Raw genomic sequence first — 72,089 nt, 5'->3', positions numbered from 1 at the left:
TTTAGAGTTCTCAGAATGAATCATAATTTTCATTACAATATGTTTTAAATAAAGATAACAATAATAATATAACAATAAAGAACAATATTTGCCCACCCCTACTGCCCACTATAATTTTTTTCAGAAGATATGTGTAAAAAGGAATAGTCAAAGATCCCTCTGTTTGTGAATATCATATCTATGAAATATCATAGAAGACAAATTGTTATCCTGAAGGAAGGTTGTATAAATAATCAACAGCTGGGATACCATTAAACATGACACTGTTATTTTTGCCAAAACAACTATTTCCCAACACGGAAAATTATTTTTTAAATGTAATTTAAAAAATAATTTAAACTTTTTTTTCTGCTGAATAAAATTTCTCAAACTAAAGCTTAGATTTTTTTTCTAAAAAAGCTATAAAAGATGAAGAATGTCTGACAAGAGATGAGATAAAGAAATTAAGGTCCAAGAAACTAATGATCCGTTCCTTGCTAAGGCAAACATGTTGGAGTGAACAGTACTTTCACAGGCCCTTTAAGAAAACACAGTCAGAGGGAGAGGCCTTCCTTAACCTCTCACCTTTTATAACTTAGCAACAGCAAACTCTCACCTCCTGCTGTCTTCCAGAAGAGACAGGAGGGGAGCATGACATCAGATTGAGGCTGGAGAAAAATTAACCATTTAAAAACAGGAAACCAAGCTTAATGTACTGGGTTTAGACAAATGTCTGCTTAAAATGATCTCAGTATACAACATATTGAACTGTTATTTTACAATGTAGTGTATACAGGGCTTTGCAAAAAAAAAAAAAAAGTAAATTTACCTTTCCCAAAGTTTCATATGTTACAACTATAAAATACATTGAATATTGTTGTAATTTTAAAATTACAAAAGAAATTAAAAATAAATAAATAAAAATACCCATCAAAACAAACACAATTGGACATAAAATGACTGAAAAAGCAAAGTCCACATTTTTCCTCTAATACTTTTAGTGGAGATTCAAAGATTCAGTGTTTTGTAAGTCAGCTCTTGCAAACTCCTTATAGATTTTCTCTTCAAATTTAGTTCCTAACTTCTGAACATGTAGGTCCCCATTTACAAAGTCATGTGAAGCAGATTGACCTGAGTATGCCAGCCAAAAGAGATCTGAAGAGAAAAAAAGAAATGGTACAAGACAGTGCCTTAAAGAAGCTAGAGGAAGAGTGAAAAAGAAACAGGGGGAGAGAAGATCCTCTGAGGGCAGCAGCTCTGGTTACAGTCAGCTGCTGATGCTGACTGGCAGCTATGTCAAAAGACAAGAAGCTAAATAACGCTGATTCTTAAGTTCATCTTTAGGGCATGGCAAAGTGAAGCTTATTATTCAGGGTTTTGGAGGCCCGGAATGTGCAACGAGCTTTTCATTGAACACAAACTCATGCACACACCTACAGGCAATGGAAAAAATATACAGAAAGTCTTTCTGATTTTAGCAAAAGTGCTTGTGATAGACAATGCACAAACAATTGTTTCTTTAGTCAAAATTTTACAATAGTAAGACACAAAACCTTTCGAATTATTATACCCTCTTGGTATTTAAACACCATGCATTTTTATATTTGAAGACCTGTTTGTAAAGATTATCGCTGTGAGATAAAGTGGAGCCGTTCAAGCTTGTAACCTATGATCGCATGAGATCTTTTCGTATTCGTAAACTTACTATCCTATTAATGCATAATCAGAACACTTTATATTGTGAGCTATTTGAACAGGTAATATGACTACAAATGAGTCTTCCAAATTTGTTAGCTGTTTTGATATTTGATATACCTTATAATTATTGAAGGTCAACAGGCCAAGATGACTCCTGAAAACGCCCCAAAATGCCCCATACAAAAGCAAAAGCAAAAGACCTTTAACAAAACTGAAGAATTTTGTCAAGACTTAACTTACTGCAAATCGTTGTATTTAATTATCTCATTTAATCCAATGAGGGCTGCGCAGTTGGTAGCACTGTTGCCTTGCAGCAAGAAGGTCCTGGGTTCGATTCCCGGCCGGGGTCTTTCTGCATGGAGTTTGCATGTTCTTCCAGTGCATGCGTGGGTTCTCTCCGGGTACTCCGGCTTCCTCCCACAGTCCAAAAACATGACTGTCAGGTTAATTGGTCTCTCTAAATTCTCCCTAGGTGTGAGTGTGTGTGTGAATGGTTGTTTGTCCTGTATGTCTTTGTGTTGCCCTGCGACAGACTGGCGACCTGTCCAGGCTGAACCCGGAACGTAGCTGGAGATAGGCACCGGCAACCCTCCTGACCCCATTAGGGACAAAGGGTGAACAGAAAATGGATGGATGGATGGATTTAATCCAATGTTTAGTCCACAGTTGCCTGATGCTTGATCAACCGGAAGTATTGCTGCAAAGTCAGCAACATGATGCAACCGGCTGGGGCTCTTTAAAAGGATAATTTTTATAATTTGACATATGATCAACTAATTTTGAGTGCATCATATCATAATTACAATCACATTGACACATTGGACTGTATGTTACTGGAGGCAAAACTGACTATATGAAATTAAATAAATGACATGGATATAAACTGAATAGGTAATGAAATGGAAACATTTGTGCCATATTTAATTATAAGTCTGTTAAAATTTAATTTTGTTGTACAATTGCACTTAAACCATTGTTTAAAATTCAATTAACTTTCTATTTAAAAATTAACTGTTCTTGGGGGATAGAGTTTTAGGACTAAATTTGTCTTCAAGATGTGCAAAAAAGTTGCCAATAATTTACATTTAGAATCCCCAGTATCTGTCAATTACACTCATGTCTTTGAGAATTCATCTTTGTATTTCCTCATGGCCAAACTGACAGGGCATATTAATATTTTTGCACTTTGTGCAAAGAATAATACAGTCACAAATTCAAGTATTTCAGAAACAAATGGAATCAAAATAGAGACAAAAAGACTGGAAAAAGAAAAAATGACAGGAGGTAGGAGGGCGATTGCAACCTACATTTCTAAAAAAAACACATTAGTTATGATAAGACAAACAACGGAATAACACAACAATTTGTCAAATCAATACCATTTGATTAAAATAGGGTGAAGCTGGAGTATTTTAAGTCAGTAGTACCCAAGATCTATGCAGCAGACATGTTTATATTTCATGAACAACTTACATTTCTCCAGTGACACTTTTCTCCTAAGGTTCTGGGCTGAGTGAGAACTGAAAGCACAAGTTTGAAAATCTTTTTTTCCTTTTCTCTGAAGGAAACAAACCGCATTAAATAACACCTCTGTAATTTATTACAAAAGGTAAAGTTATTCATGTAAAGCAGATTAATCACTTTTGATCAGTGTCTGTCCTTGTCTGAACATGTTGTCTCTTGTCCCTTTGTATAAAAGTGTAGTTTGTCTTCATGACCTGTAGAGGGAGTAAATCCACATGCTGTAGAAGGATCCACCACAGCTGGCCTTAACACCTGCTTTCCAGATGTTCCCTCAGCCCAATAAGGAGAAATGAGCTTGACTTTCAGGCTCTATGATGCTTTCCTTCCACCAGCTCCAAACTCAGGCTAAAAAATGTTCTCACACAAACGCAACCCTCTGCTGAACTCTCCTCACCTTCTGTTCTCACCTCTTGCTTTCTGTTTCTCTGTCCTTCTTCAAACTGAGCTTGTTTAAACGAGTTGTTATTATATCCGGGAGGCTGTTAGCAAAGTGAAGAAACTGAAAGTGACAGAGTGAGACCCTCTTGACACCCATTTCTTTATGTTTCCATCACCCTGAAAATTTAGCAATTATTTATTCACTTTGGCACCTCTGTGCACTTTGACCTAGTTGTATATTTAATATGCTTTTATAAGGAAAGAAAAGAAATGGAGGACTGTCCCACATAAATGCCTCGAATCCATATCTGTTCATGCAGGAATGTAGTTTAAATTTTTAAATTCTGAATGCTGCTTTCTGACAAGCTGCCAAAAGGTAGCAATGAATCTTGACAGCAGTTGGTAGGATGTTATGGGATGCTCAGCTAAATTCAAGCCATTACTGTCAGTGAAAAAACTGCTGTGCTTTAACAAAAAATGTACATTTCCTATCCTGTAAGACAGACCTAGGTGTGCAGTAAATTTGATTTTGCAAGAAGCAGAGGGATGAAACAGAAAAGAACCCTTTTAAAAAAATTGTACTCTCAGAGGCATTTATTAACACAAGGGGTGTATTCACTCCAGCACCTTTCATCCCACTTTAATCAAAGTTAATTTCATTTGCCTAGAAAGTCCGGTTTGTTTGGGGAGGCGTGAATTCAGTCAAACTCTGCTGTGAACCAAAAAACTCTAATGACCCTCCTAAAAACTTACGTCTCGGTTCAGGATCATTTTAATAATTTGAGAATAATCCTACAATTGCTAAAATTTGATGCTACTTCATTGTTGTTTACATTTTGTGAAGGAAGAATTTTATGTTATTTCCCTCAGTATGTGTTGGTACAGCACCACCACTGGCAAAGGGGGGACAGGATTTTCAAATGCTTTTTATTGTTTGACAGTGCAATGTGAAAGCAAACTGCACCAGCTGGAAATGTAACAAAAGTTGCAATTTTAGACCACAATCTAACAGAGTTTACCGGGCTAGTAGGTGCAAAAACATCCTAAGACATGAAAAGCAAAGCCAGAAGTAGAGATAAAAGACATGCAGCAAAGGTTTCAAGAACAGAATTTGAAACCTGGATTGTCGACTGACAGCATCTATATGTTAGGCTCTACTCCCTACTTGAAGCACGTATGGAACCAGATTTTAACAGAACATATACTATTTAAAAAAGATACATATCTCACTGTCTGGGTTTAAATTTGGCTCTCTGTCTTTCTCTGTAATTTGGCCATTGGGGCAGCTTCTTTTCTGTCAGTCTCCCACCATTAGCTTGTGAATGTGTGAATGCATGGAAGAATGAAAGATTGTAATGTAAAGCGCTTTGGAGTCCTCTGACTTGATAAAGCGCTATACAAGTGTATGCTATATCAAAAAAGGACATTTCAAAATTACTTATCTGCTTTGAAAAACAATGGAAGTCTAATTTATGATTTATTGATCTTTGGAGTTCAAAATGTTTGGTCAGTGAAAAACAAAATAAGTTCAAATAAATCCGGTATTCATTAATATTTTGTATTCCCTTTTTATGTATTTACAGCACAGAATGGCATGCAAATAAAGGGAAGCAGAGGCTGCCAAAATGTAAAGCCAGGTCTTTAATATTTGTCATGAGAGGGAAACCACAGAGAGGGTGTTCCCCTCTCCAGCTGGGGTGACCACTGCCTGCCTGCTGGGGCCGCCTGTTAGCAGTGATGTTTTATCCCCGTGAGTCCGAGATCTCTGGAAAAGCTGAACTCCATTTGCCTGGGCTGGTTGTTGACTTCTGGAAGCAGAACAGTCAAAGCCAGCATTGGGCCAGCCACGACTGTGTGCAGCTGCTCCAGGAGCGAACACCACAGAACCGCTCAATGAACCACTCGGGGAACCACTCGGGGAACCGCCAGAGGACAGTGTGGAGAACCTCAACATGTGTCATAGCCACAATTTACAGAGCTATGTGTTGTGAACCAGATATGTGATGCTATGGCTCTTAACAAAGTTATTTTTGTGATGGTAAATGAGTTCTACCAACTAAGAGCTCGGTTGCAAAAATATGGAGTTGTTGTTAAAGCCCCCTTTTAGTGTTCCCATGTAAATCTGATACTTTTAATCATTTTTAGCACATTTTCTGATGTAAATATGAACTGAAGACATACACTATCTTATCAAACTATTCATTACAAGTCTGTTGTACACTATTGTTATAGATTAGCATGCACAACAAATTGTAACTGAGTAAAAAGAAAGAAGAGACAAGCATGTGCAAAAATTATATTGTTTACTTTACTTTTTTAGTGGATGAATGATGCTGCTCAAAAAAACAAAAAATAAATATTTCCATGAATTTCCAAAACAGTTCTGTTCTGTTTGCAACTGCTGCTGTTTTTTTCCTGCTATATAACAAATGATCTACCTGGAGCTTCAATAATACTAGAATAAATGTTCTTTGTCAAAGCACCATAGACAAAAGTCCTTTGTAGCTGTACAGTCAAGCTTGATTGAAATTGCAGTCCCATTGATTAGCCAAATGCCTTCTGAGAGAGTTAAGTTTATTTTTTGGTCATTTTAAAAAACTTTTCCATACAAAAGTCATATTTGAAATTAAAATTATGCGGAAAAGGTGTATGGTCACAAAACAAATATTAGGCTATTTGAGTACAAAAAAATAAGTGTTTTTATAGTAGTCAAGATGAGACTTCTGTATTGAATAGCACTAATTTAGCAGACCAGTGTGGAGGGGTCAGAACAAGCTGTTGTAAGTAATGAAAACACTAAGTATAAAAATAGGCATCCCAACATTATTTTTATTTTTCTATTCTTAATTTGTCGTTGTAATAAGTACTCTAGTGTTATTTCAGTTATTCAGTGCGATTCCACATACAACCGCTAGGGTGCGCTTGTCGCATTGGTGGCGTAGAGAAGGTTGGGCACACAGAAGAAGAATAAACCTTCCTGTTAGATGCTAAAGGAAGCAAGACGTGTGTGTCTCATCTTTTCTATATCACAGGTCAGTAAAAATGTATTTTGATTCATATTTACTGGTGACCTTTAACAGTTGAAGAGGTTAGTATATCAAGAGTCGCCTAGTGAGTCACGTTATGCAGTTTGTGATTGTTGTGTAGAAAACGGGACATATTCTGGAGGCTACTTAATGCTAATGCTAGCGGACTCTGTGTGTGTTGAGCTGGCTGAGAAATAGCTGAAGGACTACTGAATTCATTTTGAACTTATTGTATTTTGAACTTTTCTGAACAGTTATCACACAAAACAGATTATTTTTGGCCTCTTTATTTTTGAAATTGAGATGTATTTGAGGGTTATTGCAAAAACCAGTAGAACAATATTGTTATGGCATTCAGTGGCTGCTTATGTGAAGCTTGGTAAAGAGACAGAATTAAAGGACAATTGCACCTTTTTCAATTTTGTAGTTTTTTTGTGTAAGAGATAAAATGCTGGTATTCTGTTAAAACAATGGCTACAGTTGAAAGCTAAAATGCTTAAATATTAAAGTATATTTTATTTGTGCAGAATAAAGGTTGTAAATGCTATTAAAATAATTACAAGCAGATTCATACATTTTATTTTGATCGTTAGAAATACAAAAGGTCTGAGAAAAGGGACAAGGTATTTGAGTTAAAGCATTACCTAATACAATTAATATTGTTTAGAGAATTGAAAGCCATCTTTGAATAGATTGTGTCATTTGATAAAATTCATAATGTTAAATGGAGCATGTTAACAGAATTATTGTTCAGTTTAAAGGGTTATTATAGCCATTAGTGATGTACTCAATCTAAGGGGTAGCTATTACAGTTACTTAGTGATACTTGAATTATTTGATACCTGACCTGACGTATTGCATAAGAGGTATTGTATATGTAGTATGTTCATTGCACAGAAGAATAATCCTTTATGTTGGAAGCTAAAGGAAGCTCAACTTGTGTGTCTCATTTTTTCTATATCACAGTGTCACACGAAGAGAGAATGAAATTTCCCCATTACCCTCAGTCCATCCAAGGTTGGCAAGTAACACAAGCTGAGTGCCTGTTTTAGTGCATGTGATACTGGTGCTCAAGGTATAAGGATGCCTACCCTTAAATTATTTAACTTCTCCTCAAATCAACACCTGTGCATGTTAGAATATGTATATTATTAGGATTATCCAATGAACAATAAACCCAAAACACAGACAGAGGCTGGCGTTGGATTAGATAAAGCAAGTTTACATTAGATCCTTGAATGTCCCATACGAGGATGGGACATTCAACCCCCTAGAGACAAACTACCTAGAGACAATGATCTTCGACATGCTATTGGCTGGTATTTGCAAAGAAGCCAATCCTGAAGAACTATTCATTTTTCAAGAGCGGAGACAGGGAAGACAATGGATGTTAGCTTCTGCAGTAGTGCAAAGATGGTTTACAATTGTGCATATTAAATATATTTGGTGCTTGCACTAATAAAATAGGCAGTTATAAGTGTTTTTAGAGGGGTTCTCAGGTGTTTGCGGAGTTTAGCTAGTGGCGGTTGGTTGTAGTCTCTAACCCCCACCAATACCAGAGTTCCACAGAACAAACTTTGTTAAAATCAGAGTATGATAATATGACTTCGTAGAAGTCTTACCATCCTTCCAAAGTAAACAAAACCATTACTTGACAGAACTAGCCTGGGCACTGCCTTCTGGTGCAATTCCGCTTGAAAGAATTCTCACTTCCAGCACAGTCCCTATTTTCTTCTCTTGACTTGGATTTTGTTGATTGACCCAGTCAACTTTTGACTGGGTCAATCAACGAACAGAACGGGAAGTTATGAATGATGACGTCGACTTTCTGCACTGTTTTAGAATTGTAGTATGTCTGTAGTTTTAGCAACAGTAGCGGAGGAAGTGAATGAAGCCAGTAAGTTGATGTTGGCTACACTTCCAAATACTGAATTAACATTAACAGCTGCCTTGTTTGGGTCTGTACTTCTCTCTGCGCAGGGGAGGATGGTTGTTTACAGTGCAGGCAATTTCTGGTAAGCATTGAACTTACACACATCATGGACAAATGTTAACAACTGGGTAAAATTTAGAACCTCAACAGAGTCCATGCGTCCAGGAAGCAACCATTTTTCAATAGCCAAGAGCTCAGACCTTCTGTACAAAGTAAATAACGTAATGTTTTTACCAAGCCATGACATAACTAATGTAAAAGTAAAATAACAGTTTGAATCAATACTCATATATTGAAAGAGAAACATGCTTATTTCCAATACGACTGATAGTGATTGTGGTGTACCATTGGAGGTTAGCAGGGCAGCTGTTCTGTCTATCTGTAACAAATATTCCCAGGGTATCGCAATGACACAGAGACACATAATGATCGGTTTGGCCACGTCAGTCCATTAAAAGTCACACTGTACGCTCACACAAACACAAGGTTCCCAGACATTTTTGGTGATGTAGCCTCATGCCCTCATTGCCATGTGTTAGAGTATTGCAGAGGCAACCACATCAGGGTCTTCTGCCCCTCCCTGCTCACCCACAGCATCAACAGAGACAGAAAAACATGAGCAGCCCTACACCACTCTTACTCACTCACCTTGGTGAGTCTTTCTTATAAAATGTAATTGAAACAACACAGCAGGTACAACACACACAGACATTACTTTCATGAGTGTTTCCTGTGGGTATATATATGCAAACTCCATGACCACAAAAACATACACACACTCATAGAGTACATGCCGACTCAACCTGACCATACACATATGGAACCATGCAAGGGTTTACACCAATTATGTTTCTTTAAGCTGAAAAATGTTACTGGTTGAGTTTGGTTGATGTGAGAGTGGTTTGGGTTGGTTACAAAATATTTGGGAAATCTAAAAAAAACATTCCATGGGAAAGTAATTTAGAAAGAAAATAACATTTTTTTCCTGAACTGTAAATGAGTATTTTTTTAGTTTTAGATATATTCCTCAGTCAATTTTAGTTCTGTTTTTGGGATGAATTAGAGAAGTTATATGACTAATCTGACTTTGGTGCTGGTCACTTTTTGTGCTCACCATGTTTTACGTTGGAGCTTTGGTTGTGATCCTTAATATTTTTGGAACGAAATTAAGTCATGGATCATTTCATACATTTAAAAATCTATACAATATAAACCTCCATTTGTGAGATGAGTATTTTTTATTCATAGATTTGCATTTCTGTTCTAATAGTATTCTTTTTAATCTAAAACCTCTTAAAAACAATGTGTTCTTTAAATAAATTTTTTGTTTAAGTGTTTATATATTTTTTTACATATGGAATTATTAATTCATAATTCAGTTAGTTATCAAGATAAATGCTCACAAAAATCTCACACTCTGAGCCTCCAAATGTTTTCTTTGAACTAATGGTGACCCTCTTTAACCATGTTAAATTACTGGAGAGGTTATACCTATTAGAGGGGTCATACACTCTTTTTGTTATTCTTTCTGTCTGCAATTAAAGTAGTAAATTAGACCATTCAATGGTGGTCTACAACAATCAGATACTTTCTTTAGAGGAATGTTGGTCTCTCATAGAACACTAACATTTTTACTTTTTAGAACACCCCGTATGGGTAATTACACATGATATTAACTTCTTATGACTAGATAATGATAGAAACACGGCATTGAACTTGCTATATTAAGAGTGAGTGGGTGAAGATTAGCTCTGAAGTATGACTTTAATAAAATATTAAGCTGACAGGTATTGACAATGCCTTAAATATCAAAGTTTAAATACAAAAAAGCAACATATTTGCAACAGTAAATATTTTTCTTTTTCAAGAGAGGTGAAATGACGTTGATCAAAAAATGAAGAATTTTTCATTTGTTGTACCCTAACAAACCTGACTCAGTCATACCAGTTCTTTCAGGACAGATGGGCCAGAACTCTTATTAGCTAAGCTTGTGGAGGGAAACCCAAACCATTTGACACAAGTCACCCAGTTCAAAAGGCATAAAGGTTCAAAATTCTAACTGACCTTTACAAGAGAATTTCAGTTTGATTTAACTGCGGACAGTGAAAAATAAAGTTTATGGGTCTTTTTATTTGTTTTATGTAAACTTCTGGGTTCAACAGGAGCTGGTAGGTCTCTGGGAATAAAGCCAGGCCACAGCGATGGAAGTAAAATGTCAGGTTTGTGAAATGTGGAGTAACTGCTGATTCAATGGAAACATTGAGCATGTTTTCCACGCCTAGTCCCAGAGATTCAACTTCTAATTTCCTCAATAAATCTTTCAGCATAAAAAAGAATGCCCACATCATATCCATCTTGGTATGTCCTTGGAATAATTGTTGCACACTCGAACAAAAGTGATGTCGAGACATGCGGTTGTTGTAAATTTCCTTTACTTTCCTTTTTTTCTCGAAACACGAACAACATCCATAATCCAACGTGCGTCACACTTCTTCAACACAGCAAGCACTTAGGACCCAAAGCTGCCTAAGCGCCTGTTCAAAAGTGATGCTTCTCTAAACTCCTTTCACTCTCAGCCAGAATAGTTATCAACATCTATATGAATGTACAGCTTCACATGGACAATGAATCACAGTGCTTTTTAATAACAAACAATGCAAAAATATTCATAGGAACAAGAATAGAATCATTTTAATGGAAGGGGGGGTGGGGAGGTCCTTGATCTAAAGTCCCCAGCAACTGGTCCCCCACATAATATTATATTTATACTGTAATGAAATCCTACTGACATCCTTGACTGTTCTTCCTGAAATCAGTGTTTATAAAAGATTGTCAGTTCTATACTTAAGTGATATGCAATATACGTTTAATGCTAAATAAATATTTTTTAAATAAATATTGCATTTTTAAATATATTGTACTAAATTTAAATTGGTGTGATTTTGTTTACCCCAAACTAAATCACTCCAATCACCCCAATGGGGTCGATCTAAACAACTGGATATGAATTGTGTATTTGTTTTGTAAAACTGAAAATCAAAATATCGCTCTTGTTAAATAGATGAGTGTATTTTTTCTTTTTTAACAAAACAAACATTTTCATTTCCAAATGATGCCTAATTCTGTTAATCTTGGGTAACTGTGTTTTTTATATGGCCCAGAATAAAGACATTTAACAAACTATATTTAACAATATTCTCATATCAATAAAAGCGTATTATAACACTATAAAATACTTCTCACAAAATACTAAGGCAAATGTTAAGTCTTAGAACATTTGCGTGACACAGGTAGCAAGTAAGTAAGGTTATGTGGGAAAATACTTTAAAATGATTCCCTTCCAGATTGTAATCATCTGGATACAATTGAGTTAATACAGCTGACTCCTGTCTCAGATTAATGGTATGCTAAGTACCCCAATGATAAGCCTACATTTTGAAGCTTTTTCTCCTCGGTCAATTCCCCTCTTGTTCCTTTTGTATCAAGTCCCTGGAACCTCACAAGAAGGTTGTGATTGCAGAAATATGGTTGTTTCCATTGCAAATGACAGGAACTGATTTAACCTCTGACCTCACTTTGTGTCTGGCTAAAGAATATTGACTTAGTACAGACAGGCAAAATGACTTCCAATAACTTGGGTCTCACATTCCCGTCACCAAGTTAAAACAAAAAACTGTGACAGGTGATTTATAAATTCACTGTGATGAAACACTTTGTATTGGGTCCAGTTTTACTAGTCACACCAAGGCCTCTTTCAGACTTGTGGAATCAAGAAACCTCTCAAAAAGAACTGACGATATCTTGAAATGCAACATCTTATGTCCCAAAATAAATTTTAGACCAGCAGAGGAGCAAAGTAATGAACATCATGAAAGTATTGCAGCCATTTCTAAGGGTTTGGTACTCCAGTGATCTACAGTTAGAGAGCTATTCTCCACAAAAGAAGAGAACAATGGTAAACCTTTCTTTGCAAAATTGCCCAAAGAGTGCTTCTATGACTCATTCAGGAGTCTACAAAGAAACGTAGAACATATAGCACAGTATTTCTCAAACCTTTTCAGGCCGAGGACCACTTAATCCATTTAACAAACACTCATGGACCACATAACTTGACATTGCCCCACAATAACAGAACATGTCAATATATATGAATAATATTAGTCTCTTAACGAGCTTATTGGTGTGTTTTTTTTCATTCATGCTGTTTTGCAAATGTGACTGGCTATGGCAAAACCATGAACACGTCTTCTCAAGGCATTTTGAGTTATCTACATATTCTGAAAGTGTGGATTCTAATCTTCCTGAGGTCAAACACTTAGAAATTAAAAAATTAGTGTTGACCTCAGGAAGATTAGAATTAACATTACCCAACATTAATGACATTTAGGGCTATTTGTAATTTTGAAGCGCAATAAAAGAAAAATAGACTTCAGTTTCTTTTCAGAAACAAAAATCCTCTTCTGCACCATTAAATAAAAAATTATCCATCAATTCCTGTCAACAGTATTTATCAACTGTATTTGATTAATTGAATTGAATCTAATCATTTTTAATTAAATAAAACAATAGCTGTTGTCGTGTGAGCAGAAAGCAAAGTTGAACAAAAACAAACAGCTCTCATCAACTGAGACCATCAGTACTCTCAGCAGGTATGACTTGACTTCCTCTGTTATAAGTAGTCCTGGCATTATTTTTGTTTCATTGGTATATTCAGTCTTTCTTTAGAGTGACTCGGTTTTAAGCCATTTATCCATTGTTATTTTTAAGCAGAATTATTTGGTAAACTAATTGTATTAGTCGCACTTTGAGATCATGTCATGGCAAATAAGCGGTTGTTTACAGTCAGTATTTTGCGAACCATTAGGGGGCGGCTTCGGATCACCAGTCCACAAGACCACAGTTTGAGAAAGACCGATCTAACACTACAGGCCTAATTGGTTCAACTAAATTCAATGCTCATGCTTCAACAACGTGATATGGACAGGGAAAAATTGTCTCCTTCCAGGGTTGAACCCAATGCTGACACTGACAGTCTCACAAGCATATCTTGATGATCATCTAGACATTGCTTTGCCTCACCTGTCATCTTGGAAAAATAATATATAATGATAAAATAATTTATATTGCTATTTTCACTCTGTGGTTTGTACTAAAAAGTACATATTTTTCATTTAGCTTAACCAATTCTGATTATTTTTTCTTCAAAATCGCTGAATTCTCGCATTTTCCCATTCAAATGCTCGGAAGCGAAGCCGGTGAGGCAGCAGTGAGCTGAGCCTCACCTGGGATTGCGCAACCTCTCGTTAACTGCACTGGCTGCCATTCTATGGGAGCATGCTCCTCCTGTCTGTACGTCGCCAAACAAATGGCTAAAAAACATTCAATGTATGAACTGATTTTCCATAATTTAGCTTTTGTATGTAATGCACAGTGTTTTTTTGTTACCAACTGTGTGTAACGTGTTTTGTGTGCTGAGGAGCGATCATAAACGGCAAAGAACAGATTCGAGGTGAGGCAGGCAGTTTTCTAGCCTCATGGCAGGGGGCGCTCAAGATCCCAGACGTGACTCCACAACTGCAGAGTAAGAGACAGTAACAGCGAGCTAGCCATACAGTAAAGTCAAGTGCAGCAATATATTTACAGTTTTCTCCTCGTACCACAGCAATCACTTATTAATAATCACAAAAACCATAGCCTTAAACCATACTACTGCAACAGACTGAATGTTCTGCCCGTTGTGTGGGAAATATTTGAGTGTATTTTTGTGGCGGTGTTGTCAGTTGCTATGGCAATGAATCTGTGTAGCTGCACTGATATAGAGAGCAAGAAAGAAGTGGTTTTGAGTTGTACTTTAACGGTTCTTCCCTTTGCTGTGGAGCACACCCCGAAAATAATAATATCTACATGTCCAAGTTTGAATGAGGTAACAGAGTTATTCTACGGTGGCAGCGTGGCTATGCATGACATGTAGAAGAATGTTCTATTGACCCCAGACTCAAACAGGACAATGATCCAAAAGTCTACTTCCAAACAGCTCAAAACATCAAAACATAGAAACAAAAAGGTTTTAGAGTTTTCTAGTAAAATTCAGCATTCAGTCACAATGAGGTCCTTTTGTTAAGACCCTAAACAGACCATTCATGCTTGAAAACCTTCTATTGCTGCTGAATTAAAACATGTCTCCAAAGAACATTATACACACCAATTAAAATAATCATTGTCACTTGGTGGCAATGATTTGTTGACCAAGAGTTGCTCAACAAATCATTAGGTTGAGGGGGAAATAACTTTATTTCTCTTATTGGTATGGGTAGCTTTTATCTTGTAATAAAGTAAGTCATTATTTGAAAAAGGCACAATAATCCTTTGCAGGGTTCAGAATGACTTGTGAATTCTTTCAACTACTTATTTGAATTGTTTTTCAAATAATTCAAAACTGACATTACTCATTGTTTTGAACTGAGAATCAGTTGATGTTTATAAACAGCACATGGCAAGGAAAACCAAACATAATTAATTCAAAGGATTAAAACAGAAATATGCCTACTACTCCGTAGCACTGGAAAGCACTAAGAAATCAAATGCTGGTGATTCCTTCTGAACTCTTGGCAGCTCAGGCTGGTGCTGATTAACAGTATCCTGAATGGTGTGTAGGAGTGTGGTTGAGTGTTTTATGGGTTTAGTGTAGGAAGGATGACAAGACGACTGCTTTGATCTCACCATCACTTCCCATGAGCAGATGCAGCTGGACATTGTGTGTATGTGTATTTGTCTGTTCTATGGTATGAATGGACTTATTACTAATGGAGAAGTACTACTCTAGTAATAAGTGGAATAAATTTCATCAAACCTACAAAGATCAACTGAAAACCTGTCATTCAACACTAAAACATGCAAAGGAAACATTCTTTGCGGAAATCATTAACAAAAACGTAAACAATACTCCTGCTCCGTTTGCCACAGTTGACAGATTGACAAACCCTTCTGTGATTGTGGCATCTCAACTCCACCCTAGCAAGGCCTGCAATGAATTTGACAATTTTTTTACAGAAAGAAACAGAAAAAAAAACATTGTAAATCTCCACATCATTATCATACCCAGTCTCGGTGCTAAGGCCAAACATCACAAATATAGATAAAATTGCTGAATTTTATCAACTCGGCCATGAATTTTAAATCAAATAACCTTCTTCTCTTTATAGCCTACTCACAACTTTCCTTAAGAAAATTCTGCATGTCATCGTATCTGATCTGATTCAAATGGTAAACACTTCCTTTCTGTCAGTATTCTATTATCCCTTCTGCAATGGAGCACAATGCTGCTGCGCCACAATGCTGCTGCTTGTATTCTTACCAAAACTAAGAATATACAGTAAATCATCCCTGTTTAAAAGTCATTATGCTGGCACCTTGTAGTTCAGAGAATATTTTAAAATAGTTTGTTAGCTTATAAATTATTGAATGGGATAGCACCAAAATACATAAAGACCTGTTGTAAGGCAAATAACTTGTAACATATCAGAAGACTTAAAAGAGTAAAGAAATTAAACATTTCCAAGATTGAGAATGGCTATAGTGATTAGGCAAGCAACTGATTAATCAAAGAGGAACGAAGCGATAGGAAGACCAGGACTGGGGCTAAGCTAGAGAAAAAACCACAGCGAAACCCTCTGTGGCCAGCACATCCATCATCGTCATGTTTCTGCAGTGGGAAAAAACTGTTGACCTCACCAACAGATGTGCAGTCTGCAAGATTGGATGGGAATGCAAAGAAGAGTGGGAACATTAAACTTGCATGGATATTCTCATCAATGCGTTGATCAATTTGGTGGCATAATTCTACATGTTTATCCTTAAGCAGTTTGCAATCTTGTTGACTTTCTTGGTTAAGATACAGAGAAAAGCCAGAATCACATGTGGAGTAAATGGAGTCTCTTACAAACATATTATTTGCCTCTTTACATTAGATTTTATTTTGGTATTTCAGGATGAAGTTTGTTGAAATTTTATTTGTAGATTGCATAAAAGCCCCAACAGAACAGAAAAGTCACAACATGTTAGTATTTGTAACTGGGTAGACAATGATTAAATATCACTTTCACTGCCATCTTTTAGGTTATTTTCTTCATTTTTGTCTCAAAACGTTTTTCTCACGTTCAACCACTGTGTTTCAGCTCTGAGCTGGAAATTCCCCCAGAGTGCACCAGTAGCACCAGAAGCTGCAGCCGCACTGCTTGGGTCACACTGGTGAAGGGAAGGCACGCCACTGGCAGCTGGCCTACCACATTAGAGAGTTATGCTGTATGTATGTGTGTATTTGCATGTGTGAGTATTCCCATATGTGTGTGTTAGCCCATGCATATGTGTATCATAATAAGAGCCCTGCTGTCTGTCGACCACAAGGCAGCAGCTGCTCGGGCCGGCAGATTAGAGGCTTGCTCTGCACTGGATGCCCTTACTGAGTGGTTAGCAGGATGGATGGGATGAATGAAGGAGTAAATGGATGGATGAATAGTAGTAGGAGTCTTGACCTGGCCTCTTAAATACAATTGTTACACCTGCCAATGCTGGATGGAAATACTGCAAAAATGCTCTTATTTTATTATTTGTTTTACTTTTAGCTATGTCAGTCCATGTAATGTATTTTTTTTTTTGACAGTATGTACAATTAACACCCAGGGGGACATTTTAAATGTACATTTATTGTAGAAATAATTTTCTTCCTTAATTGCTTCTGGAGGCTTTGAAATGCAAAATCTATAATTTATACATGGCAATACACCTCAAAATTATTCACAAATGTTCCATAATGTCTTGGGAATTTTAAAATAATTAGGAAACAGGCAAAGAAAGAAGGGGGAAGACATGAGAGCCTTTGCTACCCTCTAACCCAAGAAAAGTGTGGTTAGGACTGGGCACCTTCTCTGCAGCTACACAAAACACTGCCGGTTAATAGTTGTTTTTGTTGTAGTTAGTAAAAGTCTGTGTGACCTTAAGTTAACCCAGAGGAGGACATTAATTTTGGCTGTGGAAGATGTTTCTCTCCTGGGTTTCCTGTCTATGATTAGGAGATGGAAGTGGGAAAGGTTAACATTGACAACTACAAAGGGACTTTCTCTTGTTGTAGGATGAGTGGTGAGCATTGAGTAAAAACATAAAAGATGTTAATAATAATAAGTGACTGTTTGTGTTAGCCTGTAGCTAAACAACTCCAAGATGGCTCTCACCCACCACCACCACTACTACAAACTATAGGCTTGAATGTAATTATTATAACCCTTTTATGATACTTAACACTTTTCCTGAGGGTACTGAATGCAGGGAAACTACTAAGGACAGGATTGTGGAAAGATGTGAACATGATAACCTTCTTCTAACAAATGCTGTTAGCACAAAAGTTAAAAGACGTACCTATTCACCACAGTCCCGCTCAGCTGTGCAAACTCATTTATTGATGCCGGATGTCAAGATTACGCTTATGGGGGGAATACAAGCAACAATGTGCATATATATCCAGCCCTTACACTACAAATGAAAGATTACTGTTCTGACTCTAACCCGTTTTCTTCTGCTCACAAGGATAGCTTTGTACACCTGCTCCATTTAACTCGGGGGCATAAAGCTCTGTGCAATGTATGCCTTCCAGTAACCTGAATGAAGCCATAAGCCATATAAGCAAACCCCTACACAGCACCAGACCTGATCAAAATCAAATAAAACCCCCTTTGTGTTGCAGAAGCCCTTATCTGACTGTGAGGATGATGATGATCCTAGAGGGGGTCTCAACTTTACGTCAATGCAACACAATGGAAGGAATTTATGCACAAGTTTGAGAGTTGTGCCGAAGCTAACTACTGGTCCAAACAGACAAGGTCCAACCAAAATTCAGCCAAATTGGGCAACGGAGGCCTTTTTCCATAGAAAGCCTCACTCCTCCAAATGGGACTACCGTCTCCTGATGGATGAATTGAAAACTGCATATGGTCCATCTTCTGATCCTGCATCTTCTTTCACCCATGCTTGTGAAATTTCCCGTGCTCATGAAGCCACCAAAAGCCTGCATCTAATATCACCAGTGCCATGCAGACAGGAACTCACAACATGGTGGAACGTCAGCCCAGAGCTGCTGTTGTGAAGCCCAATGCCAAAAACTGGATGTGTCCATTTTGAGTAAGGCCCAGAAACCAGTCAGCATCAAAACTGTCATGTTGATTTCCTTGTAATATACATAGCAAGGAAGTGCTGAGGCATTGCTTTGTCACATAAGATGAAGTCATGTTGTCTTCCTGTATCTCCCTAGCTTTACACTCGCAGGCCAGCCGTCCTTCTTCTGCTACTACTATGGGAGTCTGTGTGTTCCAGATGCTCCAGAGCTAAAGAGGGCCTTTTGCCTGCTTCTCCGATAAATCTCCCTTCCAGAGACACGTTTGGCACATACTCTTTTTATTTCAAGAGAATAACTGAACAGTTCTCTGTGACATGTTTCACTTATTCAGGTGCATCAGTGTAAAAGAAAGCAAAATACACGTGCGTATCACACATTTCATACTTTTATTTATGAAAGAAGCAGTGATAGTTGTATAGTATTCTTCTTAGTATTCTCACTTAATTGTACACTAGTTTTTCTTGATCTGTTACATAAAATCACCTAAATATACACTTAAATTTCTGGTTGGAACGTGACAAAATGTAGAAAATTTCAAGGGGAGTGCATTGTTTTGCAAGGACCTGTGTGTCATTTGCAAACTTTAATATAGGTGTAAAGCAGAAAATAGACTAAATGCTATCACGGTGGGTTATTTATTTCACCTGAGCATGACATTGGTCTTAGTATGGAATTCCCCTTTGGGCGGGAGCCATCAGTCATGTTCCCGAGAGGCATCCCACTTCTCCTCTGTTGTGGTTTCTGTAGGTAAGATGAAGGCTATTGCTGTGACACTGGGAGGTAGGTGTACTCTTAAACACTCCTGCCCAGCATCTGATCTGTGTGATCTCTTTGTTCTCTTTACTCTGGAGCGCGCGCGTCATTGAATGGAAATACATTAACACGTGTAAGTGAATGCAAGACTCTGCAAGTACACACACTTGTGCACGCATGCACACACTCTTGCTGTTTGTTGATCCTTGTAAAAGTATACTCCTAATGTCACAACCCCAATAAAAGCATAGATGTTTGGAGTGTGTGTCATGCATTTGGCTTTAAACTCAAAATGAATGAATGTTCACTTACAACAAGGATAATTCTCAGTTACACCACACAACTGAGAGTCACATACCCACAAGGGGAGATCATATCTGATGCAGAGAGGTGGTGACACATAAGCTGCATCATACAAAGAAGAATGTTATTCAGAAGACATTTTTCACAGGTCAGGATGAAGCCTAGTCACATGTGTTGTGTTCTGGGCCTGCCAGTTACAGAGAAGAATGTGAAATATATATTATGTTGCACTCTGCATAATATGCTTGTGTAGATTATCACAATGGCAACAATGTGTTTAACTAGTATCTGTTTTTATGATGTAAATCACTAAACTGACTTGTTGCTGAAATGTGCTATACAGATAAAGTTAATTGATTAATTAATTGAATATCATCAAAAAAGAAAACTGCAAACAAATTATCACTGTAGCCTTATTTAATATTGTGCAGTGCATTTTACACCCTTGATCCCAATTCACTCACACTATCCAAAACACTGGCACTGCATTGGTGACACTTATGGTTCACAGACAAGCAGAACTTTGTTTTGCAAAAGTTATCTATTCCTTCATGTTTAGATTCACATTAAATGAAATTATATGTATGCCTTAATTTTGAGACTAAGAAGAAAGCTGGCTAAATATGTTTAATGAAGAGCTAGCCCCCTATCTCTGACATGATAATCCCTCTTGCAGTTGTAAGACTGCCCTCTTGTGGCACAGGCTTCTTTAACTTGGTTACCTCTGTGGAAATTTTGTACATACTTAAAAAAATGTGTCAATGCATGCACATACACATACATATGCATCTTCCCACTCACACTCCTGCCTTCAGCATGGGGCAGGTTAGAACACTGTGGCATTAGCGACTTGGCACTCCTCTCTTTGCATGTCCAAATCTGTCCACATTACTAATTCTAAGTCTTATCTGAACTTGATCACCTCTGTCTGTCACATTAAAATTGGTACAATGCATGGGGGAAGGCAAATTGTTGCATTCTGAGCATTTTTTGTGAAAATGTGTCAATTAATTTTGAAGAACTGGGCCAATAAATCAGTTTTGAGTTATGGTAAATGCAGAAAACAGCACCTGAGGGTTCAAGTGATGGGGGTGTGTGAGCTTTGAGACAAAATAGGAGCTGTGGCCCCAGTCACACCTGCACAGAACAGAAGGTGAAAGTTTTAGTTAGCATAGCTTACATTCTTCACTAAGTTAAACACATGGAATAAAGACAAATTTATGTTTTTGTTAGGTAACAATTTTATCCTTTAACATGAAAATGTTATGGTGTTTTATGTGTTTTTATGCAAAAATATACCTGGAATTCTGTTTTCCATTAAAGACTGCAGAAGGGCATGACAGAAAGTCAGCTTCTGTCAATAATTAGGTCATCTACAAGTAGCATGGATATGTAAACATGTCTGCATGAGCTCAGTACACAGGCCAGGAGATGTAAATTTTCTTTGCGTAGCTCCCATGTTGTGTCACAGTCTAAGGCATTGCCCTCTGGGATCATTGGGGAAAAGAAAGGAGCGCTGGACAGGAGAGAACAGAGGGAGGAAAAATGTGAGGAATGAGGGGTGAGATCAACCTGGCAGGTCTGTACAAAGACAGCATGTGCAGTGAACTCAAGGTAATTTAGCAGAGATGGCCTAGGGATATGTTTTTTTCTCTTCTTTTGCACAAATAACTTGCTTCTGATTAACCTTAATCTCATCATCATCTCTCACACCCATTCTTTGACACTGTCCCAACTCTCTCACTCACTTAACCTCCCACAAATAAGACATTTAATACCTCCAGCACAAAGGAAGGACTTTAAAATGTTGGCATCTGAAAAAAGTAAGCTTTGAAATGAAGAATATTTAAATGTATTATTTTTTTGTCTCATAGTTTACTTTCTAACAAGTTCTGTGAAAAAGCTAGTAGAATACATATATGGTAAATGTTTTTTCATAACAACCCATGTTGTGATAATGATTTAAGAGTAATTTCCCTTAAACAAAACACCAGTATGATCTCTCATCTGCATTGTTGTGTCTTCTTCAATCAAACACTGGTGTGCATATCACTGGCAATGTGAGGGCTCCTTGTCCTATCCAAAGACACTTTCACTCAAGATCACATAAAAACACTGATTCATAGCTGTCAGGCAACTTGCAAAAATATGTGGCCTTTGTAGAGCTACTGTAATTTTACCAGTAAAAAGCTTGCCAACAGGCATTTTTTCATTTTGTATTTTTAGGCCCTTTGCCAGTTGGACTATTCCACCTGAATTCAGTGGTGTTGTTTTTATCCTTTCATTTTTTGAACTGTTTATAACTGATCTCATGAGTTTATTTTCCTTTTGGGGATGATTTGATGTTTTCTTCTTATTTGCTTCCTGATAAGTTATTAAAAAAAATAATGTAAGAGTGAAAATATTTCAGTCATAAACTCAAGTGATTGATAGATGATTTCAGACATATGGTAGGCACCAATTGCTCAAAATTTATAGAAAAAATAAATAAGTTCAGTCAATTTACCATATTAATTTATCCTGATCATCTCAATGTCATTTGTCATTTCCAGTCAACTGATTTTGATTGAGTTCCATGGAGGCTAGGCAAGTTTATTTGTATAACATTTTATACAAAATGTTGTATAAAATGTTTGAGGCATATATATATATGTATATCTATATATATATATATAGAGATATATATATATATCTATATATATATATATATATAGATATATATATATATCTCTATATATATATATATATATATAAAGTAACATAAATCAAAGAAAGTAGTCTTTTAGCATTTTGGGAAAGATGCAACAAACATTAACATTTTGAACCCTGATTTGACTAAGGCAAAAATGTATGCACATCTAATGTTTTTGAGAATTTGCTCTATATAGACCATAAAACATAAATATACTCCTTCCTCTTGTTCAGTTCTGATCTTACATATGCAAGTCATTTAATCTAGTCAAATGTTGAGCTCTAAGTATACATTAGGACAAAAAAAGAAAACATTTTAGTATTTCATAATCTAAATTTGAGATTGCATAAATGTGACTATATTCATAAATCCCAAAGGACACTAAGCAGTCCTGGTCTGCCAGAAAATATCCGAACCTTTCTCTCTCTTTTTTTTTTGTTGTATCAGGATGATGAACCGCCAACTCTCCAGTAACAAAATCATAATTTTGTGTGCTCAATCTGTCATCATGTAATTACAGAAATATAAACAAAAATTTACAAAAATATTTGGGTCATCACTGGTTTTCAGATCTCTCAGACCCATACACACCCCTTGATGATTAAAGCCTGGTCTGGTTGAAGAAGACTGTGGGTTGCAGTCTGTCATGGGTCAGTTAGATAAAAAAAGAAGGTAGGAAGTGGAGAGGACATAAATCAGCCCGCTGAACAGTTTAAGATTAAAGGGTACTGTTACTTGTCCCACAATATGTTATTAATGCTGGGATTACTAATTTCACTGTCTTAGAAGTTTGACAGTTTGGCGGACAAGGCAGCAGTTTTTACTTGTTTGAGGCAGATAATTGATTAAAACCCAAAAGCCAACAAGCTTATAAAGAAGAGGGCTGATACAACATACTGGGAGTATAGAGTTAAGATATATTTAAGATGGCAGACATTTTGGTTGAGCTCGTAGAAGACCTACTCATAAATCTGTGAAATGTGGACAATATTTTCTACCTGCTCTGCAATTATATGTAAAGTGTATTATATATATTTTCTCTGAGATTACAAAAGATAAATGACTACAGTGAAGTTTTAAACGAGATCACTAAAATGTTGCTTGCTCAAATATTAGATGTAAAAGGACTATGTCCTGACAGCGGTTTACTTCCTCCCTTGTTTCATAATGGAAGTACTGACATGCCTAAAATCAACACCAACATAGAAGTTCACTGTGCAAGTTAATCTAGATGATTAGAATATTAATTTTTATTAAAGTGTTTTTGTACGGCAGAATAGGCTCAACATGCCCTAAAACAGAGCCAAACCATTTAATTCAAAATTACTTCACATTTCCTCTTGAATATGTTTTTGTTTGTTTTATCTTTTGTTTTTTGCAAGTACCCTTTAACCCGAAGTAATGCTTTGACTTATTCTTGAAGTTATGTGTGCAAAAAAATAAATAAATAATGGAGAACCCTCCAAAAAAGTGGAACTCTATTGTCTGAATATAAGAATTTTAATGCATATTTCTTCAAAAAAAAAAAGATCTGTTTTTTAATGTTCTTCAGAAAGGGTGAACTCTTTGTGTTGAGGTCAAAATGGTGGGTTTAAAAGCATTTTTAGGAAAATTGGAGAACGTATGACAGATTAGAAAAGAATGTAGAGATAAAAGACTAACTGATGGCACATTAAGTTGAGTCCTTTGTCAGAGGGCAACAATCAAGATATCAAACATTCTCAGATGTTTTTTGACTTCGGTGCTCAATCTCTCAGGTTATTGGAATAGTTTTAGAAATTGAAGTATTTGTTGTCTGAGTGAAAAGAGGCTGTTATCAATTAACTGTTTCTGCAGTGGACAGACTGAGACCATTTTAGGAACTACAGAGTTTATCTTAGTTTCTCTATTTTATTTTATTTACTATAGTCATCTATATTTAAACTGAATGCAGTTATTCTCCTTATGAATAAACTCAGTGAGTAATACTAGCTGATATTACCAGGGCAATTAACTCAGGTAACATGCCTGCACTTCACTGCTCAATATTTTGATGTTTTTTTAGGCCAAGAAAAAAGAATTGGGCAAATAAAGATCAGAAAGTTCATAGGTTTTTAGATGACAAATACTTTAAAAAAAACTTTGTTTTTGACTGTCTAGAAGATTACTTGAAAGTGAATTTTTGGAAAGTCACTTCTCAAAGTTGTCTTAATGTCACCTTGTTTGTTTATTGAAATGTCTACTCTACAACATCATCAGTTAGTATTTAGTTTCTGATTTGGAATCAACCAAGCAAAGTGATATCTTCAAATTTTCTCAATCGAAAAGTGTTACATTTCAGCTGGTTTTAGAGCATCTCGAGGTTCTTTCTAGGGAAAACCATTGGACCATAGAGGTTTTGTCTTTTTTCCTCAAATAGCACCTCTTGTGAGGAAATGGTTGACCCCTGCTGATCAATATTTTACAATAATTCCTCCTCGTGTCACTCCCTATCTTCCAAGCTGACAATGACAAGCATGTAGAGTGTGTATGTGTGTGAGGCTTGAGTTAAAGTGACTTCGTCAGCAGGACCATAACGTTTCTCAACACCATCTCGCTCCCTGTCAGGCTTCGAGAAAGTGGAACTCAAATCCAGCGGAGCAAGAGTCAGTTTAGGTCGAGCGGAATATGTTGCAAATGGTGTTAAAAGCATGTACTCCATGGCTACCCTCGTCAAAAATTGATGGAGAAAAAAGCTCACTAAAAATGATCCATGTTTCCTCTTCGATCCCTCCCTGGTGGAAAAGCTCATGAATAAATAACACAGATCAAACTGCAGTGTTAGCGCAGATCAAGTATTTGTAAAGAACCTGAAAGGACTGTATACAAGAGGGGCCCTATGAGATCATGTAGATGTACCTTGCATGTTCTCTGTTCCTGTCACATCACATTTAGATCACAGCAAAATCCCACAAGGTAAAAAAAAATCCCGATGAATTAGTTATTTTAAACCAAGCCCGTCTTGAGACCAAATTTTTAAAAACAATATAAAAAAACTATTGGAGAAAGAGTTTACCTTTTACTTTTCAGAAAATAAAGCAGCATAGTATAGAGATCAATCATCCAGAAAACATTCTTAGCCATCATTAGTCAACTGAGCTCACTTAATAGTAGATAACTTTGAAGATTTAACTTTAAAAGGTTGGTACTGAAGTTGTGTTTGTTCTTCTCTAATCCGACCATAGCTTGGTCAGCCATGATCTGATATGGCCTAATTGACGTTCAGGGACTGGCATGCGCTAAACTTTACCAGAAGATGCATTTTAATCAGCAAGTAGGTGATTTACCCTGACCTAAATTCAGATGTATACCAAGAAATACTCCAGCTGCTGTTCGGAACCCCTATAATCGCACCCTGAAAGTTTTGTTCATGCTTAACATTTCCGGGGTGCTCTCAGATAATAATAGATAATAATTAGATGTAGTTGCACCCCATATGAATGCACCAAGGCAATGGCGAAATTATTCACACTTTGTGATAGATTGTTTTTGTTCACACCCGGGTGTGAAGTGTAATTCTGGTTTTGTTGGTCTATATATGGTTGAAACCAGATATTTATATACACCAAATAAAAAGACTAACACTTTTTTTTCTCACTGACTGAAGTTAAATCAGACCAAACTTTTTTTGTTTTAAATTAGTCATAATTATCCAAATTAAACCTCTTTGCTAAATGCCGGAAAACTTAGTGAGAACATTGTTTTAGAGAATTGTTTGTAACTTTTAATTCAGAAGTTTGTATACATTTGGTCCATAACAGGGATAATCGTCTTTTAAATTGTATGACTTGGGTTAAACTTTTGGGTTTTTATTTGAGTTCTGGTCCATTCCTCTTGACAGAACTACCATAAGTCAGTCAGGTTTAGGCTGCCACACACACCTTTTCAGATCTAACCACAACTTCTCTTTTGGATTGAGATCGGGGCTTAAGATGGCAATGCCAACTTTCTTGTCTTTAAGCCACTTTGTAGCAGCTCTGGCTGCATGCTTAGAGCTATTGTCCATTTGGAAGACCAATATGTACCCAAGCTTTAATTTTCTGCCTGATGTCTTTAAATGTTGCTTTAATATTTCTTCATAGCATTCTTACCTTGTGATGCCTTCTATTGAAGTGTACCAGTCCTCCTGCAGAATTTGCTCTAACTGGCCATGTATACTTATGAATGGAAATAAAAGCCCAAGTTTTAATGAAAAAAATAATTGAAATATTTTAGAAGAGATCAACTACCACTTAAACATACAGTATATATATATATATATATATATATATATATATATATATATATATATATAGTACAGACCAAAAGTTTGGACACACTTTCTCATTGAATTCAATGAGAAGGTGTGTCCAAACTTTTGGTCTGTACTGTATATATATATTTCTTTTTTCTAACAAAGTTGCAAAATTAAGAGCCCATTGGGCTCCTGCTAATAGTGTTACAAATATGATAATGTCATCACAAATATCCAATTATCATTGACAACATAATAAATCTACAGGGGCAAATTTGAATGGTGATTAATTTGATAAACAAATACTAACTGATCTGCTGAACTCTGAAGTGAGCTTGGATTTTTAATAAGCACATGGATGAAATGTGACAAACCTGAAATTTGGATAGCTTTAGCTTGGAAATTGCTTTCTGTAATCATGCATCTTTACATCTCTCATCTGTCACTATTTCCTTATTATTTTTAACATAAATAATAATAATAATGCTTAAAAAGAGACTGTGACCAAAATGTTGCACATTTTAGAACATTTTGATAATGTGGGTTTCTGGGAATGGCCCAGTGTTTTCCTGCACAACCGTTTACATCTATAACAGGCTGTTTACACCCAAAATTATGACTTTTTGTCTTAATTTTGTATGGATTTCCAGCAAATTTTATATTCCCATACAGTTTTCTGCTCAAAGTATTTTGGCAATTTTATTTAGAAGCATCTTTTTTATTTGTATCAATTACATTTATAGTCATTCATAGTGCAAGACAGCTGACAACCTAGCCCAGACAAACCACCTGTCACAGATCAGTTTGAACAACTTTTGTTCTAAGATTTTCTTTGTCAGCAAAACTGGAAGATGGATATGGGAATCCCAGGTCTAATTCAATGAAAGGTGTCACTAGGATCCAGATCACAGTAATGCATTCTGCTAAGGTAGTGTCTTAGTCAGTTTACATGACCTGTATGTTAAATTATAGAAATAGTGTGCACATCTTTATTTTACCTTCCTTCCTTCTTTGCTTTCTCACTTTTAAATCAAAGGCTTATGAAACAGTGTGATTAACAATAAGTATCATCTGTGATTATATGTAAGTCCACTTGGGCATAATTGAGTCACGTTCTGACCTTTACATTGAAAACATTAAAGCATATTTAACAAGTGATTCAGACGTGCTTGTTCAAGTCACAACAAAATAAACGAAACTTACCAGCATGATGTTATTTCAGCCCAAATCTTCTGTCACTCGTGACCTGTTTTCTATCAAAATAGCAGTCACTGTTCAAATAAACTTAGCGCACAAGTTCAGACCTGGTGTTGCTCACATTCATAGGCAAGAACCATTCTCATGAAGATTAATGTTTCTTTTTTTTTTTCTTTAAAGTAATTTAATATGTGATAATTATTTTTAGGGATTAGAAATTTAGCAAGTCTTTAAGACATATGAGAATTTTCTCTTTGTTTTTTTCTATTTAAAATCAAGACATCAGGGCAGAAAGCATGAGGTGAGGAGCTTTAGGTTTTGTCCAGTACCATTTGAACTTGCAGTTGGCAGCCAGTGAAGCCTACTGGTTAAATAACACATACAGCAATCTCAGCAGGTTGCTCAACCTTGGTTTCAGGCCATTGTGAAAACATAATACTACCGTGCATACGCCCACTCTGTCACTAAAACGCATGTGTCCGCCAAAAGAAACAGGCATGGCTGCATAAACAAACACACACGTGCAATTCACACACACAGCATAACTCCAAGCACACATTCACACATAAACTATTTATACGCAAAGAGAGGGCTGTTAAGAGCATTTTCACTTGGATCAGCGCACTTAAGGATGAAGTGTGCATGTTGAATCCAGCGTCCATATGGTGCATCAGAGAGCAGCTGGATATTTGGATAAGAATAGATTCGCATGAGTCCAGAATAGCACATTTTTACTTCACATCTGTTTACTTTAAAAGTGTATCTCTTGCATTTTTACACATCACTTGGTGACTTCATCACATCCCTTGAGGCACAGAATACACAAGTAAGTCAGAACACTCAACAGGATTTCTCTCTGCACGCAAGCAGCAACTGGTAAGGGAGGGTCTGCACTTGACCACAAACGTGTGGTCTTATCTGGTCTGGGTATATCTGAAGACTCCTAACAAAACATTCAGGTCAAGCAAAGTCAGGAGTAATTGCTGTAATAACTATAATTACAACAGAGAGGCAAACAGAATGAAATATTGTCTTTTTTGTTGTCATTTTGGTCTCTCAGTGAGAGTAACATAGCTTGGCGGCTTACCCATAGCCACAATATACTGTGGAATATTTCCAGTAAAATACACACTGCATTCATCCAGGGAAGGTTAGGAGTATTTTGTCAATAACTCTAGCAGCAATAGTAAGAAAAACATGAATGAAGTCTTGCATTTACAGCTCAGTACGCGATAGAACTTGTTAGTATGTTGCCACTGAATGATAAACAAAATGCAAAAGTTACAACACAACAACAAAAAATTATGCTAAAATGGAAACTTATCATAGCAAGTTTATTATTCGCTTTAAATATACTTTGTTACTGTTGAGTTGTGACATTTGCATTTGGTTGACTCTTCTGGGCCACCGTAACATTAAATATATGAACCTTGTAAATAAAGACCCATATTTTGAAGTTAAAGCTTAACCTTTCTCTACCAAATTTATAGTGTCAATCAGGAGCAAAAATAACACTTGATGGATTTTCTAGGTTTTTTGCTGAGCAGAAGAAAAACGTTGATGATTAATAAGAAACGCCAAGGTGAGCCATGTGACACCTAGAAATATCCAAAACTCACAGCTAAATGCATGAATCATTTGTGACAAGAATTTGTAATAGTGGTTATAAATTATATAAAGTGGGAACATTTTTCACCATTTTTATGTCTGTAATGTTCAGATTCAATAGATTCAAGGTAGGGGTGCCTTGACCTTTGAATACCTGTGTGATCTTTTATGTTTTTGCAACCCAATTATTCAGATACCGGTGTTTCTTTAAGAGTGGTCTTAATTCAGTGAGATGCAGTGCCTGTAAAAAACATTGACTCCCTCTCATGTTTTACCCTTTCACAGCCTTTACAAAATTTAATTCAACGTAAAAACTGTTTTCTTCAAAATAATGACAAATAAATAAAAATATATACATTTTAAAGGATGGTATGTATTTCCAAACACTCAGCCATCCTAAATCACAACCAAGTTACTATGTTACTGTGAGTTTTCATCGAAATGCTGCATATATCAAACATATCTTAAACCTAAATTAGAAAATAAAAAATGCTTGAGTTTGGTTGTCTGGAAAAACTGAAAATATTAGTAAAAAAAAATAAAAAATCATAAATAGCTGCACCTTTTGTAATATAGTAAGACAAATTTATGTCATCACTGATCACAATGGAGCCTCTTTCATGAACAATCTGTTTTTATTGTCTTACAAATATTAAGTTATCCACAAAAATAAAATAACTTAGATAATAACCATATTAAAACAGAAAAATACAAACATACATTACATTTAACACTTAGAATACATAATGCTGACATCTTTCAAAGTTCTGCTGGACACTGTTTAATATGTGCAAACTACTTATCAGTTATACTGGTTACACAATCCCAGATTTCCGTTTTTCTGTTTTAAACACAGAAAATAAATTGCTTTAAATAAATTACACCATCTGATAAGTAGCTTACTTAAACTATTTCTTATATATACTTTGCAGCTGACATCAGAATATCCTTATAGTACACACTGATGGTTTGTGAAGCGAGTGAATGTAGATACAACAAGAAGCTTACAGTGTTGCACACAAGACAATGGCGTCACAAGACAGGAAAGACTTTGCCTGATCTCACTTAAGGATGTTCATAGAGTGTGTGCAACTGGAGCTTGAACAAGTGCACTCAATTTCTTGACACACTTGAACATTATTGACGGCATTTGTGCAGCATTACTCATTTTTTATTTACAGTGCTGTTTAGATCACGTCAAAGATAAAATGTGGACTTGTTGGGTTTAATGTGCATTCTGACCATCTTCGTACATCACATATCACATCACACAGACCACACATGACACACTGGAAACTGAGAGTTGCATATCTGTGCTGTGTTATTTGGTGGTCCGAAAACAGTGGCACAAACTTGTGTCTGTGGTTATCATTAAGTGGCTCCACACACTTAGTGTTTATAAGTGGTACTTGGAAGTTAATTTAATTTCTTCCCTTTGAAGAAGGTGAATGTGTGCCATGAGGAATCCCATAAAGCAACAGCAGCAACATGCAGCTTCAGATCTGTCTTTTGGTTGACTTTACCTTCAACCTGTCAGTTGTCATGGCTGCAGACATATAAAAAGCTATGTCCATTCTGGAAGTTCATTTTAGACCTAGATCTTCTCTTTCCTTACTATAACTAGAACATGTATTCTTTGAGGGATGTCATAGTTGTTTTCAGGGTTATACTTTATTACATAACATAACAACATTGATGGGAGGATTTACAAAGTATCAGTTAAACCTGCTCTGTCTTATGTGCAACATGACAGCTGCTATAAATAAATATTGAAACTCCTTAAATGCCCTTCAAGAAGGCACAAAATCTGCAAGTGCTGAAATATTATTTGTTGTTTTGAAATAAATCTGTTAAATTTCTACACTTGTGTGTATAGATAGTGCTCCAGCGACATGAAAATGGCTGGATTCAAGCAATGCCATCAGTTACTGATTGTACTGCTTAGTGTATGAATTGTTTAAAATATACAAAGCAAATCAGAATTTCAAATAGATCTTATACCAATAAAGCTAAGAAGAAATGTTACTTTCTTTCTGAAGCAATCCTCTTTGCTAAGTCAGGCTGAGTTATGACTATGTTCCATAGTCTCCAAAGAAGGGTGGTGTGTGGCAGCTCCAAGCACCTCCTGCATGTGCACGCTCTACACCGACCAACACAGGTTTCCGTTTGCCACATCAAATGCGTCACACTGTCCTTCCATGACTTCTCTGCAACAAAAAAACTGCAGTCCATGACAAAAAACATTGGGGCATTTGTCTGTCTTTTAATTCTTAAGTCTGGTGACTTTTAATGTGTTTTTCTTCATTTGCATACGCTGACCCACTCTGTTATCCTGCACTCTTCACAGACCACGTAGCAGCACCAATGAAACTTGCAGTTGCAGCGTTCGCTACGCGTCTGCTGCAGGATGTTGTGGCCCCTCCCACAGCACAGGCTCTCACAGTTGTCCATCCCTGGACTAGTCTTGTTGCAGATCCGGCCCTGTGTGCCCGCCGAGTCTGAGGTAAGGTCCCTGTCACAGAAATCAGGCGACTTCTCAAAATACACTAGCTCCCTGATGTTAAGTCGCCGGCGATGTGAGTGGTGGTTCTCTCGATGACTGTGATGGTGGTTGTGGTTGTTGTGGTTATTATGGTTCGAATGGTCCAGCTGGCCGTTATTCCTGTTTTGAGCTTTGATAAGGGTGGCAATGTGGAAACGCTCTTTTAGGATTGAACCCACCAGCCGAAACTCTGGAGTGACTTGCCAGCAAGTCTTGAGCTGGCAGCTCCCTGACGTCCCGTGGCACTTGCATTTCCTTCTCATGTTGTCAAGCACCACCTGGAAGACAACAGAGGATGACAGGAAGAGGAAATGGGGAGGAGGGAGAAAGAGAGGAAATGGTGTTGGGTGAGGGATAGGAAGAACAAGAATAAGGTTGATTAATGATTTTCTTCAATGCTTTTGGCTTTTAATGTTTTAGACACTAGTAAATAGATGCAAATGCTTTTTATTGGAGGTTTATGTGACATAGCAACACAAAGCTGAGCATGATTATCAGGTGATATAACAATTATACAGAATGTTAATTTTGCAAATACAAATTTGAGATGTGTAGCGATTATTTTCATCCTGATACTCCTAAATAAAATTAATGTTGACCAAATTGTCACCTACTTAGTAAATAAGTCCAACTATGTGTAACTTATTTTCTATATAAATAGGCTGCACGTGATATTTGAATACCTCACACATAGCAAATAATATACAGTATGTAAGGATGAAGTTTAGGAGAATATTAAAGCTGAGTTAGGTCAGAAATCAATATGTCCAGGCTTGAACATTCCACAGAGCACTTTTCAATCCAACAAAGGAAAGAGTATGGCACAACTGTAAATCTACCAAGGCATGATTGCCCACCAAGACTTACTAGTTAAGTTAGGAAAGCATGAATCAGAGAAGTGTTCCAGCTGTCCATGATAACTCTGGAAAAGCTGCAGAGATTTATAGGTCAGCTGGAAGAATCTGTTGACCATTACTCATGCACTCCACAAGTCTGGTTTTATGAAACACTGGCAAGAAGATGACTGTTGATAAAAATAAGCCACAAGACATTCAGATTGCCACAAGCCATGTAGGTCACAAAGCAAAAATGTGGAAGCAGGTGTTCTGGTCAGATATGACCAATATTTAACTTTCTGGAGAACATACAAACCACTTTGCATGGAAGGAAAGTAAGTATATAACTTACATATACTTGTCTTAGTATATATAAGTATAGAGTATATTGCCCTGCAAGTAGGGATACTGGATTGATGAATGGAGATAAATAAATTGTAATCTTGAAAAAAATATTGTTTTCCACAACCCATGTAAGGGACAACAAGATGCAGTAAAGAATGTGCTATTGGCAGATGAACCATAGCTGAACATCATCATTATCGGGCTGTGAATATCATCATGAATGGACATCCTCAATTAAGCTTATGCTTAATTGTTTCTGATTTTAATTCAAAACATGAAAAAAAAACATGCATACTTTTTTCACTTTTCTACCTTATCGAAAATGTATAAATAAAATACATTTTATTTATTGTTACATATAATGTAACAATAAATAAATAAATTGAAGGTTATAATAGTAAAATCAGAAAATACTTTTGCAAGGCAGCGCATGCACTGTATGAGTTGTGTGTTTTTTCCTCCTATGTATGCTTAATTCCTTAGAAACCATTACAGAAACAGACAGCTCCCCAGTAGGAAATCCAGGTGGTCTGACTCTGAGTATGTGGTTAAACCTACTGATATCAAATAACACAGTAGATGCAGGTATTACCCAAACAGACAGCACTGTCATTATTCATCGTTTGGCATGAAATAATGACTCCAGGGATGACCCTCATGTAACAGCATTGCACACATAAGGGCTTTGTGGTATTTACATATTTTCACTTTAATGGTTTAAGAGGATGCCAGACGCAGTCAGGGTTCATCATAAAAGTGCAAAAGGCTCTGATAATGCTGGTTAAACTACACTTTGACACACAAACTATCATGATGCTTGAAAATAATTTTAGGTGACTCAACTCAGGATCCTGATGCATAAATATAACCTCATTCATTTCATTTGGTGCACAGACATAAACAAACAGAAACAAGTCCTACAAGAGCCATGTCCATTTTTGTAATGTTTGCACATATGTGTGTTGGTGGGTGTTTATCAGTCAGCACCAGTCCAAAACTTTAAGATCCAATTACCAACAGGAACACCAGGCCACCCAGAGTACTGACAGATGCTACTGCTGCCGCCCCTATCAACAGACACAAACACACACACACAAACACACACGTCGGGCACTAAAGATATTGTAAGCAACAAAGCTCAGAGGCTTGTAGAGAAGTACTGCCCTTGCCTGTCTATGAACTACTGATGCATTTTCATTTTCCTTCTCATTGTGCCAAAAACAAAATTTTGCAAAGTTCTGCATGTTCCCAACAAATGTGCTAGATGTTCTTCGTGATAACAAATGGCTTGCAGCAATATCACAAGCAGTCATGGCCATGAAGTACAAAATACACCCTTTCACTATGATAATATAGGAATAAGCATGCAGTTCCTCATGAAGTAACTTCAGAGAAAGTGGGAGAAAGTCACATGTTTAATAACTGACCAACTTAAAATTTTACTATGGCAATTTTGTTTTACATTTTTGGGGTAATTGTGCCACTGGTTTCTTTGGTTCTACCTGTTGTTTTATTCACTGTTAGAACAAACAATTCAATTCTCCTGCTTAGGTTTCTGGGTCAGGGCACACTAGCAGATCTTCACAAAGTGTCAGTCAAAAGATATATTTGTTACTTAAATTACATTTACAGGTAAATTGTAGTTCCTGTTTGGAGATCTTTATTTCACCATCAGTTGAATTATTTCGAGTGGCTCTCAGAAGTGTACATACTTGTCTTACGATGGCAAATTTTGGCAAGTAAAAATTTCTCAAAATGTTGTGTTTATATGACTTGTTTTTTGAATATATAATTAAACTGAAAAAAAAAAATTAGAAAAGAAATAGAAAAAATACAAAAAGATTCAATAATCTAGTTGCATATATGTCCACATCCTTAAATTGATGCGTTGTTGAAGCACTGTTTGATTCAGGTTAGGTTGTTTTTCTTTTCTTCATGTCATTCTTGTCTTTAATCTTACTGCTCTGGATTTACCTGGACTTATTCATGTATCTCTGGATGGGTTCTACATGTAACAATCTCTCAATATAGAGAGGGTTGATGCATCACTTGCACTAGCAACCAAAAACCACTGATTCATGCTCATGAGGAGGGATTTTCTTTTGCAGAAGATTTGTCTAAGCAGGCAAATAATCCTAAGATCTGCACCCGGTTTAACTGATATGTTTATTTTGATTGTACACAATACATATCGCATTAAACGTAGAAAAAAAGTTAAATGATGTTGTAGTTTTAAGTCCCAATAATCTGACGTTAAGATTTTTTGTACACTTTCAAGATCCAGTTGATCAATTCAGTTTAAGTCAAAAATACTTCATTGTTCCTATGGAAAATTTAATATTGTTATATCATCTAAGTACAAGCTATGCTAGATTTTAAAAATGCTGACATTATCTTGAAGAGTGAATGCTGTAATGATCATTTAAAAGATGGCAAAATATTTTTGTATCATTGCATGATTTGGTTACAGTTTGTTGAGATAAAAAAAATAACACACAATTGCACTTTTTGTGTAAACAATGTTGTACCGATTTAGAGGTATGAAAGGAAAGTTTAAAGGAGTTGTGATCAGTGGAGAGTGGATAATAAAGGCTGTAAGATTTTAGGGTAAACAACAGTAAAACAGTTCAAACAGCACTTGCACTGAGTTTAGAGAGCAGCTTTGCAAGTTTTTAGAAAGAGTCAGAGGCAACCCCAGAATCACAAACGTCCGGGCCTTAAACACACAGCAAAGTCTGTAATCATGAAACGCTCCAGCCCACTTAAACCTTAGAGAGACAAACTGACCTAAGAGTCATAATTGCATCCACATTGCTACTGTTTGATGACGGGTCATTCACAGCGGGAGAGGGGGTTCAAAGAAGAGTAGAACTAAAAAAAAGAGCTTCTGTACAGTGTTATTTAGATCTTTCATATATAAGACAAAAAAAAAATATTTATTGTTTTTTTAAAATAAGGTTGAGGAAGTGTTTTTTTGTGATGTATTCTGACTGATCAACAAATTTAAAGCTTTAATGATCTCCAAGTCATATTTTCAGAAAGATATGTTCAGAGAAAAGATTGTCCATCATAATTGTCCTTTATGATGGACAATTCAAATAAAAAGTGAAATACTCACTGGACTGCAGCAACTTTGCCCATACACAATCCTGTTTGGTAGCACATTTCTGACTAGAATAACTCGGCACAAAGCTGCTTCAAATGCTTTTGGCTGGTATTTGCAAAGCAGCCAATCCTGGAGCTGCATTTATTTTTCTTGATGCTGATTGGCGGTAGTCCCCAACAAAGAAAATAAGGAAGACTGTAGATAATAACTTCTGCAGAGATGGTTTCCACTGTGTGTATTAATGCATGTTGATCTATTTTTGGTGTTTAAACTACAGAGATAGATAGGTATAAGCATTTTCAGAGGGAGTCTCAAGCATCTCATACACTATACATAAACTGGTCTCCAGGCTGCCACAGACTCTTTGGGTCTGACAAAAAACTGAGACAATATATATCAGACAGAGGCACCACAGCAACAAATTTCACAATGAATAGCAAAGCAATGACTTGATAATAATGTTACCCGATCTGAAACCATGTAATACAAACTCTGTCTGCATTGATGAAAATGCCCTAATCTCGGCATGCCAAATACTTTTAGATCTTTCATATATAAGACACACTTACACACTTTTTGACATTGCAAAAAAATTTAGATTTTTTTCTGGTTGTATCGGTAAATAATTTTTATTATTTACCGATACAAATAAAATAAGTTTTATTTGTACATTTTAATTACTTAAAATGCAAAAATAAAATACATTGTTTGATTAGTCAACATGTGTGGCACAATAAGAAGTAGTGTGGCTGCAGCTAATGCCAAAGATAAGCTGAATCAGTACAATTCTTTATGCAATAAAAAAATCCTTCTGTTAGAAAATAGTTCACAAGTTAGATCGATGTTACTTGCTTCCATATGATTATGTGCTACTGGTTACCACAACCATGCATGAAACAGTAGGAAGTCATTAGTTGACCCTTCAATTGACTGTCTAAGCCTATTACCAACAGTTTCACAATCATCTTGATAAATTAATTCAGTTACAAAACATCAAATTATGAAATAAGCAATCCAGGAATTCCTTTAATAGTCAATCAAGACTTGATGTTTAATCTAGTTTTCCATAACAACACAGAAGAAAAAGCACATTTTTAATCAAGATGGACTAGTGGCAGAATCAGACTCGGATATGATTTCTGCCAAACAGCTAAGCAGAACAGATTACTTTCAGTGGAACATGTACCACAGGCAAAGGGAATGCTGCATTTTATATCTTCGAACTCTGCACGTCATAGCCAATTAAGTTTATAGTCTCTTCCTTCACAGCTGAGGTTTGGACTTGAGTGGAAATACAAAAAAACTGTTCTTTCAAAATAACAGAAATTACATCTGATTTCAATTTTTACACTTCTGCCAATGTGTCATCAAAGGAATACCATCTGTTAGATCTTTTGTGGGATATATTTGTTAATTAAATCCATTGTTAACATATGCACACCCTACGCCCTAAGCGGGCAAAGTTTAAAACAGAGTCTGCAAACCCCATAAACCTCAACAAAAGAAAATAACTGTGAGTGAAATGTGCTCTAGGTGTTTAGGAAACACTCTTTTGGCATGTAGATGAAAGACAAAAAAGGTAAAATTTGGGCCATTAACAGGTGACAGGAAATAAGGAAGCTGTCTGCTCTCGCTCTAATTGAAGTGGTCTGCCTGTAAAACATGTGATTTGATCCATCAAACAAAGAGCATTAGCTATGAGTATCTAGTACAAGAGGAAACAAAGACATGGGCTAAAATTGGATGACTGATCAAACACTTCCTGTCTGAGCTAAAAACTTTGTGGCTTTATATTTCCCGACAGAGCGCATTCAAAGACTCGAGGAGGTTGATTGAAGATCACAGGAAAGATTGTGATTTTTAGAAACAACAGAAAAAGTCCTGTTTCACATTATCTGTACCAATGAGTACGTTACACAAGTTTGAAGCAAAACCAGAAAATCAGTTGCAGAGTCCAAAAATGAATCCTAAAAATATTGACATTAAATTTAGGACAAATGGAAAATGAGATTACAGGCCAGGTTGATATGTGTGTGTTGGCATTATCAGCAATTACCTCTACATCTAACTGATACCCTATCAGCTCTCAGATATTGTTGTCTACTGTTACTTGCAGTTGATATTTAATGTAAACAACCTGTAACATAAACAGATCCCAAGTTTCTCATTTTTCAGTTACCGGTATGTGTTCTCTGCTGTGGCCTTTGGTGTCAAAGATGTTTTGAGGTACTGACTATTCTTTTGGCTAATATATTAAGCAGTCTATCACTATAACAGAAACGATAACTTGGTATATTTTGTTAGAATTATGCTTCACCCTTTCAATAGATTTCCAATCAATTGTAGGATCATTTAAAGCTTTTCTGCTTGCTTTTTACTAAAAGTGTTTTCACACCTGATAGTCCGGTTCCCTCGGTGCGATTGAGGACCAAAATTGCAGCATTTGTACATTTTCAACTGGTCCGATTCGCTTTCGCACTGAACTGTGTCAAACAGTCCAAACAACCTTTTTACTCCCTTGCCTTTTTACTCCCTTACTCTCTCCCTTGCCTCCAGAACCACTGAAGGAAATGACACGAAAACCTCTGGACAAGACATTGAGTCCAAATTCCTTCTTCACGAAATGAAAACAAAAATTGAGTGGCATCAAATTTTAGCGGTTGTGGGATTTCTCTAGTATGAGGGCCTTTGCTTCCTCTTCACTACACATCAAACAACGAGCCATTTGTCCAGCTAGCATAAGACAAGCACTTTTGTTTTGTTTGCATTTCCCCATTTCCCCTGCTGCTAATATGGTGGAGCTAACTTGGGAGGTCTGTGGACCAGAGTTCAGCTGAAGACTGAAGATCCAAGTCCGAGCTTTGGGGAAAATAAGCCTCGCATCGCAGAAGCAGGCGTTAATTCACTAAATGGCTGCAATGGGAGATCCAAAGATTCACCATTAAATTCGTAAGGCACTTTAATTGATTACAAATGATCTCTCGTGATCTGGTTTCTCAATATCAGGGGTTTAATTATCTGTACAAAATATGATCCATGAAAAACATAAGCAGATATAGGCAAAGTAAAAACACCTTTTACTCTGCCTATACACTACAAAGAAAGTCAATTGTGTACCATATTTAGAAGACATCTGGCAGCTTTTAATGGGCTTAAGAGAGTTGACAGAGGCATCTATAAAACAACCCCAGACAGAGATCAAATACAACATATTGGTGGCAGACTAGGACTGGAGGCGACATAACACAGTAGACCAAAGGAAACTGCATACAGGCCACAGAGTAAAATGAAGGAATAGCTGGATTAAGAATTGCATTTCAGAGCCCTGCAGTTATGTGCCTATGAAAAATTTTGGATGCCTCTTGACAATAGTCAGTAATTACAGTGATGATTTTTCAGAACATACAAACTTAATGAGGCAGTTCGGTTCCTGCATGCACTTGCCTGTTGCAGCTATTTCGTAACATATTAAGACTCAGGACTGCAGTATGCCAAAGGAAAAGTGTTGGTACGCACTATTAGTTTTGTCACTTCAATTAAAGTTTGAATGAGTCAATGGGCAACTCCACAGTTATGAATCAGGAGGTGATGACCAGTAGTGAGAATATGAGGAAAACTCCAGCAGCATGACAAAGGCCTCACAAAACATTGAATGTGGTTATAATTAGTCTTTCCTGACAGCTAATTTCTTTAAGCAGTAAATGATTGTGCTTCCCACCTTAGACTAATCTGAACCCGACAAGGTAATGTGGTTGTTTTTCTAAGTGATGTTTCAAATTGACAATTAGGACACATTTTATAAGTTGCAACATAGGATGGCTGCAGTAAATTATGTATTCTGCATATGGAATCACAAACATTGAGCAATGTCTTTGACAATAACCAACCACCTCTACTGTGCCAGTAAAAATTAACCTCTTATTCCTAGTGTAGCTTGCTGCTTTAAGTTTGATCATTGCACTAAACCCTGAGTCATTAACATGAACCTCTTTTGGGAAAATCCTAATCTAATGTCTGCGTGTCCCATGGTCGACCCCTCTTCACAGATAAACAGCTCAGACTCCATTCGCAGCCTTGTGTTTGCCAGTTCAAAGGAGATCTGCTAAAGAACCCTAAAGCCCAACAGAAAGCCCAGGCAAAATCAAAGCACACAAACAAATCCCACAGCAACACATTAAACCCAGACATCACTTTAAACAAATCAAACGCCTTGCTTCAAAAGAGCAGCTAAGCACGCGCATATGAATACACATGCTGACACAATGACATGCAGTTACAGGGCAAACGTATACAGCTATGCAATCTTAGACTGTGTGTGCAGTTGTGTCTATGTATGCAGCATTTACTCACTGTTAATGAGTATCCCCAGCTCTCATTTAAAGACTCTAATAAAATGTTATTACAGACATAAGCACTTCCACCTGTTGAACTTTTACTGTGCATCATTTGCCTCTCCACATACTCGTGTGTGTGCATGAGTAAAGCAGACACATGTACTCTACTAGTATCTGCACAGTATGTGTGAGTACAGATCTCCTTGTTCTGTATCTTCAGAAAGGGCCTGCACGCCACCGAGGATATAAAATGTCCTCAGAGAACTGCAGGAATAGTACAGCACTACAGTTTCTTGATCAAACAGTCGATTCCTTTTGTGTGGTTTCTGAGTAAGTGAATTAACCTGAATTGCCTCTTATGAGCAGTTTATCATTGCTCATGGGTTAAATTAGCCATTAAACGTTCTAGGAGTCCTAGTTTTGCTGGTTTGGGCAGATCTCAAAGGGGTGCCGTTCAAATTCATTATGACTTGCTAATAAATCTTACAGAGCCCCAGTTAAATCTGTGTTAAGCCCTCACATACACAAAGTTAGTCCTTGATTGCTTTAAAACATCTGCTTTACAAAAACAAGTTTTTCTATTAAAACTCCTCTAAAGTGGCTGATTAACTTTAATCACCAGCTCTTTCCGTTGTTGAGGAGTTTGGCATTTTGGTACAAAGCAATGCTCTCATTCACAATATGACTTGTCCTGCAAAAGTGTTCACATCCCCTGGGTGTTTTTATTTTTTATTTTTCTCACATCACAACCACAGACTTCAGTCTAAATCAATCTAATGCTAAGCAAAAATACTAACACAAAGAGGTTTATGAAGGTGTAATAGATGGATTTTTATTGTTTTGTTCCCCCCAAAAATATGAAAGAGAGTGTGCATTAGTATTCTACACTTAATAGTATTCATAGTCAATTCCAAATTGACTCAAGCTTCATCAAACATGATGGAGAAACATTCATTTTAAGTCCACAGATTCTTAACTGGATTTAGGGCTGGACTTTGAGCAACTTTAAAACACTTATATGCTTCGATTTTAACCATGCCATTGTAGCTCTATTCAGTGTTGACCCATTGCAAGGTAAATTATTGCTCCGTATTCTGTTTGGTTGTCTTCAACCCCTCCATCACTCTCAGGAACCTCTTATGTTTAGTGTCACTAATATGCAATGTATAGATTCTTGCTTGCAGGCCAGAAAGTTCAGCATTTATCTCATCTAACCAGAGCACCTTCTTTCACAATTTACTGCACATGGTGTGTGGTAAATTGCAAACTGGTCTTTAAATGGCTGTCTTTCAACGTCTTTTTTTTTCCACCATTGTTTGATAAAATACATATTTGTTTAGTGCACTTGTCTCCTAACCCCGACTGTTTAGATGGATGGCCGTATCTCTGTGGGTTTTCTATTGCACTATACTCTTTCCATTTTCACATAATGGATGGAATGGTACTTGATGAAATCTCCAAAGCTTGGGGTGGTGTTTTCAAACTTTACTCCTGACCTGTCATGATGCACTGTGTTTTATTTTGGTATATCAGAGTAAAGAGTCTGAATACAACTGCACACCACAATTTTCATTTACATATGTGTAAACATTTATTACAAGCATTAATCATTTTTCTTTCACCCCATAATTAGGTTCTAGGTCATGTTCATCTGTCACTAAAATACAATGGAGTTAGTGATGTAAGATAGCAGAAGCATGAGTACTTCTCCAAGGCGCTGTTTATTTATATAGATGATCGTTTTCACTGTAAGTAGTTTGCTTAGATTGTAATCACACTTGACAGTTGTTCAACGTCCTTCAGTGGAGTAAAAATGAAAATGAATATTCTCTCTTCAACTTTAAAGGCAAGTCAAATTTGACTTAAAAACATAGAAGAAGAAAAAACTGGGATATAAGCTATCACTCAGATGTCAAGCTACAAGCTACAGATATTTATGCAACAGTGGTAAAAAGGAGTTGAGACAGGTAGCTGCCTTGCTGCAAAGCTGCAGCCTTTCTTTCTCTTTGCTCCCCTGCAGTCTGGACCTGATGGTAAATCATAATTACCAAGACGCTTGCCAGTAACACAGCAGACTGTTGTGTAGCCAGCACTGTCACCACCTGCCTACCTAATGAAAAGACAGGATTCAACAGAACCTTGACATGGCTCTTAAATCTGCAACATGAACACACAGAAGTGTGCCAAACATTTATTTTTGAAGTGTGCTCTTTAAATGATAAGGATACTCCGAGGAGAAAAAAAAAACAACTATTTAGCCAAGACATTTATTGCCTGCTTATGTTTTATTGACTTCAAACTGTGAACTACTGAACAGCCATGTGTGCAGCTTAGAGCTGCTTAACAATAGAGGGAGGCTGGGCTGTCTGTGTTTGCAGCAAAATGGATGTGGAATGGATTTTTTTCAGCACTGAAAAGCAAAAAATATTGTTTTAAAACCTGTTCAAAACTTGTAGTTTACGTAATAGAGTTATTTATATGATGCCACAAATTGTCTTTGTCATTTTTAGTTTCAGCCAGAGAGCGGTTGGAGGAGGTAGAGTAGGGGAGAAAGAAATGAGGGAAGGAAGGGCGAATCTCTTTCTACTTTCCGCCCCGCTGTTTGAAGTCTAAAATCTTTTGCAGGGTTTTAAACATCTGTTTCCAAACTGCCAGCAGTCACTAATTAGGGATAAAAACAAGACGGGACGTCGTGAGAACCCTCGGGTGGGCATGAGGCAACATGCAAACCCCGTGAAAGGAGAAAAAAAATGAGAAAAAAAAAAAAACCACGACATTCCTCTGCTTAAAGACTACTGTTCTGAAGGGGGGAGTGGGACAGGGGAAAGACCGGGCTGTAGGGAGGTGAGGTGGTGATAGCAGTAGGTTGCTGGAAGGAAAAGACACAAGAGATGGGTAGGCGTTATTTTACAGCCCCACCTGTCAGTGTTTTCTGTTTTATACAAGGGACTTTGTGTATGCATGTACATGTTTGTGGCTTGTTTTTAATAGGGCTTTATTGTACTTTACAACTGAAGTAATCAGATGTGAGATATTGCAGTTCTTCACTGACTCATTTGCTTCTCTGTCTTCACCCACTGCTTTTTTCTCTTTTACTGCTTTATTCCTCCCCTAAGTTATTTACCTTCACCTATAGTTGGCTCTGTCTACTGTTAGTGCTCACTGAAGTAGTTCTCTCCAGTCTGTGGCCACCTGTAACCTGTTGGAGATCAGACTCAATAAAGCTGGCGTGGTACTTAATAATTAACTTCCTTCATTAGACAAAGAAAAGAGTCCATAAATTGCTTTTTAAAAGACAATTAAGATTCTGTGCTCTGCATTCTAGCTAATGTTTTGGAGATCAAGGCATCAGATGTCTAACAACAGTGACATTTGAAGAACACGTTATCTCTACAAAGGTCATCAGAGGCCATCAGTTCTGTCAGTAAGCAGGGGTCTGGAGTCTAAAACCATCACAATGACTGAGACGGACAGAGGAGGGATTTGAACAGGCAACCTACTGGTTACAGAACAACTCTTACCTGCTGAGCCAGCGTTGCACCCTATTTTATTTTATAGTTTATATAAGAAAGCTACAAATATCCCCACTGCTGCAAAGTTAATCTAGTCTACTGATTTCTATAATAATGAGGTTTTCTATGACACAAGGGCATCACAGTAATTATGTCTGAAGGGAACGTGTCTCCCTCACATTTGAAAAATACTTGCTTTGGAACCCTAAACATTTACGATAGAATATTACTTCCCCCAGTGCTCTCATAAAAGTTGCAGCATGTAAATGTATTTAACATATTTGTTAAAATTATCATTATGTGGTATAGCATAAGACAGAAAATCTATGAAAAAAATAGCTCCTCTGCCTTCTCCCAGTCCTCCCAGTACAGAAATACACCACGCAGTGAGAGATAACCAGAGCCAGGAGGAGGGCCTTAGCGCTGTCAGCCACTCTTGTTCTAAAGTCCTCCGCCTTGCTTTCTGATATCTTGGCTCACCACAACATTTCTGCCACGAATGCTAGTAAGCATGGACACTGATGACGCTGAATGATTGGTTTACCTATACGTTGTTTCTTTGTCATTAGTACATTTTGCACCATGTATATGAGATTGATTGACAGCACTAAGATGCTCCTCCTGTCTGATTGGTTGTTTTTGACCTGGCAATTTTGCAGACTGCTAGTGACATTGGGAGAAGGTGGAGGAGCTTGATCTTTTCACAGAGTATCTGTCTCATATTATCCTGTCACAACATGGTAACAGTTTTAATAAATATGGAAAAAACATAGTTTTGTAAAAGTTACTTAAATTATAGTTTTCACAGAGAGAACTTGCAAACTCCATGCAGAATGATTTGAACAAAGGATCTTCTAGTTGCAAGGCTACACTGCTACCAACTATGACACTGTCCAGCACAAGTTAAATATGTACAAAATGTTGGTCAAAATTATATTTTGAAACAGTGGGCAAGAATACCTCAAAAATAACATGCCAACACACTACATGTTTATTAGCTATCATGTCACAATACAAGGGGATCACATGATAATCAAAATTAATTTGTCAAATTATATCTTTATCACTGTAACTTCAATTGTAAAGCTGCAACAAAGAGCATATTGAATTCTACAGATGTGTTGTTTCACATTGTACACCAGTGAATGGAAAAGGAATATTTTAACAATATGACATCTCAGATTTACAAAATGTGTCTTGTTAATGAGCATTTCATCTGGATGTGTTGTTTTATGAAGATAAGCAAAGAATACAAAACAAAGATGCATGTTGTGCCGTGAGACTGCCTGAGTCAGTTTCCCTCCTTTAAAACCTGAATTATGATGAAGCACTCATTCAAAATAACAATTGGGTAACCGAAACCGAGCCAATCTGTTTAAACAAAATAAGAGGCCTCACAGAGTAAAATATAGGCTTTATTTAGCTTAGCAATTCATTATTACTCATGTTATATCAACTCCCCCTCACTAATAGAAACCTTTTGTCATCAGTCTGACAAGCCGCCAGTCTTGGCCAGGATTGTCTTTCATAAGACATTTTTAATCTCAATGGGATTTTCTTGGTGAAAAAAAGGCTAAATACAAAACTAACATCAAAGAAATGTGTATATGACTAACTCTAACATCCAGCTACAGCAGAGAGGCCAGCTGTTGTTGCATTCAGCTGACGAACGCATTTGTGTTTTGTCTGCAAAATCAAGGGAACCAGAAGTAAACTGATGAAAAGATACGATCCCAAATTACTCTGGAGGAAACGGGGGAACAATGAGCAATTTATGGTTGCTACTTGTCTCTCTGCCACAACAGAGATGGTTGCTGCCCAGCTTATCAATGTCATTTACATTTTTTCTTGCGTTCCCCCAAGGGCAAATCCTTTAGAACTAGTCATCAAAACAATGCTTGAGTGTCTTTTCAAACGGTGGCGGTTGTAATCGTTGCCTTTGAAAAAAAAAATTAAACTGGCAAAATTCTCAACTAATTACAACCTCTTGCATCTCTATTAATCTTGTCATAAGAAACATTAATCAAGAATAAAAGATGTGTTGACAAAAGAGAGCCAGTGTGACAGCCTTATATCATTATATCATTATCATTTCTATTAGAAAAAAAAAAAAAAAACTTTGAATTTTGAGTTTATGTGAAAACAATGTCAGGGGATGCAGAAACAGCAAATGGGATGCATCTCAAGATATTCTTAAAAAATGCACTATATATTTAGACTTGACAATTGTCTTATCTACAAACACATACCAGAGGTGTTGGTAGCATGTGAAAGAAAAAGTTTGAAAATTGCAATAAATTTAGACAGAAAAGACACATTAAACGTTGGACAAAAACTGAGGAATTATGAGTTTAGAAGAAGTAGGAAACCTTAAAGATGGCAGAAACTACTGAGGGATGGATATTAAAGTTTGTCTATTACTTCTAATAATTAAGTCTCAAATTGCATTGCATTGCATTTTCGTTCAGACTTACTGTTATATGAAGAAAAGCACTAGTTCTATTATATTAACTATTTAGCATCATGAATAAATGTTTTTGCCACTTTCTCTCTATCCTTCTGGAAACATTATGGCCAAATTATTAGTGTCACACAATTGAAGTGGCAGATGTAGCAAGTCTGAGAGATTCATACAAAGCTTAATTATAAATACTTAGCATCAGACCTGAAATGTATTGTCATCTAGATGTCATTGTTTTTATTTTGTTTGTTTTAATTTGTTGGACAGTCACAGAATTGAGCATCAATGTAATGTAGTAAAATAACCAATTAGATGAACAAATGAAAAGTAGGTGTGCTTTGATGCATAATGATGTGATGCAAATGTATGCACTGATGCATTTTAATCCTTTGATGCATGAAATATTGACTATACAGTCTTCCATAAGTGGGTCCTTTTGGACCCGTGTTTAAATCAATGTGTTATTATGCTATTTTTGTCATTTTAATTCAAAATACCGTAATGTTTAGTTTGATATTTTCTGCTGTGTTTTATTTCACACAAGAATTATTTAATTTAATGTTTGAAATATTAAATTTTTTCACCGTTTTAAGCATTTTTAAAAAAAAATTGAATTGCATGATATCAATATCAATATGTTTGTTGAGGAATACCTGGAATATGAAGTGATGAAAACTTTTCATTACAAATATATTGCAAAAAGATTACCTGACCGGGTCCAAAAGGACCCTCTTATGCATCAAAGGGTTAAAAACCTGTCGTTTATAAAATTTTATGATTTGTGTCAAATCTTTCGGACCACACACTTCTAACAGGGTAACTGACACATTAAGTTAATTGGAGTCACACCTGTGGATGTATTTTAAGGCCACGCCTGAAACACACGGCTTCCTAGTTTGACACGAAATTCAAAAGAAATCAGCCAAGATATCTGGAAGAGAATTATGCAACTGCACAAGTCTGGCTCATCGTTTGAAACAATTTAACAATGCTTGAAGGTGCCGACTTCATCTGTTCAAACAATTTTATACAAGTATTGACATGATCGGCATGTCCAACTATCAAAATGCTTATGAAGAGGATGGTTTCTGTGTCCCAGAGATGAACGTCTTTTGTTCCGAAATGTGCAGATATACTCCAGAACAAAAGCTACCTTGTGGTAAGGCAGTGTCATCATCCACAGTCAAACTGTCCTGTACCTGACATGGGTTGAAAGGCCCCTCAGAGAGGAAAAAGCCTTTACTTAAAAAGAAACTGAAAATCCAGATTGTAGTTTGCAGATGCAAACAGGGACAAATATCTTAATTTTTGGAGGCATGTCCTGTGGTCTGATGAAAATAAACTTGAACTGTTTGGTGATAATTGCCATTGTTATATCTTGAGCAAGAACAGGGATGGTTGCCCCTTTATAACTGCCAAGTATGTGGGTGGCAGCATCATGTTGTGGAACTGTTTTGCTGCAGGAGAAACTGGTCCACTTCATAAAATAGATAGCATCATGAGGAAGAGCGTTATGTAGAAACATTGAAGGGACTTCTAAAGACATCAGCCAGGAAGCAAAAGCTAAAAGTGACTAAAGGACAAAACAGTCAATCTTCTCAGTCCTACGGAGAGAAAATGTGCTCACCTCACTCACTACGAACAAAACACCAGTTTTGTTAGGAGGAATGGGCCAGAACTCAAGCAAACTATTGTGAGAAGTTTGTGGAAGAAAACCCAAAAGGTCTGTCCACATGCCATAGAATTTTAAAGACAGCTATCCTGACACTGACCGATTGTATGTAAACTTTTGAAATTAAAAAAAGTTAGAAAACAATTTAAAAAAAATATTTCGCCAAGTTTTCTGGTATTTAGCAAATAGAAATAATTTGGGGAATTCTAACTAAAACAAGAAAAGTTTCAAAATTCAACTTCAGACAGTGAGGAAAAATGAAATTGTGTTTTTTTATTCAGTGTATGTAAATATCTGGCTTCAACTGTATTTACATGGCGTATTGGGTATGATTAGCTGTGGCCAAGAAAAAAAAGCTCCTAACACTAGTGTAGAAATATCAAAAGTCACATTTTATCAAATCCAATCACCCACATACATTACCATGTTAGAACAACTCAAGAAAGAGTCAAGAAAAGCTTAGTTGTTTAGAAACAAGGGAACACAACGTGTTATTTTTTGGGAGGCTCTTGTATTATTTGTTGACAGACTCCTTAAAAACTTTGTTTATATGCAATTTAAACAATTGCATATAAATTGAAACAATTTATATGCAATATAAATTGCATATAAATTGTTTCAATTTATATGCATAAATCTCAGTAGATCACATTAAACGTTTCAACACAGTTTTGTTGGACATGCCTTGCGTTTTGTGTCCCTAGTCAGACATTCTTTTACATTTCTCTTTTGGCTTGTAAATCTCTAGATGGATACAACAAAGTGGCAAACTGCAAGCCTCAATGCAGCAATCCATAAACCAATGGCTGACATTATTTCTGATTTATGTAGTAATTAATCTTTAAGTTGCTATATAAACAATTTTAAGAGCTCTTTGTATTATGTTATGCAGACACTCACCTGCCTCCCAACTTTATTATTATGCAACCTCATTCTTGCATGGATGTCTCTGTAGGTTTCGCGGGCATCCAGGAAGTCCCTTGAGAACTTTTCCCCGAATTCCACATCAGGGCTGCAGCCACCCCACTCCCAGGAGTCTGGCTGCAGTCCGGAGAGCTCAGCGGGGTAGTGCTCCATCACACCGTGAACCATCCCTTTCCCTCTCTGGATGGCCTCCAGCTGTAAGCGGCTGAGCTTGAGTCGAAATGCCTCCTCGTCCCCGCGCCGCTTCTCATCACAGCCACATGCTTTCAGTTTTCCCATGGAGCAGGCATTGGCCACCGCGTGCACCACCCCAGCTGCTGCGATCGCATATGCAAAGGCACTCTCTCGAAAACCTGTGGGTACAGTCAGTTTATAAGTAAAAAGCAATGGAAATAACTAATGCTTGTGAAAAAATAGCATCAGAACGACATAAAATAAAGCATAGGGAACAATTAAAAAAATACAACAAAACACGTTTTTAATAAGGACCAGCTAACAGTAGTGCGTTATTGTGAAGGATAAGACAAAAAATACATTGTTTTTTTTTTTCAGATAAAAGTCTGAAAACAGAGGTGTACATTGTATTCAGCACTGTATTAAGATGACTTCATATTATCCCAATCAAACCAGCTTCCTTGTAAAGAAAAGTAATCCCACTTCATGACTGTACCACCACTATGCTATACTGTGGGTGTAGTGTATTTAGGCTTATCTGCAACTTTAGGATGTTTTCACAACAGGACAGTCTTTTGGTCCACTTTATTTTCTGGACTAAAGCAGACTTGTTTGTTAGTTTGTTTAATGGGGTTTGCTTTCACATTGTGCTTTTCTGCAAGGGGACTTCAATTTTTAAGCAAAGCCATGCAGGTGACAATCACTGCTCCCATTTGACAGAAATGATGGGGGACAGAGCACAGAAAAAACAAACTTTGTAAGTTCTTCTTGCTGCATTTCAGTTGTTGACATTTGTGCCGTTATTGCAACTACAACGCCCTTCTAAAAGTCAAGACCAGCTCATACAACGCATGTTTTGCAATGGGATAGTTTTAATTTCTCAACGACATTGGCAAATGAGAGCTGCAAGTTGAATGAGACAGGATGTTGACTCACAACATTCTGCCAGCAGTATGGCTGAGAAGAAAACGGTATGATTTCAGTACAATCAGTACATGCAGTAGTAGTACCATTAGCAACCATGAAGGGCTAATTTTTACCATTACGCCCAGCAGCAGTGAGCCATGGAGCCCAAAAAGATGTATGTATCTTTTTGTTGGTTTGGACTGCACTAGAGTCCATTTGGAAGTCGACTTCCTCAAAAAGTGGGTCTTGGTCTGGTTAGTTGGTCTGAACCTGGGTTTGCTTGAGTATAGTCACACCAGCAAAAAAGGTAAGGATCAAACAAACTCTGGTCTGTTAAAAGCTGACCAAATGTGTCTGGTGTAAATACACACTTAGTTTTCCTTAATTTTTACTCAAATTCAATTTAAAAGCAAACAACACTATTTCATCCTTTTTAATTAAAAGGGCTAACATTCAAAGAAGTAACATTTTCTTTACACCAAATGAAACTTAGGAAAGCATGCATGACGCTCAATAACTGCGCAAATCACCACTCAACTGCTTTCCATACCTTATGACAGATATTACAGATATTGTTTCCTTATATCATATCACTAAGCAAGCAAACACTCATAATGCAAGAGGAAATGCAAGGGACAATATCAGTTAAGTAGTTTCTCCTGGTAGACCAGAAGAACATGAACAAACTGCTACCACTCCCATTCAACAACACAAAAGGCAATCACCGACCGTGACAAATGTGGCTTGTGTCTTTTTGTGTTTGTCCTGCTGCTATAGATATACAGCATTTTACAAAGGCAGTCAAACCAACTGACATTTATCACAATGTCAAGTTACAACCACACCGAGAGGGAGCTCATATGTGATAGACCAACACAAAATAAAGCATAACTCCCAAAAATTTTTTAAATCTAGCTGGTTTTACAGAAATTCTTAACTGAAGACAAAATATCTGAAAAGTGCGACATCTTTTTAAACTTTCCGTCAATGCTTTTGTAGCCCATTTTCATAATATTTGCAGCTGAAAGACTTTTTGGTTAGTAGCTACAAGGTTTGGAAATCGGAACACTGAAATTGTTGCCCTTTTCTGCATGACAATATTAACTTTCATTTCTCTGCCACAAAGTCACATCTCTGTGTAGACCTGTACTTTGTCTGGGATATTCTGACAATTGAAAATACTTTGATATAAACCGCTCATTTGTTCCTCTGGTTAAATACTTAATGGAATTTTCCTAACTGAAAAAAAAAAAATCATGCCACAATATGATGCTGCTGCCATCATGTTTCAGAGTATAGATAGTGTGTATCCTTGGTTGTCATTTTGCTGTTTTTGTTCACTAATAACACTTGAATGTCACAAAACACTACATTTCGACATAACATTACACAGATGGACTTGATTTACTATCTCTGAAGCTAAACTGTTGCAATAAGTTTGAATTAGGGGGATCATCATAAAGAGGACAAAATACAAGTCAACAAAACACACAAATCAACACACAATTTTTATATTTTATTTTTTTCTCCTCCAGCTCCCAAAACCATGCTATAATTGTGTTGGCCTATCATATAAAATCCAAATAAACTACATTGAATTTGTGGTTGTAGCATGACAAAATGTGGAAAACATCAATGTGGTAAACATTGCAAGGAACATTACAGTTCCTTGCAATGTTTTTATAAGGAACTGTACAAGGTCTGCTTGGAGATTAAATAAACCAGCACTAATAAGAAGTCAGGGATAAAAATATTTCTGACTTTGACCTAACCTACTCCTTATGTTATTTTGATCTTTTATACAGATCATAATCATCAGTCAGCTTGATTACTCACTTGTGCTTCTGGATGATCTAGTTTGATTCTTCCTCTGACTTTCATCTTTATAAAATGTGGTGCTGAAAACTTAATGAAAAATGTACTTGTTTATTCTAGAGAAGCTGCTTGTGCCATATTGTGGTTTTTGCCTTGTAATTGAGCCAAATTAGCTCGAAGGATCACTGCAAGAACAGGAGGTGATTTAATACCTGTGTGTGGATTCTCTTGACTGAGTAATTGATTTAACCTCGTCAGCTACAAACCCATTTTTCTCCTTGATAGCAAATGCAAATTAATGTTTTGTTTTTGGGTGCAAAGTAAGACTAGCATTTGCACTGTGAGAAAGAAATCAATTTTTATTTATGGAACTCTTGAATAATATGGGTTGAAGGGAGACATATTAACCCGTCCCATCTGGGTTGTCTGCTGTTAGATCTGAGCTTTCTGTCTATGAAGGTTCCATCAGTTTCTTTAAAAGCAGCCCCACTGCGATCCACTTACTGGTTTAGAAAACAGTGAGGATTAGAATGGAAACTTGTAAAGCAAACATGAAAAGAAACCACTCAGGGGTTTACAGTGCAACAGTTTGAAAGGGGGAAATGATCCAAGCAGCTTGTTGGAGTCATATAAAACTATTAACTTCCCTTTTTAGCAGAGTTTGAGGTTACAACCTTCTTTCTACACATGTCAGAAAACGTAAAACTGCTTTGTTTTTGGAAGAATATGGTGTAACGTTTGACGCAGTTGCTGTCGTACTGAAATTCTTTGCTCAGCTATATATCCTAATGATGAACACATAAAACGTCAAAGGCAGTCGTATAAGGACTAAACAAGAGAGTCTTGCGCAAAAATAAGAACAACAGTCATTTGCAATGGCACAATAACAAAAGATTTAAGACTTTGTATTCTCAGAGTATCTAAACCAAATCTAAAGCATTTTACGCATGCGGATGGATTGGAAACAAATTGCACATGTTGTAGGGACACCTTTTATGTCAAATGCAAGACACCCTTTATTACAAGGTGTGCAATATACAAAAGGCTGAAACAGGAAAAAAATGTTGGAGAAAAAATAGGCTGTGATGTTTTTCTGAATATAACTCGACATTTCAACATTTGAATTTCAACCAGAAATGTAATAAAATCAGAAGCCTTTCTGGAATTTACATAAAATGTTTTTATGTGTTTAAAAAGAATTGTCATCATGGAAATTTCATTATTAGCATGTGTTGATTTATTACTTGGAAGATCAAACTCATTTGTTTATTTCAAGCAAACGCCTTCAAGCCGGGTTGTGATGATTCACTGCAGATCCACCTCAAAGACTTTTTATGAAGACAATTTTGGCTGCAAAGAAGAATCCTTCTTTAAGCATCTCAGCTGTCTCATAGAGATACGAAAACTGTCAGGACTTCACACAAATTATGTATAGAGTGGTGTGTGTAGTGTGTGATGCTTTAGCACTTGCATAAATTTAGTTAGTTGTTGGAACTGTAAGTTTTGCTGTCAAATTGAATTGGAGGACAATAATTCAAAGCATGCCATTACATTGACCTGTAGATGGCACAGACCACATAAACAAAACAAAAGTTTTGAAATGGCCTAGTGAAAGTCTGGTCTTTCGATCGAATTCAGATTATGTTGCATAACCTTAACTGTGAAGTCTTGTATCGCAAACACTTGCTTTTTCAAAGTGACAGGTATGTTTAAATGAAATCATTATTTGAAAACAACTTCTTGGAACTAGTCATTTGTCAATATTAAGAAGTTCTTGACTTAAAACAAGCTCCTATATATTTCTGAAGAGCTACTTTTTAATTAGTTTTGTCTTATTTCAAGTATATTAAGATGTTTCCAGAAACTAGATAAAAAAAGAATTGATAAGATTTTGTGAGATTCTTGCAGATTTCTGCAGTAAAACATATAAGAGTGACTAAAAACACAAAAAATAAAAAGATAAACGTAATGAATTCTGGAAAATCCTTTTTTACAGGACTGAAAATGGGAAATTAATGACACACAAGAGGATGTAATTTACCAACTGATTGCCTTCTGAAGACACTGCAATTATTTCTCAAATTTTGAGCAAGGGTTCTAAATAAATAAATACAAATGCATGTCTCACTTTCTAGATTTAAAATTTTAATTTAGAATTTTTTATTACATTTTTATTTCTTCATGATGCATTACTTTCTCTTGGCTTATAAAGAAACAAAACAAAAACTAAACATTCACAGAGGTTTGTGGTTTCAATGTGACAAAATTTGAAAACGTTTGAGAAGTATGAATACTTTCAATAAGGACAGCACATATAGTTTCATAACACCATGGAAAGAAATGTGGTTGGTTGTATTGGAATGCTGTGCAGCTCACCCACTCTTAGCATCTAATCAGCTACTCTCTGTGCTCTCTGACTTGCTTAATTGGCAGCTCAGGGCAATGGGTTCACTTTAACCCCCCTACCTACTGGTTGTTACATAAAACAGAGAGAAAAAGAGAGGTTTTTTAGGCCTGGCTTGAAAGCAACCTTTTTAAAATGGCCTGGTTTAATGGCTCGGAGCCAGGAAATTAGGAAGCCAAAGAGCCAAGTTGACGAGTAGGTATGAAGTCAGAGGCGGTGACCACAATCCTTCAATCAAATCAATAGCACTGCTATTACTCCACTGCCAATTTTATGAAGGTACAAGCACATCGTGTTGAGGCATAGCCTGTTTAATTAGTTTATGTGGGATGGATCAAAGGTGGTTTAAATGGGGGCCATATCCCAGAACCTTAAGTACCTCTCACAAAACACTTGCAAGCCAGTCCTGAGACAACCTTTTCCTGTCTTGGTGTGAATTAGGTAAGGAGCAAGGTGGCATGAGGGTTTGAAGTCAACCTGCTGCTTTTAAGCCTCTGAATTGCCAAGGGAGGCACTTACAAAGACAAGCTGGTGGGTAGGTGTGAAACTGAGAGTGGTAAGAGTAGTACCCCAGCAATGAATATGCTGGCAATTCCTGCTTTCAGATGTCTGCTTCATGGAGGTAAGCAAGCTTTGTCCAAGGTCAGACCTGTCATAAAAAGTCAATAACTGAACATTTTAGTGTTACATTTCTCTTATATATTATGAACTAAATTAATACTTAAAGTATTTCTGCATTAGGCAGTTTTATGTTAATGGAGGCCAAGAAGGCTGGTAGTCATTGTCACTAAAGACAATGTAAAGATGGCATAAATCGCATTTTAATTATTGTATTAAAATAATACAATAATTGTACATATTATTATTGTTGTATTATTACAATAATACAATAATACATGTTGCATTTTGTTTCTTTCAAAATCTTTAACCAAAATCTAAAATTAGCTATTTAGCTTATAAATTCTAAACTGCCATCTTCTTTTCTGAAAGTTGCAGGTGAATTATAATAATTAAAAAGCTATCTATTGTTATAGTTTTTTATTATGAGAAATAATACTCTAACTTAAACTCTCATGTACATAACTCGAAGGAATTCCCCATCTGCCACCTCTACCCTAACAATTTGACCTGCATAAGGTGGGAGAGGAGAGATGGCACTTAGGCACACCCCCATACATAGAAAGCCTGTTTTAGCTCCTGTCCGGCTCTGCTCTGGGCTCCTCCACACGGGTCCCCGGAAGACTTGGGAACAAATCAATCTAACAAATAATTCACCGGCTGCGGCACGCCCGGCTGAACTGATGGCAGAGGAAGTGGCAAAATGAATTAAAGTTTCAAAGGAAACTGTCACTTTGTGTTACAGAAACCGACTAAACAGGTTTATGCTTTTGCCTCCGAGAGTTGGGAAAGTGCTGAGAGCAAATTCACAAGTACTCGCTCTGGCAAGGGAAGTAAAAGCATTAGGAGCAGGCACAGTGACAGATAAGGAGAGGCAAAATGAAAGAAAAAATGACAGAGTGAGATGGTCCGATTCTCCTGCTTCTGTTGATCCACGTCTTGCTTGGGTTCCTCCTTAGCCTAGTTTTTAATGCAAGCTGAGTAAGAATGAACACGAGCCCAGAAAATTCACAAGAGACCATCAGCAGAGATCTGTGGCGTAGCCTGAGGATCCAACAGCTTCTGATGCTGCAAAATTAGACTTCTAAATTGTTTATATTGTTCTATCCAATGACATGTCTTGCTTTTTAAATCTATTAATAAAGTTAGTTAAACAATTCTGGTTTGGCATACTCAGTCTATGCATGTAAGACAGTCATGTCTATTTCTACAGGCAGTTATGCTGAAAAGCATGCCAGATTTCATCTAATTCGGGTCTGTAAACATGTCTCACTGAAAGCTCCGCCGCTCTGCAGTAGCTGCACGCAATAATGGCTGCAACATGTTAACTTGCATCCATTTTTCAGCTTCTGTGGAGAGGATCGTATCAACATGCAACAGATGAATCATCTGATTTAAAGAGGTTGTTTATGTCAGTGGTTTGGAGTTTCTGCACCCGAGGCGAACCAGGGATGCCAGACAACTACTGTAGCAACTGCCTGCACTAATAATGACAAACAGCCTTTGAATGAGGCAGTTATGAGGGAAAGTAAGGCCAGAGGTGCGCAAGCGTGCAGTACAAAGAAAAAACGTTTCTTTTCAGTAATAGCACAAACTTACTTAAGCCTGAAACTCTAAAGATCTGCATGAATGTTAGAGATGAAATACACACAATGTCTTGCTGAAGTATTCATAGCTCTTTGACTTTTTTGCATTTTTTTTTCAGTTTACAGACTGAAAATTCAGTGCTTTTTATTAACTTTTTATGTAATAATGCAACACAGTGCATACAATTACGAAGTGAAAGGAAAGTGATTTATGGCTTTAACATGAGAAACTGAGAAGTGTGATATTAATTTGGTTTTATTTCGCTGCGAAATAAATAATTTTTTTTGCATTTAGAAACAAATTCTTTTCACCTTCTTTTCTTGTTGCAAAGTAGCACATTTTAGGTAAGATTGGAACATTCAAGAGTCGTTACAGAATCTCACCTGTACTTCAGACAAGACTTTAACTGGGTCATTTTAAAAAATGAACATGCTTTGATCTGAGTCATTCCATTGTAACCCTGACTGTCTATTTAAAGTGATTGAATTGCTGGAAGGGAATCCTTTGCCCCAATTGCTAGTCTGCTTCAAACTTTAATGGATTTTTCTTCCATGACTGACTTGTATTTAGCGTCATTCATAATCCAGTCAACCATGAACAGCTTCCCTGCACACACTTAAGAAAAACATGAGGGAAACTTGGTAGTGGCAGCGTAATACTGCCACTACCATGTTCCGCTGTGGGAAAGGGTGTGTTACGGTTAAATGCCGTTTTAGTTTTCCTTCACACAGATGATTTTTGGCTATGGGCCATAATGTTAAAGCTTGATCTCATTTTACCAGAGATTTACAGTCACAAACCTTAAATGAGATTTTTTTTGATGCCACTTAAAAAAACTGTGTATGTTAATGTTAAGCCAACACATTAAATCTAAATGAAATGTATTTTGAAAATGAAGTGTGGTTTTCAAAATACATTTTACACTAATATTTGTGGGAAAATAAGGCAAAATGATCTGGCATACAAAGTAAATTAACAGAAAATGCTCTTTTCACTAAACTAAAAGAATCTTACTTTTCTTTAAGTTTTCTTCCAAAACTCAGTGGTATTTAGTAATAGGGACCTTTGGATAAATGATAATATAAACACTTCTCCAAATATATAGTTGTCAAGTATATTTTCTTTTCAATTTTGTTTTACACTTTTTATATGCTGAAAAGAATATTTTTAGGGATAAATTAACTGAAAGCCAACCTAACCCAAAACTGAAACTATCAGCCACATGTTCCAACTATCCAGGTGCTCCGGCTACTAAGAAATTTATGCCTTTTCCAGTCAATGACCTGGGATGAGACAATCTGAAGGCTTCTCCGCTCAAAATATCCCCTTTCATCCTTTGTGGCTAACTCGCAAAGCTCCGAGCACAACAAAGCATCGGAGAAAACCGATCTGCAGCAGGTTTGGTAATCTGAAGTTGACTAGTTTCTTTTGAAGTTATCTGCTCCTTTGTGTGGGTTTTTGAGGAGCAACAGTAATGTGGTTGGGAAGGTCTGCTGGTGACTGGAGATAACCCGACCACTGGACAGCATCTTGCAAGGCGGCATTGATAAAAATGCAAAATGATCTCTTTGTGCATTTTTTTTTTTTTTTTTTTGAAGCTTTGAAGAACAATATTATATTAGCCGTTGTTTGGGATCTTTTGTGTCACTGTACTGGCTAATCTCTCTATAAGCCTGTGCTTTAAAGGGACTTCATTGAAGTGTGTTTGAGGAGAAAACCACAAGCCATTTGAAATCTAAATTTTTGCTACTCTGTGTTGCCTGCTGAACTTCATCTTTTATTAATTTGAACAGTACATCATTGCTTTAGAAAATTCAAATTTTGTTGTACTTTATATTCTAAATTCTAAATTTTGCCTTTCATAATTCTAGGAGTTTTTTAATTGGGATGCAAACAGCCACATGATAGAAAAAGCAAAAGACTCAGAAGGGTGCAGTAAAACTGACCTCTTTTAAAGACTATGCTGTCGTAGGGGATTTTGTTCCTTGTCTCCAGGCTGGAGCAGTTCCAGCGGTGCCCTCTGAATTGGTGCTGGCACTCGTGGATGGCGATCTGGATCCCCTGGATTGCCGAAGCCGTCACATCCGGATTGCGCATGCACACCTCCAGCTGGCGTCTCGTCAAACCAGGTAGTGTCATACAAACTGTGTTGGCATTCAGGATGGGTTCGATGTTGTGAAGCTTCAGACCTAAGATCTCATTGGAATCCACCCTGTGAGAAGCACAAAGTTGGGGGTTACTGGCAGGATGGCTCTGTGGTCCAGACCTTCTTGCCTCCATTCGGCCAGGTTTTGTTAGACACCAAAGTCTAGTTAAGACCACCGAGTCTCCTTGAGTGTGACCCCAATATTCAGTTCCCACAGTAATGCAAAGATGGCTTAAGCTCACTGTCTCCATTGTGGCTGGGTTGTGTAAAACGTAATATATATATATATATATATATCTATATATATATATATATCTATATATATATATATATATATATATATATATATATATATATATATAGATATATATATATATATAAGGTTAACTGTGACAAAACCAGCTCCAGATGTGTCCACTTTTTAAGCACTTTCTTGCTTTGTTTTATTTGTGACTCAGATGATTGTTTTTAGCAATGTTGCAGTTTGTAAGTGCAATAATACATCATGAAACTTATTTTACATTAATGTAAATAGACTGAAATTAAATAAAACGAGACGGTTGTTATACAATAAGCTGATGATTCTTAAGTGCCATTTTTAGTACCGTGGTGGAAAGCCCCTGCAATGTTTCCTCATAAATCATGTCTGGAGATATAACTTAACAAACATTTTCTAATTAACTGTAAAGTTATTTTCAGCCGAGAGAAGTTTGTGTTGCAGATCAATCATGTGAAACAGCATTCAGCCGACGGCACTTTCAGAGTTCTTTCCAACTCAACAAAGAAGCAGTAACAGCAGCGAGAATGAAAAACTTGAGAGCTGAAAGATCTGAAAGGTGTCCAGCTTTTCCTTTCATCACCATTAAGTGCAAACCACAGGCTGTGTGTGCTTCTGTGTGCCTCACTCTGATATACATGAAGTCACCGGCATGTGTACCTCTTAGCAAACAAATATCAGCAACTGCTCTAGCACACCTTAACATGCAAATACTTTGGAGTAAGGCAGAGTGCACAGTTGCTTTTACAACTAAGCCACTTTGCACGCCACTTCTGTGTAGTTTCTAGAACTTATAACAGCTACAGAACTTCACTGGCCACATGTTATCTGAAGAGGACGTACATGATTCAAAAGTTTTGACATTTGACTAAACCGTGTTCTTTCAGATACAGATGTTACCTGTTGGGATATTTGCAAACTATTTACTGAACATATTAAATCTATCTCTGCAGAAAGGTGTTTTTATTTTATCATTTTTAAAATCAAAATAAATGAATAAATAAGGTAATAAAAATAAAATAAAGTAAGTTAACATCTATGTTTAAAAAAAAACAAACTTTATAGCAACTCACCTTTTATCCAGCAGACAGATAACCACCAAAACGCATGTCAGTCTGAGGACTGAGTGTTCCATGTTTGCGCTCAATAATAACAATAAAAAGTAAATAAAAGTTGCAAAAATGATAGGAGGAGCTTTCAATTCAAACTGGTTCCAGTACTACTCTTCTAAGTTTGGGGATGAATAAACCAAAGTCACGTCCGTCTAAAAGTTTGCGCTGGACTTGACAGCTCCGACAGCCCTGCGTCCAGATGTGCCAGCCTCATTCAAGAAAAAAAAAAAGTTTCATCAAGCTCTAAAGTCACTGACAGGCAGGGAACGCTGGTTGCTACAAGTTTGAAGAAAAGTCAGCTCTTTCGCTCTCGAATACATCCGCGTTCATGCCGGTGTCTCCGCCAACGAGGAGTTTCATTGAGAGAACATCCGAGATAAGACAGACGGCTTCTTACCTATAGGCTTCCCTAAATGAAGTCTGCTTGAGTAGTGATGTTTAGTCCTCTAAACTCCTGCTCTTAGCGCTCTGCCAGCCCACTTTTTTTGCGTCACTCGGGGAGTAGAGGAGCGTCGAGGGAGGTCAAGTGCCTCGTTAAGGCAGGATAGAGATCCTGCGAGATAAGGACACCAAAAACACTTAGCCTGCGCCCTCTGTGAAGCAGAGCAGTTATATATCCTCTGGAGGGGCGATGATGCTCAGAATGGTGAAGCAAAGAGGTGCAGCGCAGATTTGAACTTAGTATAGGTATTTAGAGATTTTTATTTTGGGCGCCAATTATAAAGTTAATTATAAATCCGTGAAAACTGGTTCTTTGCCCTTTTTAACATTTTAAGGTATGTTTATAATAACTGATCAATTTGCAAGCTATTTAGTGGCTGTTGTGGCACAGGGATGTAAAAACTGGGCAAACACATCTACTCTGAGCTTGTATGTTTATTGATTGAATTTAATAATCACATTGTTTAATTTTGTGCACTACGACGCAATTTACAAAAGAGTAAGGAGAGATGAAAAGCAGCTGCGCTTCTAGCATTTATGGGGGCCGGGTAAGCTCATTATCCCTGCTTCCAGAGGGGTCCCACTGTCATGTATCATCATGTTTATGGGAGACCTTGATTGCTTGGTTTGGATAGGAGCGAATCGGTGTAGATATGCACATAGGAAAGGAATGATGACCTGTATCCATCCATATCTTAGCTGTTTCTTCAGTAAGCAGTTTTATAATCGTTAATAAGCTGTTGTGGTTGTTGATTTTTGTCCTTCAGATAAGAGAGGCTGTGATCAGTTGCACAAAGATGTGGACTGAAATGTCTGGGGTTTCAACTTGGAGGGTACTGGCGTTTGTTAGATTTATCATTCAGATTTAATTTAGATACACATGACTTCATATCAGAAAAATTATGAGCCATAAAGTAAAATTCAATTTTTTTATGGTGGACTATTACTTTTAAGTTCAGTCCATTTACTTTTACAAGTTCAGCTTTAGTTACTGTTTGGTGTTAATGTTGCCTATGGTAACATAACTATTTACTGAAGGCTTAAAAAGCTTTGAAGTTTGGTTGAAAAGAGTTCTTCTGACAATTTAAAACAGATGTAGACATGTCCATTTTGTCCTTTGACAGCAACACGTCTCCAGCATTTTGCAGAAGTGATGATTTCCATCTTTTCGTTAAGTAGCACATTAATCATTGAAAGATGACATGAAGCGGCCTGTTTAAGCATCTGCCGATCGGTTGGTGCACATCAAGTTTCAGGTTAGAGAAATTTTGATGCCATTGTCTAAAATTGTTCCTGTGTGACAGCCCTAGAATGTGTGAGAGAGCGAAAAAAAGCCATAAAAAAGAACACAAGCAAGAAAAGAAGGATAAACTATAATAAAAGGCTATCTGAACATTGAATCATACTTGAATAAAACACAAGTAAATCAACGTTAGAATTAGCAACAAGAAGTGCAATAAAAAAAAGTACACAGTGTGACAAATATTATTCTGAGCATAAATGTTATTGTGTATGCCTAAAAGAACACAATATTTTACTTAAACCATATACCTGCTTCTGTGAACTAAATGGGAAGGAAACGTCTGGTAGTCGAGGAAAAGACTTTTTTTTAATGTCTGTTTGTGCAAAATTACGTGGGTCTGTAACATTACTCTGACTAAATTAAGAGTTTACTTTAAAATGTAATTTTGTTCTTGAAATTTTTCTGGAACATCAATTGAAACATTATTTATTTAGCCAGTGCCGTTTATATAGGGGGACACATATTTTATACAGACTTTTCAAGTTTGTATAAAATCTGACCATCAAATTGTATGGCCTGCAATAATGCTCTTGGAAAAGTTGTCCGGCATACAGACACAAAATTATGTTGCAAAATCAGTTATCAGGTTTTATAATTTGCTATAAAAAATATGTTTGCTGATCAAAAACCTTTAACCTCTGACTTTGAACTCTTTTAACTCTACATTTTCACAAAACTATATACAAATAAAGTAAACTGGCTGAATTTGTTTCCTCACATTACTCTCTTCTGACAGAGTTTCAGTAAAATAAATTCAGGAGAATATTTTTGATTTGCTGCATCCAGTTATGCCTAAAAATGATTTCAGTTACTCAGATTGCTTTCTTCGTTCACTTACTTTCAATTAAAAATATATATAATAATTAAAGTTTTAAGTCTGGCAATGTGAGAATCTTTCTGTTCTGTGAGTAAAAACAATCAAGAAGAGGACTCATTAAATTGTTGGTTCCATTTGCTGCTTAACCTCCTTTGTGTGTCATTGTCTTTAATCTCTCTGTTTAAATGAATATAAAGTACAACAAAAAAGCTACCATGTTGATGAATACCACATGATATCACTCATCCTGGTGCTTTGAGTAGCTTAGAATAAAGATTTAGAAACCACAAATAAAAAGGCTTTCCCCACCAGTGCATTCTGCCTGTGTGGAGTCACCAGAGTGGTAAAACACAACATGGGTTTAGCATTCAGACGTAATTAAGTTGCCATACACAAATTTAGAAGATCAAGAAAAACAAACCCCATGAAAAAAGAAAATCTCATACAGGGATTTATTCAAGCACCCTGACCTGAAAGATTTGGAGAGAGTTGCCAAATTTGTGCCTAATTATTTCAAGATGTTTGAGAAAAGCTGGGTATTGTGTAGACTCTGTGGTTTTGCTTCTCTGACTTCAGCTCCACAGCACAATATGTTATATGCTTACATCCACACTTCTCTGCCACAGATGATAATGGAAAATAACATCCCCTTATGAGTGACAGATGTTTGTAAACACAACAGATATTTTGAACCATGCTCTCAACTGTGGTAATGAAAAACAGAATAAACATTTACTACAATGAAGTCAGGCATGGTTAGAGTTGTCCAAAATGTGAAGATGTCAGAGTTTAGTGGGGCTTTTCATAGAACGGCACAACTGCCAGGAAAAGATTTTAAAAAGTTTTCTAAAAAAAAAAAAAAAAATAGAACACATATCAAGAAGATAAGATTAAGAAACAAAAAGCATCAAGATTTGACTTTTGGAATAGAAAAATAAGAATCACAGGACAAAACTGACATCAGCCAGAAGACTTATGGAGTAAAAAGTCCACATCTTCAAAAAATGTGAATGTGAGAAGGAAAAAGTATGAGCCAAGTGTTTAAAAATGTATAAATATGTGAGCTGGTCTGTTTAACCAATAATTTATGAGTAGCACTAAAAAACAAGTAATGCATAGCCAAAGTGAGCTTATTACAGAAATCTGTTTTGTACTCTTTACGTGTGTTAGGTCTGGGTCAAATATGAATCTATAAAAAGTAGATTATTGATGAGAAATCAGAAAGAAACTAAGTAGATCATTAGAAATCTGCTTGGATAATGTTTAGCAGACCTTGCTGAAACACCAAGCTAAGCAGCAATTTAGCTAATGAAAACCTTTTCTCAGAGCAAAACAAAAATTCAGTTAGTGCTATTTATTACAGACTATATATTGAACTGCATTTTTAAAACTCATCATAATAAATGCTGTTAGTGCAGCTTTAAAATCAGAGGATCTTCGCAGCAATGTATCTATTTAGTTATTTATTTATTATTTACAATTTAATTATTTATCTCATTAACACTCTGTAGAACTGACTGTGCACCATGCACTCATTTGCACTTATCATTTGGTACAAGGGATGCATCTAAGGTTTAAAAAAAACAAAAAAAACTTCTTGATTTAACACAAAGATAAGAATGGGCCAATTCTGTTAACTATTTTTTCTATGAACCAATTGTTTGTTAATAAAATAGAAAAAGATGCTTAATATAAAATTTATTTATTTTAGGTGAAGGTAAAACACAATTTTACCTTCACCTAAATTTTCCTGAATTTATTTTACTGATACTCTGTCAGAAGAGAGTCACATTGACAGACTTAATACTTTAAGGTAAAACTATCCCACTTGAGGAATTCTGTGCTGAGCAAAAATAACAGACAAAGGAGATTTTTCATCTGAAATTTAAAATGTTTATATTCTTTGTGCAGTTTGGGCTTAATTACTGTTCGGAGGGTGTTGTTCTTCCAGCAAATGGCATGTTTTTAGAGTCTGTATACTCTACACTTTAGATTAGTTGACAATTGTTACAATAATTGAATAATAAAAATTTATCGTTTCCACTCCAATTATATTTGACTCATAGGTAGATCATTAATTCCCTGGGGGAAATTGTTGTGTTACAACAGTATCAGTGAAGACATTTAAAACAAAACAGAAACAAAAAACAAAGCAAATGCAATAGACAGATATCAATGTTTGTTAAAGAGGCTAATGTCTCCTCGCAGTTCCCATAGCTTTCTGTCCAGCACCTTAGAAGGACCAGCCCTTCTAAGGTGCTGGTTCATGGAAGCACATTCATGGTTGAATGTGCTTCTTTGTAATACGTCTAAAGCTTAAAGCAGGTGGAAGGCGTAATTGATGTTTGAGTTAATTGTAAGGAGCATTCTCAACGCTGCCACCTGCTGAACTGTCTCTAGTAGTGTCCCGCATTTGGAGCTTGCCTTCCAGCTCTGTTTATGTATCCTGTTGTAAGCTGTTTGGGCTGCCTCTCACCAGCAAACCTCAACAAAAACATAGTCACCACGATTTAGTTGAAGGAGCACAGTATTGGTCCACAGATGTTTAAAGATCTCAGTCATCTTAAACAGCCTTTTACAGCCTTTCCATGAGAATGGTCCGGTCCAGCTTACCATCCAGCTATGTTCCCAGGTACTGATGACTAGAAACAATATGCATATCAGTGTTTCCCCAGGAGATTTGATCTGGGGGCAAGGGGTGTTGTGCAAAGACAAGCACTTAAGAAAGATATTTTTCATTGTTTTCTTTTGATGACAGAAATCACTCTGTAGCGCAATTGATTGCTGTAATCAATGTAACATGAACATCTGAAAATGTCATGAATATGTCTACATACTTGATAGAACATTCCTAATGGAAAAAATATATATTTCTTTTTCTCTTGTTTCTCTCTCTCAACCTTTCAATCTTTATCTACTGTATTGCTCTCTGTTTCTCTCTCTCTCCCTCTTTCTCTCTCTAAAGCCAGGAGTAGTTCTTCCCTCCAACAGCTAAACCTGATTAAAACATTTGATTCAGTAATGACTGGAGTTTTTCTGTGTCAACGTCAGGGCATGAAGCAGTTGGGCTGTTTTGTATTCTTGGATATTTCCCCTATTTCTATGTATCAGAAATAGGAGAGTTACTCCTGTTTTAAATGTTTGCAAGATCGCACACAAACTGAGCAAGGTTCTGGATATTGTCAGGCTATCATGGTTGACGTGCCTCTGCAGTGTCACAAGGAGAACCATTATAACACAGCTGGTGTGGCAAACTGGGGTGGTGGTCCCATTTAAGAAAGCTGAACAAAGAGTGTGTTTCAATTATTGAGGGATTACACGAGAGACTTGTGTAATCTCCATGGGGAGAAATGTGGCTTTCGTCCTTGCCGTGGAAGGCTGGACCAGATCTTTGCTCTCTTAGACTTACTGAGGGTCCATGGGAGTTCACTTCTCTTGTCTGCATGTCCTTTGTGGATCTGCAAAAGACCTACAACCTTATCCACTGAGATGTTTTGTAGGAGTTGTTGTGAGAGTACGTGGTATCTGGGTTGCTTTTAAGGGTTACCTAATCCTTGTATGGCCAAACCAAGAGTTGTGTCCGCTTTCTCGTCACAGTGCATGTTGGACTGCATTGAAAGGGCTGCCCCTTGTCAATGAGTTGGGGGTCAGTCTTTGCCTCAAGCAATTGAGCTTAAGGCTAAGTTTACATGAGACTGCTGGTTAGAAATTGTGGGTATTTTCAGAAGTTAGCTGGGAAAATGTTTAATGTTTGAGTCAAGTGTGTAGTTGTCAAGCCAGGCCAATATATGACGCTGTGAGTTTAGCATCTCATGGAACGCACATGCACTTTTTTGATCCTTTGCTTCCACCCCACTAGCTTCCACCTCATTGTAAACATTAACCCATCTCTGTCTCCCATGAATATTGTGCTAATGTAACAAATATATTACTTATCAGAAATTGTGTTGAATTAAACAAGTTAAGTAGCACAACACAGCACAATGCTACCAGCCATTGTTTTTGTTGTTATCTGTTTGTGCATGCGTAGAATAAACTGTTGTTTTCACACCTGCAGTGTACTGCACAACTCTGTGGGGGTTAAAGAAAAGTTTCACTGTGAGACCTAGTTTCAAAAAATGCTGGTGTGAGAGATTCCGGTTGCTCATGACTCGTGCCGGTTGCTCGTGTAAACGAGTGGTTGGATTGCAACAATAATGTTATGGTTCAGCTGAGGAGCAACTTTGTGTAAAAGGGGGACAAGTATCTAAGTGTCTTGTTCACAAGCAATGACTAGTCCAGCTACATTGCCAATCCTCACCTATAGTCATGAGATACGAATCATAACTGAAAGAATGAGATTCCGGATGTATACGCTACTTTATGTATTCTAAGACAAATATGTGAAAACATTTGCCCAGCTGAAATATAATAAAATAAACAAATGAAATGGTGAATAGTAAATGGCCTGTACTTATATACTGCTTCATGAAGTCCATTGGACCCCCAAAGCATTCACACATTCACAGACACATTCAAAAAATGACATAAAAAACTTTCCTTTTTATTAGTGCAATGAAGATAATGAAATACAAACTCAAATTAAAATCTGTGGCTTCCACTATAAGCTGTAGTCTGACATGTATGTTGATAATACCTAGCTTATTTTAAAACACAGACTTGATGACACATGATGACTTTTGAGTCTCCTATAATATAATGACAAGTGTGCATCGCAGCAGCTGACATCAACTCTGACACACACAATCTTTACATTTTAAAAATGACTGGGAAATTGTATGCCAAAAAAAATATTCTGAAACATATGACCTTCTACGTCTGGACTGATGTCCATTTTATGTCTTTTAGATTTCCCATCTTACTTTTTATTTATCTTGTTTAAGAAGTCCGTCCAATTTTTCCCTTTAAAACTTGTACAATGTTCATCTGTTCAGGAGAGTTTTGATTTGAACATGTTTTTTCTGGGAAAGAAATTATATTTGTCTTCCCTGCTTCTGTCTCTCTCCATTGCTCTGTTAGCTGCAATGTGAAACTGAAGAGCATTTAATTTAATAATAAAACCAAAACACTGACTTTTTTTCATAAGAGATAGTTTTTCAAACAGCTGGGGTGTTTAGTTTATTTGAATCTTCACTGTAGTCTGTTGTAAGCAATTGAGTAAAACGCTTGTGGGTTGAAATTAAATATATTGTGAATACCTTTCTTTTATTATTAATAATATGGTATAAAGATTAGGCACTCCATGTACATACCGCTAATTTGTAGCAGCCTTCTAAGTTTTTTTTTTCATTCAGTTTTAACATGTAAAAACATATCACGTCATGCTTTGCAAGAAGTTAAGAAGTGGGATGCATTATACAAACTAATTGTCTAATTGTGATGTCCTCTGTGATTTTGTGATGTGGTTAAGTTGTTCTGACATAAAATAGAATAGAATAATCTCTGTCAAAGTGCTTCTGTGCAACGCACTTAACCCTACCCTCCTCTGTGAACCACCTTACCCAACTGGGTAAGAGTTGTTCAGATGCATAGTACTTTGATTAGTCAATATGATGAGAAAACTAAAGTATACTACAGCAAAGCTTATTGATGTTTTGACGAGCTGAGACTGTAGTATGGATAGGTTCAACCTTGACTGTAAGACTTGCTTGGGGGAAAACATTGATATTCAAAAATATGAAGGCCATATTGAAATTTTACAGAAAAAATATAGACAACAACCAGAACCTCTGGAATATTATTTCTTCCCATCACTTGAACACCAGAACAGCTAAGACGTTTGGCATAAACTAAGCACATTGTTCAAGGGAAGGACTCTCTTACCAACTCTGAAGCATAAAGCTGGAAGTGTCATGGTTTGGGCATGCTGTGCTTTTGCATCAACCACCAAGCTCACTTTTGTAGAATTTACCATAAATTCTAACAATGTATCAGTGAGTGTTTCAGAAAATTACTGGAATATCTCTGATATAATTAAAGCGAAAGCAGGGGTGGATCTTGCAACATTACAAAATCCCCCCTCTAAAGCTTAGCAGCAGCTGGTTCTATGCTTGGCTAAAACCCATGGCAACTTGACTGATTGTGTCTTTCCCTTGTAAAGCTACAGGTAATGTTTGAATACAAAAGCAATGCATAACCCCATTTTAAAGGGTGGAAAAATCCGATTTGATTGTGATTTTGCATTTTAAACACTATTTTCATTGTTTCTGAAATATCAGTGAACTCCTGGTTACTGTCTCCACTTATTACAGCACAGGAACATCCCAAACCCAAACCCTCCCACAAATTAGGTAGAAGGTGGTTTACTGTGATTGAATTTATGATAAAGTCAGAAATAATTACAACATACTGGCATTCAAAAATAGCTTGTGGGATTTTTGCAAGATCCCTAATCTTCTCTCTGCATGTCCTAGCCTCCAGTAACCTCAGCAAATGGACCAGTAACACTAAGCAGCACACTTAACACACAGTGTGAGCAGAAAGGAGTTTTTATTGGTCAAGATGGCAATGCTATGAAAATGAAGGCATTTTTATTGTTCTAAAAGTGAGCGCCTTGGATGTTTTTGACATTCATAACATATGTTATGCTTGTCCCACCCTTGGTCTCGTTCCTCTGAGAAGAAGGTTCAAGCTCAGGTCATGTTTCTTGGAGAGTTTTGGACCAAGCCGAAGAAAACAAGCTAAGCAGAGGAGCGTGGCGGGGCAGAGGTTTGTCAATTACAAGCCTGCACTCTGGTAACAAACTTCTAACACACACATTTTCTGTACTAAACATTGCAGACCATAAACAATATGAAAGTTGCATAAATAGTGTAGGAGGATGGGCCTTTCATTGTTAAAGTTTGTATGTTTTTGACACGTGATTTGTGAGTGACTTTAGGATGTGGAAGTCAGATGGAAGAACACAAACAATGCAAATGGCTTAGAAGGTACTAAGCTGTGAAAAAGTATTTACCCCCAAAACAAACATTTTTTTTTCACTTACTCATATGTATCACATATGTTTCAAATCATCAAATAAATGTTAGCATCAGACAAAGATCACTTGAGTAAATGTAAAATTTCAAATGATGATTTCAACTATGAAGGGAAACAACTATCCAAATCAACTTGGCCCAATATTAAAAAGTAAATGCTCCCTAATACTGTAAGTGTTTGTCACCCCTCATGGCACCAACTATATCAGGTGACTGCAACAAGTAATCCATTTTTTACACTATAGAAATTCTGGCCCCAACTTCACTAAACTGTTTAGCCATCCACACTAAATGGTTTTAAAGCATGAAAGGCCTGCTTAAGTTCATGCCTACAGCTAACTTCAGACTTTGGACTTAATTAGGATGTTTTTTAGCAAATGTGAGATGAGTCTTTCTTTTCTTTCTTTTTTTTAGTCGGCAGAGGCTTTCACCTTGGAGCATGGATTGTATTTTTGTTGTTTCTTTCTTATTAGTGCATCATGAACTCTGACTTTAACTGAAATATGTAAGGCCCGCAGTGCATTAGATGTTGCTCTGGCTTCTGGACAATATTGTCATTTAAAAACAGGTTTTTGTATTTACTCAGGTTATTGATAATACAGTTTATACAGCAGATTTACCTATTTGCTGAAAAGCCAACTATAGACAGATTTTCAAAGAATATATCTGAAAAAATCAAAAGAAAATGCAGCTAGGGAAGCTGAAATACCTAGGTACAATGCTACTTCAATCTGGAGAGACTCAGACGGAGAAAAGGGAAACAATTAGAAAAGTTTATTAACAGCATGAATTAAATCTTTGGCGCTCGGGCCCCGGCTGAGGACATTGATTATCGCAAACTTTGAGATGGGCTCGGATGAGCTTTCCATATGCTGTTAGGAACGTCATTTAACTTTTTCATAGCACCTTGTGTCATGAAAAGAGAAAGAAGAAAATATAATTTCAATAACTGTAAAGTCATTGGGATTTTACAGTTACTAAAACAATAGTTTAAGATAAAAAAAAGAGAGACAGACAAAAGCTCATCTTACCTTTTCCAACCCTCATTTTTTTTCTTTCTTCCTATGAGTCAAGTTTTCCTCCCCCATTTTTTCTCCCTAGACAACTGAACTAAAGCAACAAGTAACACTGTATGACTTTGTCTTTCCTGAGAACAGGGATAGATCAGCAGGTAAATCAACAGGGATCTAAATTTCTTCACTGTATCTGATATTGAATATTATCTTCTGCATCCTGTGTTTCTCTCCATTTCAATTTATTATTAACAAACTCTTAAGTAAACACCAATGCTGCTTTGTTGTAGATGTAACACACTGTACTTTTTCAGCACTAGTAACACATGCATGTTATTAGAAGTAGGGACAAACATTGTTTCTTACTGTTATGTCTTGTATCTGTGTTGCAATCCCATTCCGGGGCCTCAGTGTGGCTCCAACCAATTAGCTAGTCTTTGCAGGGAATGAAAATATCCTCGGGTAGTGTGAACTGGCTTTATTTTAGATAATCCCAACGACTGGCACAATGCACAAAGAAACACAAATCCAAAGGGAGAAAAAGGTTTGCAGAGGTTCTCTTTAACAAAATAGACATCAAAGTAGGATTCTGAACTTCCGTGACTGTTCCTTTCCCCTAATGAATGAAAATATCTTTTAGGTCGTATTCGTTGCGGAAAAATTACAAAAATAACTTCCCATTCAGTTTTGTTTTTGCTTTGCTTGTTTAATGTGGCTTTTGGACCTCAGTTTTTATCTTTTTTTAAAGCAAGCAGCACAAATAACGTTTATTTAGATATGTTGTTTTATGCACAGGACACGGCACAGTTTTCCAAGTTTTGGTTATACAGTATTAGACCAACATCCTGGAGAATGACCGAGTGACACTACTTTTTAGAATCTAATTTTTAGTCTCTTAAAAATAATTGATCAGAATTTCATTTAAAATTTTGGGATCCTTCCAACAGCATATGAGAATATTCGTTCTAGGGCCTTTGGAAAAGAAACAGGCCCACAACAATTCATGATCTTCCAACATACCAACATGAGAATGAATTCGGGCTTCTTCATATATTCATCTTTTGCTTCACACCAGACCCATCTGGTGTCTTTGTACCTGAAAAGCCAAATCTAGTGGCAAGATGTCTTGTCTTTTCCATCTTGGGAAGTGGTGAAAGGACATTACATTTATATTTCAAGGAAATCAAGAGTTAAAAATTACTGATTAAATGTTCATTTAAATGGTAAATCACACACTGAAAAATTCTACAGTGATGTCT

At 36.7% G+C, this 72,089-nt stretch overlaps 1 protein-coding gene across 1 annotated transcript; it reads right to left on the bottom strand.

The window, feature by feature from the left end:
- Positions 1-31,339: 31,339 nt before the first annotated feature.
- Positions 31,340-60,852, bottom strand: wnt10a (wingless-type MMTV integration site family, member 10a). The gene is made up of 4 exons (XM_032568149.1): positions 60,241-60,852; positions 58,691-58,956; positions 49,217-49,593; positions 31,340-32,328 (listed from the first exon to the last, which is right to left on the bottom strand). The coding sequence occupies exons 1-4, from the start codon at positions 60,300-60,302 to the stop codon at positions 31,810-31,812; spliced, it is 1,224 nt and encodes a 407-aa protein (XP_032424040.1). The 5' UTR covers positions 60,303-60,852; the 3' UTR covers positions 31,340-31,809.
- Between the last annotated feature and the right edge of the window lie 11,237 nt (positions 60,853-72,089).

The sequence above is a fragment of the Xiphophorus hellerii genome, chromosome 7 (genome assembly GCF_003331165.1).
Source record: "Xiphophorus hellerii strain 12219 chromosome 7, Xiphophorus_hellerii-4.1, whole genome shotgun sequence".
Classification (NCBI taxonomy): Eukaryota; Metazoa; Chordata; class Actinopteri; order Cyprinodontiformes; family Poeciliidae; genus Xiphophorus; species Xiphophorus hellerii.
Note: the sequence above shows the minus strand (reverse complement) of the source record. Positions and strands in the feature narration are given on the sequence as shown.

What these genes read in the sequence shown, in the direction of transcription:
- wnt10a (XM_032568149.1), bottom strand. Translation starts at nt 60,302, where the DNA reads ATGGAACACTCAGTCCTCAGACTGACATGCGTTTTGGTGGTTATCTGT. An exon ending in ATCTGTCTGCTGGATAAAAG is followed by an intron (nt 58,957 to 60,240) that starts GTGAGTTGCTAT and finishes TGCTTCTCACAG; the next exon opens with GGTGGATTCCAATGAGATCT. An exon ending in CAGCATAGTCTTTAAAAGAG is followed by an intron (nt 49,594 to 58,690) that starts GTCAGTTTTACT and finishes CTGTACCCACAG; the next exon opens with GTTTTCGAGAGAGTGCCTTT.